Source organism: Homalodisca vitripennis, chromosome 3, assembly GCF_021130785.1.
Source record: "Homalodisca vitripennis isolate AUS2020 chromosome 3, UT_GWSS_2.1, whole genome shotgun sequence".
Classification (NCBI taxonomy): domain Eukaryota; kingdom Metazoa; phylum Arthropoda; class Insecta; order Hemiptera; family Cicadellidae; genus Homalodisca; species Homalodisca vitripennis.
Genome location: NC_060209.1, coordinates 205,376,490 through 205,437,437, shown reverse-complemented (window position 1 = coordinate 205,437,437; position 60,948 = coordinate 205,376,490). Strand labels below are relative to the sequence as shown.

Genomic DNA, 60,948 nt, shown 5'->3' with positions numbered 1-60,948 from the left:
ACTGTATGAGGTTTGGCTCAATAGTTTCGTTAAGCATGAACACGCTCACTCGCCAAATTATTTCTCTTGCCTGACTGTGAAGTTTTTTCCCTGAAGTTACCTTCGATACGAATGTTTCCATTATATAGAAGCCCGCACTAACCTAAAACACACTCCAGTAAGCAAAACTTAAAATGTTAAAAATAAAATTCGCACTAAGTTATAGGCTAAGCAATTTTCACGAAGCGATCGTCGAGGTCGCGGCAAGTGAACTGACTGAACTGGCAGGCAGGCAGGCAGTCGATATAGGACAATAAATATACCATAGAGTTCTGTGTAACGGTATATAACTTTACTGACAGTCGATGAGAGGTCCGACCGTCTATTCGCATCTATCCCGCTAGTCACAAGCGCGTGACCTTGAGCGTACGTTTGCAGAAAGCCCTTTACAATCCTCCCGCACCGCACCCCTCGCCTACCACCGCTCTCCCAGCTCGAGTGTACGGTTAAAAAATTGGACTGTACATCAATGTATCATTCTCATTCATTGTTATAAAACACAGGGATGTGTCATTACGATAACAGATAGGATTATCTAGAAAAGTTGGCTTCTTAAACGAAAAAATTTTAGCTGTTGACTTACCATATGTTGTTTTATTAGATGAGACTACAGTTGAACGTGGTCAAAGAAGCCTGAATATGTTCATTAAGATGTAACTGGCCAAAAACGGAAAATTGCGTTAAAGCAATAACAGTCTAGAGAAAGTTATAAAAGTTGTATACGACATCTCAACGAAAGAACTGATGGCGTCTCACACCCAGCACAACTGTTGTAGATCTAATGCATTTAACGTGGATGATACAGACAGTTCTTTTCATTACCACAATCCCTTCCGCTTTCCCATTACTGTAATAAATCTCGGGGACTAATGTTTCCTCAAGCTCAAAATTCTTATTTAACAAAAATCAATCATGAAAATTCCTAAAATTGACTCTAAATATGAAACTTGAATTATTAATTATAATTAGGAGAGGCAAACTAAAATAAAGCCGTAGAATGCATTATAAGAAAATTATTAAAATGGAATTAACTGAGAACTTACAATATGTATTAACTTAAAAATATGATTAAAAATAATTAATTCACTTAATAGAGTTGTAAGAGGGATTGGACGTAAGTTACCAATGCGGTATAATGCTTTTACTAAAATAAGCTAAAATAGCTCTTTGTAAGCATCCAAATTAAATAGTTATAAAGTTTGCATGATAATGTTTACACGGATCAATACTGTGCACTTTATGATCAAAAGATAAGATCACTGTATATTTCTAAAGATTTAAAATTTTATACGTACTTGTAATTTAACTTTTGTTTGTATTCACACTTATTCAACTGCGAGGTTTGGTGCACAATATTGAGTATATTTAGGGTATAAACCTTTTTCATGAAATATAATTCTTCACTTTTAAATTTCTGTTTGAAGCCTTATAAAAGTATGTAATTGAAATCGAATTTAAGATCATGTGTACCTAAATGATGTTTGGTGTGTATACTGTATACAGCTTATATTGATCCCAAAACTGTCAAAGTAATAACCATGTTTATGTATATAGTGGTTTTAATTATGATCCACAGATAAAAGAACATTTGAAAGCTCATAACGAATTTGTACAGAGACAAAGGCGGTAACTTGCTTGTTTGACTATATATACTTTTATGCTGTATTGTACACAAAATTAAATGAAAAAGTACGTAGACAGTAACGTTTACATAATATGTAAACTTATATTATAAGTTGTTGGCTGCCAAATTGTATATATACCCAAACTGTTTGTAGTTAGTTATCTCTTTTAATAACAGATAACATGTGTACTGTAATTAATTGTATTAGAAAAAACTAAACCAGTGTTGGTTCAGAAGAGGGAGTGAAAAGAAAACTTTAAAAACAAATATGTTTTAAATGTATCTGTATAAGAATGTTTAACCTAACATTAATACATTTAGCATCAATTGACAATTTTGACATTCATTACCTTTCAATAACTCTCTAAGTAATGATGGTTTACTTTTATATTCAGCAAGTGTCTATCCTAGAGTATTACAGTATGGGTTCTAGGCAAAAATAAAATTAATAGTTCTAACAACCAACCAGTAACTTAATTTTACTCTTCCTTTCTTTCTTAACTCAATGGAATGTTCAACAAGTTTGTCTCGACGTGGAACCTCATCTTTATGTTTGATGTAATGAATAATTTACAATGTCAAATCTCATCATTAATTACCAAATGAATGATATTTATTATACACCACAAGTGCTAGAGCTACTTCAAAACCTTTGACGTCATAGTCGTTCCCGTTCGTTGAAACCAAGACCGGTGACCGGGCATATAGCCACTCCGTAGAACTTAATGTTATAACGTGCAAGCATGGGAGCGTGAAAAATAAGGTCTTGCCTGACTTTACTTGACTAGCTTTGGCGGTAAGTGAAATAAATGTTGTAAATGGAAAACTAATATCACATATATTATCACCAATGTCCATATATTATCACCAATGTCCAGATGTTTGATGTGAAACGATAGTGTCGTCAAAGAATTTAAATTTGGTGTGAACTGTAAACTAGGCTATGGCAATGGACCATGAAACATTTGATTTTAATGATGATCCAAGAACACCTTGCAAATATGGAAGTAATTGTTATCAAACTAACAAGTTACACAAGGAGAAATATAAACACCCGCAAAGTAGGATACAGGTGAGATAAGTGTATGCTTTTAGTTGTGTAAAAATATTCACTACAATGCTACTTTGAAATGTATAGGCCTAATGATAGGCCTAGCCTCTAATAAGCTAAAACTAAAGGGTATTTTACAGTGGTGTCATCCAAAAGTGCTGTGCCATTTTTAGCAATTTGCATGGTTATTTTAAAATGTCTCAACTTTGTTATTTATTGGTTAATCAAAATCAAAATCAAAATGCTTTATTGCCACAACACATTATACAGAAATGGGTACCAGTAAGATTAAACGCCGGGGCGGCAAATCACGAATTTGACGTTACCAACGTATTCTGCTCACCCTCCTGAACAAAAAATATATATAGTACTAGGGGGTGCAAATGACAAATAACATGATTTTAGGGGGTATATTGATAAGTGGTAAAGTTTCTAATGTTTTAATGTTCAGTTTGTGTGCTGTGTCTGGATAATCTGTTTACTTGAATATTATCTGCGGCCGGGACTGATAGCAGCCTGATAGCATACCTGTTATCTGAGTTGTCCGGTGCATAGGTCAGTTCTACACAAGATATCGTGTTCAGTAGGTCGGATTGAGTGAGTGAGTTTACAATGATGAATCAACCATCCACTAGTTCAACCAACCCTAGTGAATTGTGTGTGTCGGAGTGTTTCGTAGGGCACGTAAAGAGCTTACGTTTTAACCGAAACGAAATTATCTCTTTTTTAATAGAACAGGGCATTTTTAAAAATGAGTGTATTTGTTCGTCGTGCGGTCGAGTGGTGTTTTTTAAACCGGGAGACTGTGTCGTTTCGTTGTGATAGACCACTTTTTTGTTGCTGCTGTTTAGCTATATCCGCCAACACACTAATGGTAAGTGTTCTCTGTTAATATCCATCTATATATTTGAGTTTTTCATGATTTATTTAGTTTTTAAACTTTACATAATTGCCTTTGCATTACATTTCAATTTATATTTTTGATCAGCCCCTCTAGAATTTTATATTTTACTGATAGGTACTATCTCGAGGGATGTTTTTCTTTTATTGACATCAGCGCGGGCTTCGGCAGCAACTTATTGGAATCGTCATATAGAACAAAAAAGTATAAGGTTTGATGGGGTGGAAATGAGAAATAACGAAGTTCTTGAAAATAAAAAATTAAATAACTTCAGTAATATCTCCATGTTCTACATCCACGTCTAGCGTCACGTGACCTTTTGTGGCCAATGATTGAACCTCGTGATGACGTCATCGGTTGTGCCGCCATCTTTGCAAACGTAAATGAAAATAATACAGAAATGAGCAGAATTTTGATCAAAATTAATAATGTTTTTCTTAATTTTGAGAAAAAAATTAATTACGAGTGCCTCCGGCCATCAGCTGCTGGCCAATAATTGACGTCAATAAATTGACGCGCTGATGTCAATAAAAGAAAAACATCCCTCGAGATAGTACCTATCAGTAAAATATAAAATTCTAGGTCGTCTGACAATGTGCTACGTTTAATCAGAAAAACCTGCTGCATTAAGAAGTACAATGAAAAGTGAAAGCAGTGCCTCTAGGTCAAGGTTTCCCATCCACTGGACTTCCCCATAATGGCTGTTATCTGTCTATCAGTTCTCTTATAAGTTTCACTTAAGCTACAGTACTTTTTGCAGCCATATCCTGTTACTGCAAGTTATAAGTTTTAAGAGATGTTGCTTAGTGAGCGTGAAAGAATTACAGTTTTAATGATACGCGACTGGGGTTATAATGTAAGACCGTTTGCAGAAGTAACACATTTATTCAATGCTACTTTTCCTGATAGAGCTCCTATTTCTAAATCCACACCACAGTACACAGTTCCTCGCTTTGTAGACACTGGTAGTGTTAAGGATCGAGCCAGATTTGGACGACCAAGTACTGTGACAGACGAAGACAGTCTTTCATTGAAAATGTAACTAAGCGAAGATGTTTTTGATCACCGGATGGAATTCAGTGAAATTATGATGAATAAAATTGACCAAACCCAATACTTTTAGACGGTATTATATTGAGTCGACTTTTATGTTGCATGGCCATGTTAACAGGCATAACTGCCGGTATTGGGATAATGTTAACCCACACTGAATGAGTTAGTGTCACACAGAAAATCCCCAAAAATTAAACGTATGGGCAGGTATCGTACGTAATTCAATTATAGGACCATTTTTCATCGATGGAAATTTAAATGCCAACAAGTATCATGATACGTTCCAAAATGAGATAGTTCCTGCTTTACAAGCTACTCTGGGCGCTGACTTCCAAACATGATTTTTCCATCAAGACGGAGCACCGCCACACTATGGTGTTCAGGTAAGGCAATACTTAGATTCCCACACCGGTGGATTGGAAGACGTGGTGCGATTGAGTGGCCGGCTCGTTCCCCTGACCTAACTCCGCTTGACTACTTCCTATTGGGCTACATCAAGGACAAAGTGTATCGAACTCAGCCTACAGATCTGAACGAACTCAGACATAGGATATCACATGAAGCTCAACCTATTCTACGAGAATACTTACAAAATGCAGTAGCCGGCATTTATAACTGGTTAGCACATTGTCAGACGGCCGAAAGGAAACATTTTGAACATCTACTTTTAAATGAGTTCACTAAGTTTTCCCCTTAACTTCTAACAGCTACAGAATTAGTTATTTCTTATGTATAATGGTATTAAACATTTTTTAAACTTTGAACAGCGATTTCTTCCGACTGGATCAACCTTTTGAAGTCCGGTTTGCGGCATTGTTTTCAGTTCAACTAGACCTTTAAAATGATGTATAACTCAACATAGGCTGTCATTAGAGATTTTCTTATAACCCCCGACGGGCCGTCCCCCAAAGGTGAAATACGACCACCATGTACACAGAAAAGTAGCTTACAATTTCCTGTAACGGTATACAAAATTGGGTTATGATATCTCTTGTCATTTAAAAGTTATAAGGTCGTTCTAAGACTTAATGGTCACCCTGTATATATATATATATATATATATATATATCTATATCTTCTAACTTATATTTGTAATACATTTTTTAAAAACCTTGCATGAAGCTCTAAAACACCCTGACATCACAGGATAAAATGACTTCCAGTTGTAGAGTTAACACTAAATATACTCAACAACTTCTTATCTTATCTTACAAGAAAAATGGAGTTAAGTCTTATGTATCAATGGAGTTAAGGGCCAGAATAGTCAAAATATAAATGTTACTAACGTGTTTTGCTCATCCTCCTGTACAAAATACGTGGCTTTAGGGGTTGGAAATTACATATATAACTTTGTATTTTAATTATTTTTGTTGTAAATTGGTTGTTCATACATAGTATTTGTGTAATGTGCTTCTTGTTATTTATGATTTTCAGCGTTATCTTTTCCTGATAGCTTATCTAAGTGTTCTGTGGTCAGAACAGTTTACTTACGCAACATCTACCATTCCATGCAGTCTCTTCAAAAAAGGCGTCTATTATTTAATTGTGGCATGTTAACTCTAATAAAGTTTTTTACATGTTATATTGTGGATGGTTTGAGCAGTTAAAATATTAGGAAATGTATTCCTCTTATATTGGTCATTAGAGTGAGGGTAAAAGTTTTTTGTGTAATCGTGTTATATTTATTATTTTTTTGTATATGTAAAGTTATGGTTACATTAGTTTTGCTTATTTGTTAAACTTTTTTTTTCTTTTTTTTTGTTTGTTAAAATTTGATTCTATTTGTGTGCATTATTTTCAAATTTATTTTTATACTGACCGAAAACGAAATTCTTGTTATTAACCTCAGAAGTCAGAATATTCTTTATTACAATTTCTTTAAGAAATGCAATGGTGTCAAAACAATACTGTATACAATATATGAGTAAATACATAACATTGTAATACAATACATAACATCAAGTCCAGGTTGTTTGATAAAATTCATCCATGGAATAGATTGGATTGTCCAACAAGAGGTTCTTCAGTCTGTTCTTTAGTGTTGCACCAGTTTCCTGTCTGAAGTCTTGTGGTAGGTGGTTGAGGATTTTCATACCGGCATATATTGGTTTTCTTGCATATAGAGAAGTTCGATGAGCTGAGAGGTTGAAACGGACGGGTTGCATGTCTTGTATTATAGTTGTGAAGGGCTGATCCTTGAGCTGGTTGTTTGATTGATGCATAGTGTGCCACCTCACAAATAATGTACATTGCATACACAGTCAAAATTTTAAGACTTTTAAAATGTTCTCGGCAGCTCTCTATAGGTTGTAGGCCTAGTATAGTTTCTTAATGCTCTCTTTTGTAATATTAGTATCCTGTTCATATTGGTCTTGGTAGTACCACCCCATGCGGCTATGCCATACATTATGTGAGTTTCACAGAAGCATGGTAAATGATTTTTGCTATTTCTGGAGTGCCAATTTGCGTCATTCTTCAAATTAAAAATATGCCAGTGTTCAACTTCCTGCATACACTGTCAATGTGGGCTGTCCAGGTAAAGGAACTGTCGATGGTAATGCCCAGGAAGCATGCGGTCTCTTCCACTTCCACCTCAGGTAATGCTGGTTCCTCCCTTCCTCTTCTACCAAACATGATTTGCTTTGTTTTTTGTGTGTTTATAACTAGGTAATTTTCGTGGCAGTATTGAGTGGCTAGGTTTGTAGCAATAAATGCGCTTATCTGAAGTGATTCAATACTTTCTTTGCCCAGCACAAGGGTGGTATCATCAGCGTACATTATTGGGGTACAGCTGTCCCTTAGATATGCTGGTAGGTCATTTGTGGTAAGGATGAAGAGAGCAGGGCCCAGAACAGAACCTTGGGGTACCCCTCTTGTTATTGGTAGAGGTGTTGAAAGAATTTTTTTGGTAGTACTCTTGACACAGAAGCTCCACAAGCTGATGTCTATTAGCCAGATAGTTCTGAACCCATTCTGCTGCTTTTGCCACAATACCAAGGGATTGCAACTTGGTGAGGATAAGGTCATGGCGGAGGCAATCAAAGGCCTTGCTATAATCTAGCATAATACCTGCTGCTATTCTGCCAGCTTCTATGTGGTCAACAGTCTCCTCAAGCAGACTTATTAAGGCTGTTGTTGTGGACTTATGTTTCCTAAAGCCATGTTGGTTAGGTGTCATCAACTCATTTTCGTTGCAGTGATCCAATAATCTTTTGAGGGCTATCTTCTCGAACAGTTTGGAAATTGTTGAAATTACTGATATTGGTCTGTAATTATTGACTTCCAGTTTATTTCCACCCTTATGTTTTGGATAAACTTTGGATTTTTCAGCTGTTGGGGAAAAATTCCTTGTTGAAAAGATCTGTTAATTAAGTATGACAGAGGTTCAGATAGCTCCTCACAACAAAATTTCAATATCTTTGAGGATATTTCATCCAGACCAGCTGAATGAGTCGATTTCAGGGATTTTATTACATTTTGCACCTCTTCTACTGACGTGGGATGAAATACTTCAAGTTTACTGTTTGTAACAGGTACTAATGTAGATAATACTGGTCTTGTATGGTTTTTGGTGTTATCTGCTATATTAGTGAAGTATTCATTCAGGAAGTTTGCAATTTTCTGAGGGTCTTCAAGTTTTTTGTTATCAACAAGTAGTTCTAATTTTGAGTTATTGTCATTCTTCCCTGTCTTTTCGTCATTTATAACCTTCCATGTTGCTTTGGACTTGTCATGAGCTTGGTTGATGTAAGTCACTATGTGTTGCCTCTTCATGTCTCTCAGTTTAAAATTGTATGCTTTTTTCTTGATTGTCATGTTGGTTTTGTCTGTTACAGAGCCTGTTAGTTCAAATTTGTGCTGAGCCTCCAAAAAGTCCCTTTTAAGGCTTAGTGCTTCGTCATTTAAATAGTATTTTGGCTTGGTTTTTTTTTTCGAGATCTAATTTTCTTTTTAGGACATTCCATATCCAAGATAACATTCAGGGTCTTAGAAAAAGTATCATAAGCATCTTGTAGGTGGTGTGCATTCCTGACATTGTCCCAGTTTTGCCCTTGTAAGAGAGATTTTAGCACTGCCATATTGTCATCATTGAACCTGGATCTTGTAACAGAAACTGTTGGTTTTTCTTTTGTAGGGATGTTTAGGGTACACAGCTGAGCTCTGTGGTCAGAGAGTCCAGTTTGTAGTACTTCCACTTGTACAACAAGTTCCAAGCTATTTGTGCACACCCAATCAATAGAGGACTGTGTGGAGCTGGTAATCCTAGTAGCTTGCAGGGGTAGTCTTATGGTATTGAAACTTAATAGCATGTCATTAATTAGTTTGTTATCAGAGGTTTCCTTAAGCATATCAACATTTACGTCTCCCATTATGATGAGAAATTTACTGTATGCTTTGGTGTCCGCTAAAAGTCTTGACATAATATTTTGAAAATCTTCAAGCTGTCCACTTGGAGACCTGTATGTGCCTAATATGTATAACTGCAGGTTGTTTACAGTTAAACGACACAGTTCTATCTCGCAAATTAACTCTTCACAAAAAGATGTTGTGTCTATGTGTTCTGTCATGACTTCTAGGGCACTTTTGAATGTAAATTGCTACACCTCCTTTAGCATGGGTTTTCCTACAGAAGGCAGATAATAAAGTATAGTTTTGTAGCTTTATGTTTCTGAGCTCTTCTTCTTTTAGACCATTTTCTGTAAGTATGACAACACTAGGTGTAAGGACCTCAAGGTGGTGAGTTAGTCTTTCGATTTTGTTACAAAGACCATCGATGTTTTGGTGAAGTACTGACATACTGTAGTTGTTGTTTTTATGAGAAGTACTTCTGGTTTGACTTTTATTCAATTTTTGAATTTGCTTTCTTTTACTTGTCTTTGTTCTAAAAAATGGACTGTGTTTTGGTCTTGCAAAGCACCTGTAGGGGATGGGGGCATCTGTGACTGATTTTCGGTTGAAACGGACTGAGACTTATGGTTGGACTGTGATAGGTCATCACAGGCTCCAGTATAGCCATAGTGTTTCTTCATGTGCTCCATGTAGAATGTAATGTATTTTAGGAAGAATTCCTCATAATCTTCATCACTTTTCTTTAATTTTGAGTTTAGTGGTGGGGAGTTACTTAGCTTCATTTTTACGTCCAAGTTGGCAGGTTTTTGAAGTCCCAAAGTATTTTATTTACTGCCAGCTTTTGCCACTTGAAGGGAGACACTAAACATATTTGCTTTCTTGCCTTCGGTTGCTTGGAGAGCATATGCTCTTGCTTGAGTATTTAAATTGTTATTTTGTACCGAAGACTTGGCTCTCCATGTCCTTGTCCGTCCTGGCAGTTTTTGTTTGCAGGTTTGGTAAATTCCTGAGGTCAGGTGTGGGCTGCATTCAGTCAAAGTGTTTTTCAGTTTTTCTTGGCAGGTTTGGCTGGTTCCTGAAGTCAAGTGTGGGTTACATTCTGTTAAAACATTCTTCAGTTTTTTATGGCAGGTTTGGCTGGCTCCTGAAGTAAAGTGTGGGTTACAGTCTGTCAAGGGGTTCTTCAGTTTTTGTTGGCAGGTTTGGCTGGCTCCTGAAGTCAAGTGTGGGTTACAGTCTATCAAAGGGTTCTCCAGTTTTTGATGGCAGGTTTGGCTGGCTCCTGAAGTAAAGTGTGGGTTACAGTCTGTCAAGGGATTCTTCAGTTTTTGATGGCAGGTTTGGCTGGCTCCTGAAGTAAAGTGTGGGTTACAGTCTGTCAAGGGATTCTTCAGTTTTTGATGGCAGGTTTGGCTGGCTCCTGAAGTCAAGTGTGGGTTACAGTCTGTCAAGGGATTCTTCAGTTTTTGATGGCAGGTTTGGCTGGCTCCTGAAGTAAAGTGTGGGTTACAGTCTGTCAAGGGATTCTTCAGTTTTTGATGGCAGGTTTGGCTGGCTCCTGAAGTAAAGTGTGGGTTACAGTCTGTCAAGGGATTCTTCAGTTTTTGATGGCAGGTTTGGCTGGCTCCTGAAGTAAAGTGTGGGTTACAGTCTGTCAAGGGATTCTTCAGTTTTTGATGGCAGGTTTGGCTGGCTCCTGAAGTAAAGTGTGGGTTACAGTCTGTCAAGGGATTCTTCAGTTTTTGATGGCAGGTTTGGCTGGCTCCTGAAGTAAAGTGTGGGTTACAGTCTGTCAAGGGATTCTTCAGTTTTTGATGGCAGGTTTGGCTGGCTCCTGAAGTAAAGTGTGGGTTACAGTCTGTCAAGGGGTTCTTCAGTTTTTGATGGCAGGTTTGGCTGGCTCCTGAAGTAAAGTGTGGGTTACAGTCTGTCAAGGGATTCTTCAGTTTTTGATGGCAGGTTTGGCTGGCTCCTGAAGTAAAGTGTGGGTTACAGTCTGTCAAGGGGTTCTTCAGTTTTTGTTGGCAGGTTTGGCTGGCTCCTGAAGTAAAGTGTGGGTTACAGTCTGTCAAGGGATTCTTCAGTTTTTGATGGCAGGTTTGGCTGGCTCCTGAAGTAAAGTGTGGGTTACAGTCTGTCAAGGGGTTCTTCAGTTTTTGTTGGCAGGTTTGGCTGGCTCCTGAAGTCAGGTGTGGGTTACAGTCTGTCAAGGGATTCTTCAGTTTTTGATGGCAGGTTTGGCTGGCTCCTGAAGTAAAGTGTGGGTTACAGTCTGTCAAGGGATTCTTCAGTTTTTGATGGCAGGTTTGGCTGGCTCCTGAAGTAAAGTGTGGGTTACAGTCTGTCAAGGGGTTCTCCAGTTTTTGATGGCAGGTTTGGCTGGCTCCTGAAGTCAGGTGTGGGTTACAGTCTGTCAAGGGATTCTTCAGTTTTTGATGGCAGGTTTGGCTGGCTCCTGAAGTAAAGTGTGGGTTACAGTCTGTCAAGGGGTTCTTCAGTTTTTGATGGCAGGTTTGGCTGGCTCCTGAAGTAAAGTGTGGGTTACAGTCTGTCAAGGGATTCTTCAGTTTTTGATGGCAGGTTTGGCTGGCTCCTGAAGTAAAGTGTGGGTTACAGTCTGTCAAGGGGTTCTTCAGTTTTTGTTGGCAGGTTTGGCTGGCTCCTGAAGTCAGGTGTGGGTTACAGTCTGTCAAGGGATTCTTCAGTTTTTGATGGCAGGTTTGGCTGGCTCCTGAAGTAAAGTGTGGGTTACAGTCTGTCAAGGGATTCTTCAGTTTTTGATGGCAGGTTTGGCTGGCTCCTGAAGTAAAGTGTGGGTTACAGTCTGTCAAGGGATTCTTCAGTTTTTGATAGCAGGTTTGGCTGGCTCCTGAAGTAAAGTGTGGGTTACAGTCTGTCAAGGGGTTCTTCAGTTTTTGTTGGCAGGTTTGGCTGGCTCCTGAAGTCAGGTGTGGGTTACAGTCTGTCAAGGGGTTCTTCAGTTTTTGTTGGCAGGTTTGGCTGGCTCCTGAAGTCAGGTGTGAGTTACATTCTGTCAAGGTGTTAAACAGTTTTTCATTGCAGGTTTGGCTGTCTCCTGAAGTTAAAGTATTAATAGCTATCTCTATCCGATCAAGTTTTGTTTTGATACCTGACATTTCAAGTAGGAGGGATGAGGGACTATCTTTAATTATTTCGTTAGGAGGGGAAGTTTGCGTCATAGAATCTTGAAAAGTGGCAGACTTAGTTTCTTGATTTTCAGTTTTCTTTTGCAGTGTTGAGATATTTTTTTCAAGCTCCGCTATTCTTGTTACATAGCCATCAATAAGTTGACTTAGTTTTAGGTCATGTTCCTCATAGATAAATTGCGCTTCTTGGGGAAGTTTTTTTCTCTTTAGTGAGTTGAGCTTCAACGTCTGCATTTAGCTGTAAAAGGTTTTCTATTTTGTTTATGTATTTCTTTTCTTAATTTTCTATTTCTTCAAATCTTTCCTCCATGATGCTCAGTTTGGTCTTTAGCTTGAGTGTTTCTTCTTTTAAGAGTTCATTTTCTTCTACTAACGCTGATCCTATTTTTGCAGCCATTTCTAGTTCATCCTCTTGACTGTTCGAATTTTCTAGAAAATTATTTTCAATTAAGTTAATTTTTAGTTCTTGGATGGTATCAGAGCTATTTAAAGAGAGTGATTCAGGTAATACTTGTTCGGATAGGTGAGGCTGATTTTCTGCTCCTCTGCAATTTATGCATTGCCATTTCCCAATTTCCTGGGGAGTCCATTTTTTCAGGTTCTTTTCTATGACATTTTGACATCCTGCATGGTACCAATTTTTGCAAGAACTTGTACATTTTATACCTGAAAATCTAACTCCAATGCCACAGTTACCGCATGGATATTTTGTGGGCATTTTTGTGTACAGTAGTAAGAAAGATATGATTAACAAAAATGAATTATTTTTGAAAGAGAAGTTCAAGTTATGGTAAAGCAAACAGTTTCATCGGTGGCCATGCAATGAATAGCGAGCAGATGTCTGAGGTCAGTTATCAGCAGACACACAGTCAGCAGGTGAGGTTACTGCTCTCGCCTGCTTGACACACTTGCTCTAGCTGTCTGTCTGTCTCCTATTGGTCTACTGGTGTAGTGTTGGAAGTTGACTTATCTAGCAGCATTGAGTTGGTTATGACGTCACACCAGATTTGGTGATTTTTAATAGTGTTAATTACTTTATAAAATATATTAAAATTTGTCTCTTTAGTTTCTCAAAAATCCTAGATGGTAATGGGAGTTCTGTTCATTTGAAAATATTACTGTCACAATCTGGATTGTTAAAATGAAATGTGCTTACTTCAAAAAATTAGGTCAGCTTGTGGCAAGTGTTTTAATAAGTTAAGTATTTCACTTATCTTGTGTTGTAAGTGATAAGTTTTTTAGTGTATGGACTCACGGTACTCCAGGTAAGGTGCTGATTAGAGGTTATTTGTTGATTGAACCTAAAACCATCACTATTTTACTGTTTCTTGAGAGCACTTTTACTGAGAATGTTGGCAGTCAGCCATGTTGTTATTGTTGTTTTATTAACCTATTGCTATTGTCCTTCTAAATAAAACAATATAAGGTTTTAGGGTATGAAAATGACATATAATGAATTTTAGAACATGCAAAGTGGAACTTCTTTTCTTGCAAGTTAGTGAGGAGTTATCGTTATTGAGTTTTCAATATTTGTTTGTTTTTTCAAGCTGCGTTTCCCATACAGCAGTAATGGCCGGAGGCATTCATTATTAGATCATTCAGAATTTGATTTTTTACTTAGAGGGATTTTTTCATATGTTGCCCACCCTTATGGCCAGAGGAACCTCTGTCAGTTTGATATGAACTTTTATTCTTAGATACTCTAAATGAACAAAAACGTCTTTTATTTGGGTCAAATTAGACAGTTAGATGTATTTTCTGTATGTAGATAGTGTTTTTCTCAGTAGGAAGTTATGTTGCCCTGTAACACACACTGAGTCAATCAAACTCAGCAGAGTCCTGTTCACACATGTGAATGTTTATATAACAAAATAAAAAGTCAGCACATAGGGTGAGTATGACGATATCTAGCCAGCATTGAATGTGTTGAACTTTGTTATAAATATCTCTGGGTGCCATGTTTAATGACCACTTCATTAAACAATTTGGTGTACAATTTCATTCCAATGTAGCATGTTGGAATCAAACTTTTAAAAATCCAAAACTCAGTTATTTATGGATCTAGAAAAGTATTTTGGAATGATATTTCTAAACTTTTTGTAATTTGCAGTTTATTGTATCTGGAACGGTTTTGAGGTATTGATTACATATTATTAAGAAATAATTATTTATATTTCTATTTTCACAAAATCTACTTACTTCTTCCAACTGAGCAGGAGGGACTATTTACTATTAAAATATTTATTAAAAAATGAATTAAACAAATTTTTAAGTTTATACAATTACAAGTCTTGGAAGACTAGATAATTTATAATATCTAATGAAGCTAACAAGTAATGCTCTGTCACTATCTACTAATTGTTATTACATAACAATCCAGAATGGCAAAATGCTCCCTTAAAGTAAATGTTTAGCAGTTTTCCTCCTGCTCATTAATCTACAGAATGTGTCCTCGCTAAAAGTTTTGACTATGCTGACTCTGAAAACACGATATTTGAATAATGAATGCCATAGTTTCTATAAGGCATGGAAGTACCAATACAAGAAATGGTATTTAATCCAGCACTGAAGGAACCATGGAATGCTTAGATAGGTTATCTGCTGTAGATAGTACTGGAAAACATAGATAATGAGAATCATGGTACACAAATGGAACAATAAGTCACATTTGCAGATATGTTATAGGTAGAAACAGTTAAATTTAACCCTATGAGTATTAACGTGATGGAGCTTGATTTTAGGTTGTATCTCAAGAGAAAATTTTCTTTTATACTAAAAGTGCGAGTTACCGAAGTCCGCAGTGGTAGGCAGAGGGTTTATGATCTGAACCAACTTTCAACCTATGGGAAAACACCTGCCTTCGGCGGCACTCTTCAGTTCGGTCAGAAAAAAAAAAGAATTCATTCCTTGAGATAACACCGGAATCCAAGCTCAGACTTATGTAAGCCCTCGAATAGGTTAAATTTCATTTTTTTATAAGTGGTAACAACTGCTCATGTTGTGACAAGAACCATGAAACTATTATAAGTTTCTTGCTCAATTACTTCAAAAATTCAATTGCCCTGTATTACTTGTCCACGGTTATATTTCTATTTACCTACTTTTGTTTCATTAAAATCAATGCTTTATAATTTGAATTTTTACCTCACGTACATTTTCTGTAGTTTGTACATTCAACAGTATAATCAGACTCAACACGTTCATTACACAAAAGTTCATCAGGAGGTGTTTTATTCAAATTGAAAAATTGACAAGCTGGTTAACCAATTTAAAAAATTGTAATTTCAAATTGTGTATATATTTGTATACGGTTATATTTCTATTTACCTACTTTTGTTTCATTAAAATCAATGCTTCATAATTTGACTTTTACCTCACGTACATTTTGTGTAGTTTGTACATTCAACAGCATAATCAGACTCAACATGTTCATTATACAAAAGTTCATCAGGAGGTGTTTTATTCAAATTGAAAAATTGACAAGCTGGTTAACCAATTTAAAAATTGTAATTTCAAATTGTGTATATATTTGTATACGGTTATATTTCTATTTACCTACTTTTGTTTCATTAAAATCAATGCTTTATAATTTGACTGTTACCTCACGTACATTTTCTGTAGTTTGTACATTCAACAGCATAATCAGACTCAACATGTTCATTATACAAAAGTTCATCAGGAGGTGTTTTATTCAAATTGAAAAATTGATAAGCTGGTTAACCAATTTAAAAAATTGTAATTTCAAATTGTGTATATATTTGTATACGGTTATATTTCTATTTACCTACTTTTGTTTCATTAAAATCAATGCTTCATAATTTGACTTTTACCTCACGTACATTTTGTGTAGTTTGTACATTCAACAGCATAATCAGACTCAACATGTTCATTTTACAAAAGTTCATCAGGAGGTGTTTTATTCAAATTGAAAAATTGACAAGCTGGTTAACCAATTTAAAAAATTGTAATTTCAAATTGTGTATAGCTGTGGTTAAAGGGTAAACACTCGACAATTCATAAGTGCACCGGTAGTAATTTCTTAGCTTATTACCAATTATTACTGATCATCTCAAATATAGGCCTACAATAAACATATGTTATGCAGTTTAACTAACAAAAACTTCTTTCAATTTAGCTCTTTTCTTATATATAAGTTTTATTTCTTTAAACCAACATTGTCAACTCCTAAGCATAACACTCACAACTTTACCCGCACCTATATGTTACAGTTAATTCATATAAAGGTATTCTTACTATACTATTTATTGTTAATTTGAGGTTAAACAATCAAAACTTATTATTCATAACTCTCGAGCACATCCCCAACCTAGTCTACCCATAGCTTCATTTATCTGCAAGTGTTAGTTGTAGTTAGGCAAGCTGTGATTATTTAAACTGACTTAGCTATCACGCAAAGGTTGGTGCTCAAATAATCCTGAGTTCTGTAGATAGTTAATTGCAGTGGTAATGTTTATGTTTTAGGTCAGAGATACGAGCCCTGAAAAGCCAGCTAAAAAACGAAAGCTTGACACAAGTGATGTATCAACCACTCTACCCAGTAATAAAGAAAGGGATAACCATTCAGAGCCTCCGAAAAAATCAAAAGAAAAGGAATCTATAGAGATTAATGATACTTTAAAATGTATATTGCTAAAAAATAAAGTTCGAACTTTGGAATCAAAAAAAGTTGAATTGGAAACTAACAATAAGGAGCTTATTAAGCAATTATTTCTATTTGAAATGCCACCTGATTTCTTCAGCTTCTGGGAAATGTGTGAAACTATGAACAAAAATGATCCAACAAGTTAGTCGCTTTGATCATGTTACTCAAAATAACGAGGAGGTCTATGTAAAAAGGGCTGATAACTGAAAATCTAATATGGAGGTATCAAGGTGTTCAAAACTTCACTTCAGTACATCTTTTCATCTGAACTAAATTTTAAAAAAATTTTTAAATAATGAACTGTAGATGATAACTTTTATGTTAAAAGCAACATTAAAACAAATTATTTACAAGATTCCATTATTAACTAACTTAAGTAATATACCCTTTCTCTGGAGAATGTGTTGCTGTCATGTTTTCTATTCAAGCCCTTTTTACAGAGATACTACCAGGTGAGGTCTTATAATATCGGGTAACACTGTAAGAAAAACAACTTAATAACTATATAATTTAATTCAGTGAAATAATACAATGTTTATTAAAAGTTTCATTATTAGGCTTCATCTCTGAAGTTAAGAAAACACAAAATAATTGCAAACTCATTTGCTGATGAGGGGAGACTTTAGCAAGTGGCCTACACACGTTATTCAGTTGTTTTTGTCAAATTGTTCGATATGAAAAAATTGTACACAATAAGAATTATAATAAATTACCATAACAAGAAGAATCTCGTTTATTACAAATTTTTAAAGCAAATTTAACACTAACATTACAAAACAACAAAACCAACTAAGGCCTAGACTTACAGAACAAAGAAACCTTACAATATTTATAACTTGCCCAGTTTGATATCAATGAGTAACAGCTTTTGTGAAATGGAGGAAAGAATTCTCCTTATGGGTTACCAGGAGCCAACCGTACATGTTGAAGCCTATCTCGTCACATGTGAGAGATATCTCACATATTTTCCTCATATTCATCGCTCTTTTCGTATCATATGCCAAGTTAAATAAATTGTAATATTGAATTATGCCTTCGGATAAAATCATATAACAATTCGTGAAAACAACCGAATAATGAGTGTAGGCCGCTTACTAAGGTCTAGTACCCGCTAAAGTAAAACACTGTCTGATTATATACTTTTTTTGCTCCCACATTCTTTTGTCAATTCATTGGGTAAAGAAAGCTTGGTTTTCATCTTCCTCTGTTAAAAAATAAACTGGAGTAAAATATTAAAACAATTTTTTGTCTATTAAGGAGCTAGCTAACAAGTTAAAAATCCTCTACTTGTTTGGTACAAATATTATGCTGTGTTTTAAAAAAAAATACTGCCAAGCATCTTTTGATTTGTGAAGCCCTACTATCAAGTAAAAATCTGTTTAATATTATTTATTAACAATTAATTAGCTGAATGTTAGTGAAGTCTTGATCACAAAGTACTCAACTAATGATATTAATATTTATAAAACTCCAGTTCTCACTATTAATTTAATCAAACTGTTTTTTATTCTTAATTTTATTTCTGCACTAAGGCAAACTCATTGATAGAATATAAAGAGTTTATAAGCGTCATGAAATTAAGAGAGAAACTGGAATTTAAAATGAAACTATGAGGAATAATTTTTATTGCCAAATTACAGTTTATATAAATAAGCAAAAAAGACAACGTCACAGCAGCAATTAGACCTAACCTATTTTAAAATGTGGCTGCCGTTCACTACTTAAAAACTCAAGAGAGCAAGTAAAGAAATCTAGTCTTAATATCACAGTTAGGCAGTTAAAGGTTAAAGTTATAATTAAAATTAAGGTAGAGTTTCGAAATTAATAATTACAGAAGGTCAGAACAGATAAAATAGTCCTATAAATAATTATTTAAAGCATTTCATCTACTGTTGTTTAAAACATCTCGTAATATATAAAAATTATTTCTTACAAACCAGCTATGCATCGCAACCCTAAAAGCTCTTACATCTACATAACTTGATGATACAGGTAACTTATTAAACATTTTCATTGTTAAACATGACAGACTATTTTAGGCCTTACTTAACCTACATTGAGGTTGGTCAATCTTATGGCTTTTTATTGTACAATGAACAGAACAGAACTTCTTAACTGATAATATTGTGAATGTCTTGTTTTACTTTCATTGGGTTACAAAAATGATCTGATTGAAAAATGTGAGTATTCCTTTACTAGTAAATAAACATCTACAGTGAGCTAAACAAGGTGAACTTGTTATGATTCTAGTAACCCATTTCTATAACAATAAAACCATATTGACATCCTGGCCATTTCCCCACAAAGGCATATGATAAAATGCTATGGAAAAAAGCAAAATAGGCTAATTTAAGTTGGGATTTGTTAACTAACATTTTTAAGTGACTCAATAAAAAGATTACTCTTGACAACCTACTACTAACATTGCTCACATGAGGACCCCACAAGACCTTACAATCCAAAGTGATAACCAATAACTTAGCATTTGACTGCAAGTCAAGACTATTGCAAGGAAATGGATTGAGAACTAAGGCTAAATAAAATATGGTGAGTTTTACTTTCATTCTTCAAAGACCATTTATACTAAACCAGGAAACCACTTTTTTTCTAGACTTTGAAGCATTTCTAAAAAAATTGTTAAGACTGCTGTTTCAGCTGAAAAATAATAAATTTTGTTTTTATAACAATTGGCAATCAAATTTTTTTATTGAATTATTTAAACTCAATAGTAATCAACGTATATTTGCATGCCTTAGCGTTCTTCCATGGCTATCGAGCTTGTATATACTGTATATAATGTTAAATTTATAAATTTTCGGATCTCAGAGATTTTAACTGTTCTTTCCCTTTCAACATTTCTAGAAGGTCAGTGGCCGACTTGAAACCTTTTCTGTAGTTGACAAGCTCATCTGCATTTCTTTTTATTAAGCCTCCTACACCATCCATCATACGATGAAAGGGATTCATAATTTTGTTCCTACAACTTTGCTATATCACATCCGTAAGGTTCTTAGATGGTTATTGCACAACATTTAAGAGATATAGTGATGCAACCAATATCTTAAAGCAACCAAACCGGATTGATAGTTCAAGATTGCAGCCACACAAAATCTGTTTCTTCCTAACCTAGTTTTTTCTTTCCTTGGAAATAATATTAATTTATTCTAAAAATTTAATTTTGAAAATATATTTACTAAAGTGTCTATTGTTTTAAGCACAGTAAAATAATACTAAAGAACCAATCAAATAACATTTTTTAATGTACTATTATCTAAATACTTTCAAGAAAGTTATTTTGACAATATATTTTCATGTAATCAAAATTTTGAATGTATGCCTAATCTGGAAAGATTGATAATTTTATAAAAATGGGTCATTTATAAAAGTATTCTCTGTATAAGTGGAAGATATTACTTTTGATATAATCACATTATAACAACACAAACTTTCAGAAATAGAAGCAGATGTGAGATATGTCATATGATACAATAATTTTTAATGTAAGTCTGTGGGTCTTCTTGCATAGCGTTTATTTTGTAAATTAATTTTATAGAAACTTTTATCACAAAGACTGTATGTATTTGAAAACATCAGATTAGTTTTAAATATACTTGAGTCATCTGATAACCCAGATCAGAACAGTCTAACATTTTTGATATTATGTTTTTTTAATTTTAGATGCATTAAAAGCCATAAAGCTGAAACTTGTTGGGCCATTTGATGTTTTGGCAGGGAAAGTGAGCGAAGTATATGAAGAGGATTTGCCAGATTTTCTAAAACACTGGAGGTACTACTACGATCCTCCTGAGTTTCAGGTGATTATTGTTTTTAAAAATCAAGCTCATGTTCTTTTTAGTTATTTTCTTTACTAATTTTAATTCTAACAGTTACATTTTGTAGTATGATGGACTTTTAAGTGTTTCTATTTTATTATGAGAATCAGTCCTCTATTGAACCTACAACATGTTTATTAAGATGACTGAATCTTTAATATCCGTAGGTATGACATATTTAAATATTATGATTACATTTTGAAACATCTGAAAACAAGAATTTAATCTTCACTTCGAAACCTGGCACTAAAATAAAATAACCTTGAATCATTTTGCTCTACTTTATCACCACTTTCTGCTTTGTGCCTCCGTCATACAATAGACTATTAAACTGTTCATAAAATAACCTCTTTGCTGTAATGTCTGTTTTCTGAATGTATCCAGGAGTATTGTATAAGTGTTTAAATCACTCTGTTGACATTATCACACAAATTTTTTTACAAAAACAGTTTTCTGGTGTAATTAAGAGTAAAATTAATAGAGATTTGCCAAGCGTAAATATAAGACTTAGTTTAACTAAACACTTGTAATTTCCTTATGCACAAGGCATTAAACATTTAATTTTTTATAGAAAAATTCAAAATCTATTTTAAGTTAATTGTTAAAATTAGAATATGTGAATAAGCCTTTCGTCACAGCACAGTGGCTTGATGAATTCAACCCAGAAGCTTATTGTGGTAATTTGAAACAGGATGAAGATTAATAAAACTTATTCATGAACTTGAGTCACAGATATTTTCCTCATGCTTCAAGAAAAAGAAGGAAACTTTATATCTTAGCACCCTCTGATCTGATCTGTGATGTTACTTTTTGATGTTAAATTGTGATATTCAGTTCTCTAATGGTAAGTACAGGATGTCGCTTGAATGAAACATCATACCGTTTACGTTCAGGTCGGTTGTTTGTAAATTGTCTAGCAGTAGAACAATAGAACCTGCAACACTTTGAGAAAGCTCAAACAACATTTTATTGTTTGATAGACCAATTCCGCTATTTACAATTATATCTGATAGACAGGAAAAATTGAGGAATTCACAACTAGATAAACAATAACGAGGATGGAGGGCAAATAACTGAATGAATACTCACATGGGATACTGCAGTGTGTCAGATATTTATCCCTGCACTATAAAAATAATCACCCTCAACATTAATAAATAACTTGGGCAAGTGTCAAAGAATGGTACAGTTCCTAAGGCTTGTATCTTTACAATTCTCTTTTCTATTATACTTAATGGAAATACTATGAAGGGCAAAGCAATAGTCTATTAATCGTGTAGTTATGTGTGTAACATTAGAATAAGTTTTAATTGCTACTGTTTTAAGTATTATGCCGGATTATAATGTTCCAATTGTTATTGTTAGCTCTGTTACAGACGGTAATCTGCAATGAAAACTCGAGTTGCTACCATATGGGTTACTTTCGGGATGATCCAAAGGAGATGCCAGTTTTTGTCGCCAGTAACGTCCTCAACCCGAAAGATCCCGAAAAAAATGGTGAACTGAAAATTAGAGGTCAAAATCTTTTTGCTGCATTAAAGTAAGTTGTAATATTTGTCTCTCATTTAGATCAATGAAAGCATGTCTTTGAAGTCGTGTATCTTATTAATAGAGTAATTGTTTATAGTTGTTTTTAGTTTCTAGTTTGTAATATGCAGTGTCCAGTAACTAAAACGCATCTAAAATTTGTAATGTCTTTTAAAAATTTCTCATTTGTTTGATTTTCTTATAATAAAATGAAAACATGTAACTTTTAAATCGTGATTTAATCTACTATTGTTTATCACAATTAAAAACTTAACCCTTTGCTCTTGAGTTTTTACCTCCCTTACCTCTCAGCATGTATTTATTTTGATATAGTAAATAACAATTTTTAACCTATTTATTGGTCCAAGATATAAAAAAGATACACTAAAGTTTTTTATTTTATCATGATATGATATATCTCAAAAATCTGTCTCTCGAAAATACATTTACAAACAACAATTAGTGAAATACCTATTCAGATGAAAATTAATCTTGTATAGATTGCTTTGGATTCAGTGCCTTTAAGTTACCACCAAAATCTTCTCTAATGAAACGTTTTTCCAAGTGGATCAGATAAATCTAGGTCTAAGTAGTCTCTGCTTGTCCATGTTCTCTTCTGCATAACAAAATTGGTTTCAGCAACAATTTTTAAAAATATAATATTTCAACAGTTATAAAGTTGAAAAGTGTCTGAAGTACTCACAGTTTTATTTTGCTGAGGTTCCTTATACCCAACTACTAAAGTATAAGGAAAATGTAGAAAATCAGGTCCTTTATAAACAGTCAAACCATTGTCAAATCCACCACCACCATTATTTGAGGTTGGGTCTAGGCCAGGGGTTCCCATACTGTGGTACGCGTACCCCCTGGGTGGTACGGAGACGTTGCCAGGGGTCGTGGCGCAGAACCATGCTAGTTTCTATTATGTTCCGGCTGATGCTAGGCGAAATTTCGGGTCGTGATCGGTTCTTAATGATCGTGTTTGCGGACAGGAGGGAAAAGGGGAAGGGAGGAGAGGAGAGAGAAACGAAAAAAAAGGGGAAAATGAAGGAGACAAAAAAGAAAGTGGGAAAAAAAAAAAAAAAGAAAAACAAGAGGGGAAGAAGGGGAAGGGTAAGAAAAGGGAGAAAAACGAAAAGAAAAAAACAAAAAAAAAAAAAAAGAGGAAAAAGAATAAAAAAAAAAAGGGGGAGGAACAGAGAGAAAAAATAGAAGAAAAGAAAAGGGGACTGGACGGGGAAAGAAGGGGAAGGAAGAGAAAAAAAGGGGAAGAAAAATCCAGGTACTCTCGCAGAGCGGAAAAAAAAAAAAAAAAGGAAAAAAAAAAATGAAAAAAAAAAGGACGGAAAAAATAAAAAAAAAAAAAAAAAAAAAGAAAGGAAAAAACAAACAAAGAAAAAGGGAGGGGGGGAGGGAGAGAGAAAAGAGTGGGAAAGGAAAAAAAAAAAAAAAAAAAAAAAAAAAAAAAAAAAAAAAAAAAAAAAGCCGAGGGAAGTTTTATTTTGCGCGAATGATGGGTACATCACTGACGCTTGTCTCACCGTTTGTAGTTCTTTGTCAGTTTTTCTATCTGTTTTTTTGCCAAAGTGTGTGGTGAGTCTAAAGCATGTGTCATACTGGCCACATTATTCGTGTTATTATTATTCATTATTTTCATAGGACAGTGTTTGTTATAGCGATATGGCTAAGAGGTTACCCAAGTCTTCAACGTTAAGAAAAAGCAAAGCGTCTTCATCATCACTTGAAGAAGAGGTATTTTTACCTCCTGTACCTAGTACATCTTCATCAAAAAGATATAGTTGCTTCTGTGTGTTTCTGCGAAGCCATTAGGATAAACAACAGTGCGTACAAAATAAAGGCGTAAATATGATACACAAGCTACTTGTCTTATGGATTTACTTATAATGAGGTCCATGACAATGAAGTTAGGCCACAATGTGTATGTGTTTGGAAAACACTTTTCACCATGCAATGAAACCATCTCTTTTATAGTGTCATTTCCCTAACAAACACTAAAAATTACAAAGATAAGGCCAATGGATTTTTTCAAAAATAAGGAAAGCTTTATTAAAAAGGAGCAGACAAATTATTAATTCTGTTACTTGTTTCAATTTAAAGCGGTTGAGGGCTTAGTCTTAGAATTGCTCAAGAGGACAAAACATACGCATTGGGGCAACATTAATACTGGCAGCAACTAAAGACATTGTGTCCAACCATGTTAGGCAAAATGGGCTAAACAGATTTAATTCACTTTCGCTTTCTAACAATACAGTGATATGCTGATAATGTAAAGGAAAACAGTACTCTTGAAAATAAAGAAGCACTATATTTTGCTATTCAAATTGATGAAACAAAAACTGACGTAATTAAATAGTCAGCTAATATGGTTATGTTAGGGTACGAAGATGGAAATACTGTCAGAGAAGGCATGCTATTTTGCCAAAACTTGCCTTCTCCACAAAAGCAGATGCAATATTTGGAAAAATTAGACACATTTATTCGAGCGAAAGGGGGGAAAACGAGTTGAACTGGGAAAACATGTGTAGGGAATTGCAGAGATGGGGCAAATTGCAATGGCTGGAGTTCATAAGGAGTTGTTCTCAAGTACAGCAATAAGACCAAAGCTACATTTATTCATTGTTGTCTTCACCGAGACGCATTGGTTACAAAGAGATGTCCAGCAGAGCTGAAAAATGTACTGGAATATGAAGCAGTAATACAGTAAACTTTCATTAAAGCCAGAGCATGAACTCAAGCCTTTTCACATAATTTATGTGATGATTGGATAGTATTCACAAACAATTACTTCTGCGCACGGAAGTAAGGTGATTGACGAGGGAAAGACAGTGGACATCTCGAGTTTTTTTGAACTTCGACATGAAAATATTGATTTTTCCTATCGACACAGACTTTCAGTATCGTGACGTTTTTCAGATATGATTATGTTTGAGCGATTGGCTTTTTTGGCAGACATATTTCAGTATGTTAATGATGTTAACATGAAAACTACAAGGAAGCTATTACAACCATTCCAAGTCATGGACAAAAATCAATAGCGTAAAACTATAATACTTAGATTTGCAGTAGGGGGACTCAAAGAAAAGTCCAATGTGTCATTGTTCCCATCTCATTGAATAATTTTATTAAAGACGAACGAACTTCTCCTGAGTCAAACAATTTTTGAATGGAACATATCAGAATCATTTTAGCTCCCTCCAAGGCTGCTTCATAAAATACTTTTCAAGAAGATCTGAGTTTCATACCGTGGATTAAAAACCCCTTCGCTGAAATTGAGAAAAATTGTTCTCCCAAACAGTTTTTTCTCTGAACTCAAAGGAGGAAACTTTTGGAAGTTAAACTCCTATTTCGGATACTGAAAGAAAGTATTTACAAAAACCACTCTTATTTTTTTTGGAACAAACGAGTCAGAGTATGGTGCAATTGCTGGACGAGCAGTTGAGTTGCTATTTACCTTCCGAAACTTCCTATCTTCTGTGAGGCGGGATTTCACTCTGCATTGTACATAAAAAACTAAATAGAGGATCGAATGCAACACAGTGGAATGTGAATCTCAGACTCAAGTTAGAACCAATTATGCAGGACTGCAGCATTTATTAAACCATTCCATTCAAGGCTCATCCCTCACATTGAAATAACTGATGATAACTTAGAACATTTTTCATTGTGCGACATCATAAATTCTGAATTTTTGTGTTTTGTAATTTTATTATAATTTAATATATGTATTATACAGTTTCTTGCATTTTATTTTTTCCAACCTAACAAGTTTTAAACAGATTAACAAAATCTAAATATATAAAATTTGTATTTTAATCGCATTACATTAATGGGATCTGTTATTCTTATGCATTTATCTTTGAAATTCCGATTTTTTAACCTATGCGGTGTAATTATAATTGCAGTATAAATACGAAAATTTAGAAAAGGCAAACTTATGATGCATGTACATTTTAAAATATGTATGGGCCAAGGGGTACCCATATTACATAGTGCAAAACTAAGGGGTCTCACCAAAAAAGATTGGGAACCGCTGTCTAGGCCTTTATCACTTTCACTATCAGACAAATCTTTCAATGTTGGCAGGACGATTTTGGCATCACTATTGCCTTTTCCGAAATGCTTTCCTTTATGGCATTGGTGATGAGTAAGGCATATTGATCAGAACGTCATCATGATACAACTTCATGACTTCTTTGAAACGTCTGACCAGATGTGTTTGAACCCTACAGTTATCTTCAGTACTGTCACAGAAAATTTAGCATTCATAGTTTTGTAACACAAATGTCAGTTCTTGTATCCAAAGTGTGGTGAGTAACAATGTTTACCAAAGTTTTATAAATTTTACAATCATATTACATATAATAGATTTTACAATATATCTAAAAAGAGTCAGTTGTTTTTATATTAGTCCAAAATACCAATGCACACCTATTGGCATTTTTAATTAATAATTTACTTTTGTATTTTTGTTTTTTTAACAGCTGCAGTTGACTAAATTTCATACCATTCCTTGATATCGTAACCACAATTTTACTATTAAACCATGATGATTTTAGTAGCTTTAACTAAGTAGATATACTTGATATTTATTTAGGATGTGATTTACTTCAGCTAACTAATGTAATTCTGTTCCAGTTCTTATTTTGAAGAGTTAAAGACTGATCCATTTTCACGAATGAAAATACCACAGCTCCAAAAAACTGTGACATCATGGGCCAAAGAGAAAGGTTTCAGCTTAGAAAAAACATCTAAAGCAATGGAAGCTCGGAGTAAGAAGGTAGTGGCGTCAACTTTCCATAAAGCCGGCATTGTCGTCCCGGTGGACAAGAAGAACGATGTGGGCTACAGAGAGTTGGCCGCTAGCAACAGTGAGTAAATACTGTGTGTGCATTACTCCTTCCAATCTCAATTGGACGTAATTTAAAACTAGGTGAAAATAATTCTCATGATCAGTATCCATTACATTTATTTAGTTGTGAGGGTGTTGACATACAAGATAGCCATAATCACTCAACTTACATTATTGTGTACAATCTAATAAAATAACAAATAATATTTATTGTAAACAAAATATTTGAGATTTTAAAATGGTGGATAGCAATCTAAGTGAGGAAGTGTGGGCCAAGTTTGGGGAGCGACTGTAGCCTGTGCTCAATTACCAACATTGTAAATAGACAAGAGACAACATTCTTTATTTACATTCATGGAGAATTGTAACAGCTTCGTTAAACTAATAATAATAATTTATATTAACAAAGTCAAGTTAAATATCAGGTTAAGTTAGTTAAGTTTAGTTTATTTATCTATCAGTTTTGTATTTTTCTTCAGTTTTCCAACATAGTTCAACTATGTTCATTCATTCAACTAGTTAGTTTGTACTTAACATTCAAACTAGATTATCTATACTTTTTGATGCCAAAGTAATATCCAACGAACGGCCATGCTTGTTGCGATGACAGCGGTGCTGATGCGCCGTGGGTGTCATGCATACGAACGTTGTACGCTTCTAAATTTTGTCTTGGCATCTGTAACTACTACTGGAGATTTTTTGAGGTTATTTTATAATCAGATTTTATTTTGAAATGACAGACATTCGTAAACTGTTAAGTATAACCTATTTAAGCAATTTGTTAACCCTGGAACTGGCTTTAAGCGATTATCGACGCATTAACTACAGTTTCAAAATGTCACTAAGCTATTTTCGACGCATTAACTATGTCGTAATATGATCTTTCACAGCAAGTCTATTTTTTACTTTGTTTGAAGTAAAACATTCGTAAATCTAAAGATAAAGATCCAAGGTTTCATATATCAGGTTTTATTATATCATAAAACGTTCTATAGTTACGTTAAATCTTTCATTATAAAATTCAAAACTTGGATGTTGACATTTCCAATTGCCATTTGTTTGCGTAATTTCCAGACACGCTAAAATTACCGTATGTTTGTCAAAATTCCCTATCGTAAGTGTCGTCATTGAAAACAGTGTATTCTTGGCTTTCAGAAACATTTTTTCAATAGCCAGTAGGAAAATAAATGTTTATAAAATAAGCAAAGTTTGTGTTTTGTAAAATCCCAAAATGCCTAATGCGTCGAAAATAGCTTCATTATATTTTATTAATTTTGTTACTTTATCGTTGTCTGGAAATAGTGAAAATCATATCAAAACAATGAAGAAGAATTGCTCTAAGCAACAGTATCGTCAACGAAGACTATGAACTAGTATTTTATTTTTGTTCTGTTGCACAATCACCGACTCAGCCAGTAGAGAACAACGCATAGCTTGGTTGCCATGTCGATTTCTCTGTTGTTATTACGCCATTCCCGGTATTAGTGTATTGCTTGCTATTTATTTGGATATTTTAGACTTTTCGTTATTTAGTGTGTATAAATAAAAGTTTGTTTAGTGTTTTTTTTTTTAATTCGTGAAGTGAAAATTTTAGAGGTTAGGTTAAGTTTTAGTGAATAGGTTGGATTTTTGATTTAAATTTATGCAAAGATATTTATTATAAAAGCATATTCATATATTTTAGACAATAATTTTTTTACTTTTTCTGAAGGTATTAGCGTTTTATTTCTATGACCATCGCTTGTTTTATTTTTTTAACAAAAACATAATAGAGATAAAAATACATTGTTGTACATTTTTGTAAACTTCAATAAATGTACTATCTATACAAATAATTTTTGGATGAAAAGAAAATTGTTAGCTAAAAACGTTAGGCATTTATTTTGCAATTTTGACTTTTGTAAAAATTTTAAAAAAAGATTGGTGCCAAAAAAGAAATATCCTATACAATGTAAACTTCTATAAATATTATATTTTTCTCTTCTACATATATTTATTTCTTAGAAAAAAATATTTGTTCATCCAATAGATTCTAAAATGTCACAATGGTATACACAATAGTGCTATACAAACTTTTTTTTCAGATTTTGTAGTTTTTATTGATATATTATTCAAAAGTACCAATAAACTTCTTTTACCTAAATATTTTTTTGTAATTTGTAATTCAGATATATAAGCAAACTTTTGTATATTTTAGAATTATTCTAAAAAAATTCATACTACCTGAGAGGGTGCTATACATTTGAGAAAAATTTATTCTTTACTAATATTTTTTTTGGGAAACTACATTTTTTTCTAAAGACATTGATGTTTTTAAAATGTTTTTATCTTAAAAAATAGATGAGCAGTGATTAAAATACAAAACCCTTACAAAATCACCAAAGAGTGCCTGCTATTTTGGGAAAAATGATGGCCAGTTCCAGGGTTAATGATCTCTATTAAAGATACTAATAGAAAGGAATCCATTTTAATGATGTTTAAACATTGGTGTTTACAAAACAAAGAAGACTACAGATTTAATGTTGTTGGTAGGGTCTAATAAGTTTTCTTAAAGATGAACTAAAGTTAAAAGTCACTTGTTTTCATGAAAGGAAAAATCACCATACTGTTTTTATTTCTATTTTATATTAAGAGAAGCCTTTTTTTCTTCTTTTTTTGTATACTTTTACAATAAGTTACAAATTTTATTTTCTAACTAAACCGTTTTCAATCAAACCTCTTCATAAAAATCTGTTTAATATTGGTTAATATTGAGCTATATTAACAACAGTATATTTTATTAGTGTAATTATTGGTTTTGGAGGCTAAAGTATTCGAGAACTTCAGACTTTTTTTATATGTGGTGTTGGAATCTCCGCTGAACACCAATGCTAAATAAGGTCTACAGGACAAATAATATTGCTAAAAAGTCTGAAGAGCCTGTAACATTTCAGCTTAAGCCCTGGTATAATATAGATCGCAGTATTCAGTTTTCTACATAGATTGTCAATACACAGTGTCCAGCTGAGGTCTTTATCTATTATCACTCCTAAGTATTTGGCTCTGTTGCCACCTTTACACTAGGTAAGTGAGATATTTGTTCCTTTTTGCTGCCCATTATGATTTGCTTAGTCTTAGCTTTGTTTACTACCAGGTTGTTATATTGGCAATACTGCATAGTCATGTTAATTGACTGGATATCTAGTTGTTCTGCAGATTTTTCAGACAGAAGTAAGACTTTTGTCATCAGCCTACATTAAGGTTGTGGCAAATTCTTCTAGATACTTAGGGAGATCGTTAGTAAAAAGTGTGAAAAGAACAGGCCCAAGTACAGATCCCTGTGGAACACCCCTTAGAACTGGCAAAGGACAGGATCTAATTTATTGGACTTTATTATGTCGACAATATTTATTTTAACCACCACCTGCTTTCTATTGGTCAAGTAGCTCCTAAACTCAGTTGTTAATCATGACCTGTTCACATATGGTGGCCCTCTGCTCCACAGCAGTACCTAAGCAACTGATATTGTATTTCTTTTGTAGGCATGATCAAGAAGATGTTGAAGGGTCTGGTGGATAGCAAGAGTGAGGAGGAGAGGGCTAAATATTGGGAGCAACTGCAACCTGTGATCACTTTTGCCAACATTGCAAATGATGAGTGTGATTTCGGCACCAGTCTAGAGCTAGGACAGGACCTGTTCACATACGGTAGCCCTCTGCTCCACAGCAGTACCTAAGCAACTGATATTGTATTTCTTTTGTAGGCATGATCAAGAAGATGTTGAAGGGTCTGGTGGATAGCAAGAGTGAGGAGGAGAGGGCTAAATATTGGGAGCAACTGCAACCTGTGATCACTTTTGCCAACATTGCAAATGATGAGTGTGATTTCGGCACCAGTCTAGAGCTAGGACAGGACCTGTTCACATACGGTAGCCCTCTGCTCCACCGCAGTACCTAAGCAACTGATATTGTATTTCTTTTGTAGGCATGATCAAGAAGATGTTGAAGGGTCTGGTGGATAGCAAGAGTGAGGAGGAGAGGGCTAAATATTGGGAGCAACTGCAACCTGTGATCACTTTTGCCAACATTGCAAATGATGAGTGTGATTTCGGCACCAGTCTAGAGCTAGGACAGGACCTGTTCACATACGGTAGCCCTCTGCTCCACCGCAGTACCTAAGCAACTGATATTGTATTTCTTTTGTAGGCATGATCAAGAAGATGTTGAAGGGTCTGGTGGATAGCAAGAGTGAGGAGGAGAGGGCTAAATATTGGGAGCAACTGCAACCTGTGATCACTTTTGCCAACATTGCAAATGATGAGTGTGATTTCGGCACCAGTCTAGAGCTAGGACAGGACCTGTTCACATACGGTAGCCCTCTGCTCCACCGCAGTACCTAAGCAACTGATATTGTATTTCTTTTGTAGGCATGATCAAGAAGATGTTGAAGGGTCTGGTGGATAGCAAGAGTGAGGAGGAGAGGGCTAAATATTGGGAGCAACTGCAACCTGTGATCACTTTTGCCAACATTGCAAATGATGAGTGTGATTTCGGCACCAGTCTAGAGCTAGGACAGGACCTGTTCACATACGGTAGCCCTCTGCTCCACCGCAGTGCCAAGCAACTGCTCACCACAGCCTACACCCTGCTGGGCCGCAATGAGTTTGCCACCATTATTGAGGTTGGTACTATACGTTATTAACTAACTTACTTGAGATAGTGAATTTGTGTTGGCGACAATTGTGTGATCAGTTTGAAATGGCAAAATATTGTGGTATAAAAGTTTGACTACAGTTTCTGATGCTGACGGAGAGTCATCAAGAAATAAAGGTCAGTACAAAAATTTAAAAAAAAAATCTATTTCTCTGCTCCTACATGTAACAGGTCAAAATACATTGGCATGATTAGTTAAGAAACTAGAATACTGAAAATTAAATTACACCCTCCACTGCAAAAAACTGTTACTTTTTAATTCCTGCAAAAAACTAATGTGACATAACTCAGTTTTGACTGAACAAGAACATTTAACCTATGCTAAGATTAAATGTGGAAACTTGCAGTATTAATTTCCTTTGTATAGCAATTTCATATTTGTATTTGTCTTTCAAACACACCAATGTAAATAATGTCTTTCATGTACTGTAACTATGTGGTACCAAAAACACTATAAACTACACTTTACAAAAGAAAGACTGGGTTAATCTTTTCTTTTTTTTTTTGCTTAAATTCAAGAGGACACTAAATTTTGTGCATTTTAGACACTTTATTGCAGAATCACTATTTATAGAAGAAAACCTTGGCGGACAAGAATGTAAATAATTTTGAACAGTTAATTTTAAGGTAGGTCTATTTATAAATATAGAAGTAATTGTTTAAAAAAAATTATTTAAAAAACTCCTGAGCTGCTGGTTAAGTCTACGTCTTTTAAGTTCTCATGAAATTAATTTTGATCCAGTGCTTCCCTTATCCTATTGGCAGATATTAGTGCCTCAGGTTGGTAGTTAAAGTTTGAAGGTGTTCAATGTTCATTACTTATTCAACAATCAGCTTGTAGATTAGTTCGAAAGCCCTGTAGTTGTTCTGTTCATCTTTCTGTGTCATTTACCCAAAGACACTAGTTAAATGACAAGCAAGATAAACAAAAGACCGCTGATTCGACAGGTTAGCTGAACTACATATGCTACACGTTTGTTGCTGTGATTTCACCAGCTGATTGATTTTTTGTATCAAGAAGGATAACCCAAAGATGATACTCAGGAAAATGTCCAGAAATTTATGTTTATTTTGATATTTCTTGTTTATAAATGCACTTAGAGTACATTCAGAAATTGACTTTTAACATTAGATGGTTAAACCACTCCATGTATGAAATACAGTAAATTTAAAAAGTTATTGTAAATATTAAAACAGTATACACGTTGTAATAAACTAAATACATAGGAGAGTACCATCGTGGCATCTAATAACTTCATGAAAAAATAGTAGAGGTGAGAACAACAAAATGATTTTCTAATGCCACATAGTCATTCTTCAAGGTGCATATTACTGTTTATTTGTTTTCTAACCTAATAGAAAGTATCTAAAGTAATTATTAAATCTTTTGTTGTAAAAACCTATAATATTTCTTCAAAATAAATTAATTCTTAGAGCACAGGATTACGCTGTTCTTGAATTCTCTGTGGCTCATTGGTCTGTTGTTGTACTGATCTTGTTTGAATTTGTACAAAAATAATAGCTAACCACTTTCCAAAAGCAGAAAACTTTTTTCCTACACCACATTTTAGTCTGCCATATAAATTGATGAGACAAAATAAAATGATATTACATATCAACTGCGCCCATCTGTGCAGTATAATCCAGAACTCATTTGTGAATTTGAAATACATTAGACTATAGGGATCTGCCTGTTGCGGTTCTAAAATGTCTAATGTTAATCTTATAATAGTTTTATTGTTTAGTTTAAAACAGGTAATTACAAAACACAAATATAGCTCAGACAGGTATTCTCAATCCACCAGCCAACATAGTATCAGCTGATTGATTAGAACTTTCACTAATCAACTTGCTACCTTTATTCTTCATGATGTTTTACACTCATTTGTAATTTTTATGCAACATTTCGAAGAAGTACTGACCAACTCCATGAACTGATTTATTCCACCAAACAATATCTAGAAATATTACAAGGTTACACAATACTTGGGAATTAACCGACCACTGTTTCAAGTAGTGTGGCGGTGATAACAGAATGAAAAAATTATTATAAGCTACAGTCCAGAGTTCAAAATTATAAAACACCTGAGCCGGCTCTCTGTGACGTCTGTCAGACACAGCTGACCAACTTAACACTGCACAATACATATTATACAAATGAAATCAATTCACTAAAGCATTTACAGTTTATTTTTATTACACATTTATTAATACAACACAATTTGAGAAAAGGAAAAAAGAACTGTCAGTAAGACACCAGTATTTATATAAACATTGATATATAACACAATTCTAGAATCACAAACATCTCTTAGAATATGTACTATCCGTAAAATATCAGTTACATATATAAACTCTAAATCACGAACACTTAAGGGACAGGTTGATGCCACGTACGCAGGTCATTGTTCTTGACCTTGACCGACTGTGTGTTTGCCACCTTAATTCCCAATCTTAATAACTATCTTAAAGTAGAGAAAAACATGTTCTACAATATTTGCAGTAAATTCAATAGAACCATAACAACCATAGCATGCCCTGGATGGGCGCCTCCGGTTGGTCAGAAAGTACCATAAGGTTAAATGGCAACTGATATTACTGATGTTTTTCTGTTTTAATTACATGTACATATTTTGTTCTAGGTTCATTTGGATGACAGAAGAAAAGGAGGAAACTTAAGTATCCTTTGATGGTTTCAATTTTAGGATTATGTATTTTTGTTATATTAAAAAATTATCTGTTTTTGATGACAGTCTACCTTTGCTGTTATTTACTGTTGAAACCTAAAAACTCAATTGATTTAAATGAGACAAATGTATCAGCCGGATAGTACAGTATCAGTTGTTTGATTATATCATGTATGTATGTATTGATGCAATTGAAATTATGATGCACGTAGGTTTAACTTGTCGAGTAAGACTAAGTTGCTACATACTAAATGTTTTTGTGTATTATTTGAAAAATCAACCAAACTTTTTAATTTAACTTCTTTAATACAGAATATGCATAATGTTCCTTCAGTAAGCTTTGTGTGGCTGTTTAATCAGAAAAATGTTTGTTTGTTGCTTACATGCAATCCAATTCAGTTCCGAGTCCAAACGTGATTTTAATATCAGAGCATTGATTGGTTTGATAACTTTTTACTAAGTACTTGAATCTGTATCAGTCATTTGGTATACAATTACAAAGATAACTGCTATTCACACTTCTAAGTACTTAGTACTTGAATCTGTATCAGTCATTTGGTATACAATTACAAAGATAACTGCTATTCACACTTCTAAGTACTTAGTACTTGAATCTGTATCAGTCATTTGGTATACAATTACAAAGATAACTGCTATTCACACTTCTAAGTACTTAGTACTTGAATCTGTATCAGTCATTTGGTATACAATTACAAAGATAACTGCTATTCACACTTCTAAGTACTTATTAGTACTTGAATCTGTATCAGTCATTTGGTATACAATTACAAAGATAACTGCTATTCACACTTCTAAGTACTTAGTACTTGAATCTGTATCAGTCATTTGGTATACAATTACAAAGATAACTGCTATTCACACTTCTAAGTACTTAGTACTTGAATCTGTATCAGTCATTTGGTATACAATTACAAAGATAACTGCTATTCACACTTCTAAGTACTTACTTAGTACTTGAATCTGTATCAGTCATTTGGTATACAATTACAAAGATAACTGCTATTCACACTTCTAAGTACTTAGTACTTGAATCTGTATCAGTCATTTGGTATACAATTACAAAGATAACTGCTATTCACACATCTAAGTACTTAGTACTTGAAACAAATCTTCTATCCTTTTAAGATGTCTCTTTTTGAAATTGGTTTTAAATAATTTTATTTAATTATTTTTAATATTTCTTCTAAATTATAATTTGTTTTGCTCCTGTGTAGTTGGAAGTCCTGTTATCAAATATTTGTTCTACTTGATGCTGGTCCTGTATCATGGTTGAGAATTACTATTTTGTATTTTCTAAAGTCTTGGGAGGGATTATCCCTTGTAGCATAATTATTTTATACTGTGTTTTAAACGTTATTTTATTATTCTGATGTAAGTTTTTCAACCAGTATGTGAGACTTTGTAATTTACAATGTAAAGTAAAGGATATGTTGAAAACTTTTGTATACAAAATAAAAATTTTAAACATGTTAATCTTGTTTTATTTGACATGCATTCTCATCTACAAAATTTAAGAAAAAGGGTCAAACAGTTAACTTTTGAGATAAACCAAGTGAGTGGATATATGTTTTATTGTGAAGTTTATGGTAACTATACGACTAGGACTACATATATCAGGGTATTGAGAGGACCTGAAGGTTAATATCACAGGGAGTTCAGTAAACAAGTACTCCACCCATGGATTTGGGCCTTATAATCCATTGGTCAACCCTATGGCAACATACGGCAGTAAGCATAAGTTTTGGAAATCGGTTATTATGTGCGTGTTTTCGATGTTTCGGTTTAAAATCAAATATCAATCGATGGCAGAATAATGACGCTCTTTGTATGGTTAGAAGAAACGTCTTGTGAAAGCAACTGTTTTACCTGTGACCAGCTGACTGGGCCGACTGTCTTATTAGTTTTCTGTTGTTGTTGTGTTTTCGTGTCAGTCTAATTGATTTATTTTTAGTTTATATTGTGTTTAATATCTATAATAGTACTGTTTAAGGTGTCTTTATTTGGCTATACCTTATAGCACGAGTAAATGACAACGCTACAACAGTAGGCGGTTGTCATGTGTACAGAGGCCATTGATAACCTCTTGTGATTTATGGCCCTAAAAGAAATATGATTGATAAAGTCACACTTAATTTTAGGAACAAATTGAGTGATAGCTGAATTGGAACTGGCATCCCTATCAGGCTTTTTCAAGGTTAAATGTTTTGTGACTAAAATAACTGTAACAATAATAAGCAAGTGTATAGGTTGAATTTCAGTGTTGTAAAGAAATTGTACAAAAATGTTGAAAATACAGTACAGTGTTAGTAGATTTTGCGCTAAAGTTCAAAATTTGCTAAAAAGTAAAGTTTCTTTTAAAGTAAAAGCGCTAAAACTATATATATTATTACTAAGTTTAAAATTGTGTTTCTTTTATTTGAATTAAAATTTAAATAAACCTTTCTCGCATATATGATGAGATAATGCAAAGTTATAAAAAATTCAACAAATTCTTATCAAGAGTATTTAAACACCTACATTTTTTGAAAGTAATAAAATGTTAATGAACATAATTTATTATTATTATTTGGAATATTCTTAAAACAATTATATGTAATAAGCTATATATAGAATGAATTTCCAGTGTTGTAAAGCCATTATACAAAAGTCTGAAAATACACTCTTAGTTATAATAATAAGTAATGAGGACTCTCTTCGAAGAGGAGAACTAGATTTATCATATAAAAAAAATCATTCTTATAAAACAAGGTCTAATCTCAAGGGAACACGATTTGCTTCTCCAAAAGAGACGCTTCTAATCCTAAAAGAAGAGTATTCATGTTACTGAAGACATGTATTGACATCACAAAGTTCTCCACTGCATAGCAGAAGGTCCCCTTTCAGAAGATATAGTTTGTCTTCTGAAGAAAATAAATCTTTTCTTCAACAGTCTTAAGAAAAAGATCCCCATATAATGTATAATTCTCATTGTGAAGAAGACTGTAATCATCTTCAATGTAAGTATTCTCAATTTAAGAATTTAAAGTGTTGTTTTATCTTTGAAAAAGGTGATTTTCATCTGTGAAGAATACGGTTTTACCCAGAAGGAAAGAGTTCTTTTCTCCAGGAAAATTTTTTGTATAGCTGTTGAAGAGGATTCACATTTCACCAAAATTAATAGTGATAGATGGTTTCTCCGAATTCAAAGAACTGGATCCTCAATTTTGAAAGATGGAATTATCATCTGTAAAAAAACATGAAAGAGAAAAATTTTAATTCTAAAGAAGACACTATTTGAGATTTAAAATAGGAGAACTTTAATCTTAAGGAAGAAGGTTGTCATCTCTGATAAATATGATGTGAGGGTTTTTATCATTAAACATGAGTACTAGTCGTCCTAGGTATGACGTTAAACTGCCTATTCTCCCACCCCACTCCTTATCCAAATCCAGACCCACCCCACTCCTGACTATTCCGCTTCGTCACACGTTGAGAATGTCCCAGCCCTAATTGGGAAGTGCCTTTCTGATAGTTTTCTGAGGCCGATCTGTTAGTGACAATACTAATCTACGACCAGCCACATTAGTCCTTGGCCAGAAAGTGTGGAGTAAGCGAGATGTTGTATTTTCTGCTGCTACGTGCAAGTCAGAGTTATGTGCATATTCTAGTTCTGTGTCTCTGTTAAACAAGCCAAAAGCAGGGAACTGGGGTAGGATCCGTTTGTCTTGAGGGCACGCCTGTTCCTGGTGTTTCGGCCTGCACATCTACACACGATACACTGGTAAACACTTTATGGTAACCCCCACAAACCTTTGGCACTGAATTGGAGATTGCGAAGGAAATCGAAGCGATGATAAAGAAGCAAATCGAAAAATCACTCAGCTATTTCTAATATGTAAGTCAAGAGAAGAAGGTAAACCTCTTTTCAAGGCAAGTCCCTTCCTTACTCTTACTCCCATGGCCATGGATACCCTAGGTGGTATTTGGCCTTGCCAACCAGCTGCCTCCATCTCTCCCTGTCTTCACAATCCCCCTGACCCACTCTCAATTTCCGCAAGTCCTTCTCCACCTGGTCCTTCCAGCGATTTTTGGGCCTACCTCGAGGTCTTCTTCCAACTGGATTGTGTTTCCAAACCTCTTTAATCAATTTATCATCCTCCCTCCTCATCACATGGCCTGCCCACCGAAGTCTCTTGCTCTTTGCTTCTCCTACAACGTCTGGAGATTGAAACATCTCTCTGATTTCTTGGTTGTGCCTGATTCTCCATCCATCTCCATCTCTAATAGGTCCGAAAATTTTCCTCAAAATTTTATTCTTGAATTACTCTTTTCTGCCTGTTTATCTATAATCCATGTCTCTGCTCCATAGAGAAGAACTGGTCTTATAACAGTCTTATATATTCTTAATTTTGTTTTGTAAGACAGTAATTTTGATTTTAAAATATTATGTAATGCGTACATGCTTCTATTTGCCAAATTTATTCTATTTTGGATTTCTATTAGTTCATTACTCTTTGAATTAACTATTGCTCCGAGGTATTTGAATCTTTCAACCTGTTCGAATTTATGGTTCAGTGTTTCCAAATCTTCTCTACCATTATTTCCTCGCCTAAAATAAATCAACTTTGTCTTAGCGTCGTTAATTTCTAGTCCTATTGACCGGGTTTTGTCTATTAATATTCCTGTCATCTCCATCAGTTCATCTCTGTTATTGGAAACTAACACCACGTCATCCGCAAATGCCAGTGCTCCTATCTCCAATGCTTATACCTAGTTTCCTATTTCTTTCAACGCTTCTTCCAGGGCTAAATTGAACAGTAATTGAGAGAGGCTGTCTCCCTGTTTTTACCTCAAACTCGGGTGAATATTCATTTTCCACTTTAACTTTGCATTTGAAATTTTCTAAGCTAAGTTTTGCCATTTTCGTTAGTTTTGTAGGTATTCCATACTGCTCCATTTTTTCCCATAGTTTATTTCGATTGATACTGTCATAAGCTTTCTGAAAGTCCATACAATGCTCTATCAAATTCCCAGTGCTTGGCTATTGATTCTTTTAGAACAAATATTTGATCGATGGTCGATCTTCCTTTTTGAAATCCTGCCTGGTGATCTTCAATTATTTCTTCTGTGTACAATTCTAATCTTTTCTGTATTATTTTTGACAGTATCTTGTATGAAGTATTCAACAATGAAATTCCCCTGTAATTATTTGGCTCTTGTTTGTCCCCCTTTTTGTGTAAAGGCACAATTATGGCTTCCTCCCAGTCCAAAGGCATCTCTTCTTTTTCCCATATGTCTTCTATAAGCTTGTGCAGTTGAGACGCAAGTTCGATACCTCCAGCCTTTAACATTTCGGAAGTTATTCCATCGCTTCCTGGTGCCTTGTGGTTCTTAAGTCCTCTAATTACTTCCCGGATCTCTTCTAATGTGGGTTTTTTTACTTCAGGTTGTACATTCTGATACACTGGTACGTCCATATTAATATTATTCTTAACTTCCCCATTAAGTAAAGCTTCAAAATAATCCTTCCACACATTGAGAACTTCATTTCTTTCTGTCGTGATCCTTCCATTTATTTTGACGCCATATGAGCTTGGTGTGTATCCCTCCTTGAAAGTTTTAATTGATTTGTAAAAGTCTCTTGGGTTGGTGACATAATTTGTCTCAACTCTTTCTAATAAATTGTTAATATAGTTCCTCTTCTTTTTTCTTAACATTGGTGGTTTCTTTCCTTATCTTATCAAACAACATTCTATTTTCCTCGGTTTGTCTTTCTAACCATATCCTTTTACTGGTGCATCTTTCTTCAACTTTAACGCTACATTCTTCATCAAACCAAGGTTTTTTCCTTACTTTCCTTTTCTTTCCACACACTTCTTTAGCTGTTTCCTGTACTGCCTGTTTTAGAGTCTCCCATCTTTGATTTAAATTGGTTTCTAATTCGTTACCCTGTGTACTTTCCTCCAACATTTTGAATCTGTTTGTAAGTTTCAATTTGAATTCTTCCGCTCCTTTTTTAGTTTTCAATATTTCCACCGCTTGTCTTTCACAAGCTCTTTCCACTTTACTTTTTACCTCCGCTATTCGTTGTCTAACTCTTACTAAAACTAAATAGTTATCTGTGCCGCACTCTGCTGCTCTTCGACTATGAACATCTAAAATACTACTCTTCTGTCTTTGGTCTATCATTACATGATCTATTTGGTTTTTGACTATTCCATTTGGAGAAACCCAGGTTTGTTTATGAATATTTTTATGTGGAAAAGCTGTGCTCATTACTTTAGAATTTGTAGTTTCACAGAAACTAAGGAGTCTTACTCCATTATCATTGGTTTTCTCATGTAAGCTATGCTTACCTGCCACTTCCTTCCATGTATCTTCTTTTCCTATTTTTGAGTTTGCATCTCCTAAAATTATTTTTAAATCATAATTTGGTAACTTTGTAACTAGCTCTTCCAGAGTATCATAAAATATATCTTTAACTTCTTCTTCTGCTTCTTCTGTTGGTGCGTATATACTACATAATGACATGTTCCTAAATCTACCCTTAATCCTAATATTGCACATCCTTTCGTCAAATGAACTAAACTCCATTACTGCTGGACTCCACTTCTTCTTAACAGCAAAACCAACTCCACCATAGTATCTTCCTCCATTATTGCCGCTATAATATATGACATATCCTTTTGCGTTTATTTTACCAGTTAGGGGCCATCTTGTTTCTTGAAGGGCTACTATGTCCATTTGATTTTTCTCTAGCTCATCTGACAAAATGTCTACTGCTCCTGGCACTGCCAGGCTTCTAACATTCCATGTACCTATTCTCAAATCCTTCTGACAAATCCGAGTCGAAATCCTTTTGTTCCTGTCCTGGTCCGAGGCTGCTTGTTGGCGATACGTGACACGATGTTTTTGCGGAGCAGGTGTCAGCTTACGTCCAACCCCCAACCTGGAGGACCAGGGTATCCCTCCTCGTCTGGCTCCTACCTCACGAAGACCTGTCCGGCAAGGGAGACCCTACCAGTAGGTAAGCTACCGCCGGCATAGCTCTCGAGGTTGTCAGAGGACACAAGCCCCACCGCCACATCAAGACAAGGATACCTTCTGGGGGGTCCCTTCCAGGTTTAGAATTATAGAAATCTATCCTGATGGTTGTTTCTTGGATGCCGTTGCATTTGTCTCCACCGGTCAGTTATACTTGAGCTATTTCTGGGCTATAATTTTTCCCTTCCAGATAGAAAAATTATAGTTGAAGCAGGTTGTCAACCAAACTCAACTAAAATATTACGGGATGGAACCAACAGTGGTGTAAGCAGCTAAAGCCTAACAACCAAGTTGATTCGACCAATATCAAGTACAAGTCCAGCTCCATACTACCTTAAATTCGTCAAAGGGAATTGAATTTGGAAGTTTCTTGAATGTATCCTAGGTGAGGTGAAAGAAGAACTGACAGCCAGCTTTGTAACCGATGTTCAGGATGGAGGTATCCAAACATCTCCACTCCAGAGCATATTATCACATTTAGTTTGTCCCATCCCTGGAAAACCATCAAAGCCGGATATCTTGCATTATCAGTTCCACCCTATTTAAATAAAAAAACACAAAAAAATTTACATCTGTAAAATACTGCTTTTGTAACGCAGACACATTCATAGCTCCCACTCCAGTCAATAAGCTCCAAAACCTTATAGAATTATATACATGCAAAGTATAACTGACCGGTGGAGACAAATGCAGCGGCATCCAAGAAACAACCATCAGGATAGATTTCCACAATTGGTTCTAAAGCCCCAGTTTCTGACATTCCTCTGCACAATTTAATTGGTTACACAGACATCTGAGACACAAATCAGAATGTATGGGAAAGCTGATGCTGTTGTTTTCCGTGTTGCTGATAATAGCATAACAATAAACCTGCTAACGACAACAGGTCATATAGGATGTTTGTAGATCTGAGTAAAACCGACTTCTGGTAAATCAATATGTCAACCATTTGTCTGGGGGAACAGGCCGAAGGGAAACCTGATGAATCCAGTTAATTTAATATCCACCATATCAAAGATATTTTGGGGCCTTATTTTTTGCCTTTATTTTCTTTTGCCGGACAACATAGATAGATTATATTCATGCAAGCAAAATATTAACATTGAAATATACTAGATAACAGGCCATTGACGCTATAAAACTAAAGATGCAGAAAGCAGGCGGTCATGCATAACTTAACCTAATAAAAACTATAAAACTTAACAATCAATAAATACAATAAATACTAGTCAATAGTTAAAACATGCAATAAAATATAATAAATAAGTTAACAATATAATAGATAGTTAATAATTAAAATTGGGACGGTTGATGAGACGACTATCCCACGTACTGCCGGATGCCCGTCACGTGTTCGACGTAGATATCCCGGCTCCATTTGATGGCCTCGGAGACGCAGCGCCGGGCCAGGGCAGCACCCCTGCGGCGGTCAACTCCCAGGCGGCTGAGGGTAGTCCAGTTGGCGGAATCCCAGGCACCTAGGGACCCCACCACGAAGGCGTCTACAGATGTCCGGTATCCCCCAGCCGAGAGCAGTCGCGCCACAGGAGCATACTTCTCCATCTTCTTCTCCCTGGCCGTCGTCACCGACTGCCAACCGTCTTCATAGGGCACCGTGACGTCGACTACACGTACAATCTTGTTTCTCCGGTCGATCGTCACGATGTCCGGTCGGCAGCTGGTCACCTCCTCCGGGACCTCCACGTCTGGTACCAGCTCCTGGAACGGCACCCTCTTGTCCAGGCGAGTCTCCTTCTCCTGAGGGTGCCCACGGATCTCCGATGACAGTAGTTCCAGGATGTCATCGTGTCTTCTCGTTATGACAGGCATCATAGGCAGGCAGTGACATAGCACGTGGGCAGTCGTCTCATCGTGTCTTCCACACCTTCTACAACGGCGGTCTTCATTACCCCACCTCCGACACCCGTTCAATGGCAAGATGTGCAAGGTGTTGAGCCAGGCCCGGTGAATAAACCTCCAGTCGGCGAAACGGGTGTGTCGGCCTCCGCGCATCATGTGATTGGAGGTGGGGCAAGTCGTCACGACTCGAGCCACCCTGCCTTGGTCCGGCTTCGCGGCAAGGGTAGCCCGGCCGTGGAGCTGCAGAGCTCGCCGCAGCGCTGACGCCAGGGACCTCCGGCTCCTCCCGTCCACGGTGATTGGCCGTCCCCCACCAGGCATCGTCAGTTGGAATGTCCGCCGCTCCTCACTCCACCCCCACCGGAGCGTAGGCAGGCGCTTGGAGAGGCGGTTTCTTGCCGTCCGGGCCGCAGAAAAGGTGGTGGTGACGTTGGAGTTCCCCGCCACGTCCCCGTTGAGGTAGTTGACGAGCTGTCCAACGTCGACCCGAGCAGCATAGCGATGCCCAGCAGATACGGCTAGGCCCTCCAGGGCAAGACGGGAGATTTTCGGGTCAGGTGAAGTCAGGAGCCGGAACGCATGCCCTACCGCGGCTAAATCGGCTTGGTCGGAGATAGGGAGCAGACCCGCGCCGCCCCACGATGGTGGAAGCTCGACCAGCTCCACGCTGGCTCGCGAGGGGAGGCCGAGTGTCCTCTTGCCTTCCGCCCTCATCAAAGAGTCCAACCCCTTTAGGGAGGTCTTCCTGATCCTCGCCGTCCTGAGGTTGAAATCCAGCTGGGGGACTATGAATGTCCTGACCGCGTCCAACTTCTGCCATGGCGCGAGCCCACTGGCAAAAATTTTAGCGGTCTCCTCTTCCAGTCTGGCAATGGTGGCCACTGGGGTCTGGTCACCTCTCATCCCAGTGGGCACACCAAGGTGATCATAAGTATCTCCATCCTCAAGGACGCGGAGGGGGGAGCCGTAGATGGTGAATGCGGTCGGCCTCACGGTTCTGCCGGCGACATGAAGTGTCGCACACTTCTCAGGCTTGAACCTGAGGCCAACCCAGGTCGCCGCCGAAGAAACGGAGTCCAGCAAGGCTTGGAGCGAGGCCTCCGACCTAGCCACAATGGCCAGATCATCGGCATAAGCCAATACGCTGATCCGCTCCCCGTGCAGCGACACACCGTGCTCCCCCTCCAATGCGAGTACTGGGCGGATTAGGTACTCCATGACGAGGTTAAAGAGCACCGGAGACAGAGGACAGCCCTGGCGGACTCCAGCCTGGAAGGAGATGGCTGGAGTGACCCCACCAGAGTGCCTGATGATCGTAGCACTCCCCCCGTAAAGATCTTTGATTAGGGCCAGCTGAGCCTCCGTGTGACCCGCTTTACGCAATGCCGCCACAACAGCCGAGTGAGGGACACTCCCGAAGGCATTAGCCAGGTCGAGCCATGCTAAACAGAGTTCCCCACCCCGTCGTCGTGCCTCATCCAGAAGCTCCTGGAGCACAAAATTGTGCTCCAAGCAGCCCTCGGACGCAGTGAACCCCTTCTGCGCCCAGGATAGGAGGCGATGATCAGTCATCCACGATGAAAGGCGATGAGCCAATACACTGCAGAACAGCTTGCCCGCAGTGTCTGACAGCGCGATGGGCCGCCAGTTGGTTATCTCATCGGGGGTCCCCTTCTTGTGGATCAGCACCGTGGACGATACCTTCCACGACGGTGGGAAGCGCCCGGCCGCCAGGCAGATGTTGAAAATGGCGGAAAGCACGTGGCCAGATGGGTCACGGCGGCGCCAGATGCCATATTTAACGCCATCCGGGCCCGGAGCGGTGTTGGCGGTTCTCCGGAGCATCTTCGCTACTTCCCTCGGCTCGATCCGGTCTAGTAGCGGGGGCGGGGAAGCCGCAGCGGGTATCTTGCAGCCAGGGGGAGGCTCAACGGCACAGCCCACCTTCGCCGAGTAGGATGAGGTAAAATAAGCCATAATGGCTTCCTCCGCGATGGAACAAATCGGCGAGGAGGCCTCTAGGAGCTCCCTCATGGCTCGCTTGGGGGCAGTCCGGTATAGATTTTGTATACGCGCCGCCTCGCGCACATCGCGGTCGCCGTCGCGGCGCGGACGCCGGGGTCTAGACGGTCGAATTCCCCCCGGCCGCGGCAGTCGCGAGGGGTTCGGTGCCGGCGACAGTGACGTCACCAGTTCCTCCAGAGTGGCCAAGAAGGCGGCCCACTCCATGCCAGGGGTGAATTTGGCAAGCCACTCTCTGCCATGGCGTTAAATTCTCCCTCGGTGATACGGGAGGGTCCGTTGGCGAGGGGGGCCCCAGGTGGGAACGGCGGAGGGGGGGGCCCTGGCAGAGGCCGATCTCTCGGCGATAGGCCGAGTGGTGGAGTCACTGGCGGTAACAAAGTGCCGGGTGGAGACCGCACTGGGAGCGGAGGTGAAATGCTCTCCACAGAGCTTACCGACCCGCCCATGCGGCCGCGACGCCGCATGGCGCCTCTAGCGACAGCCGCAGCCCGGATCATTGGCGGGCCAACCGGAGACCCAGAAGAAGATGATCCGGGGGGGAACCACGGCCTGCCGGGGCAACGGCATTCAGCGGCACGCGAGGGGGCGTAACTTGCTCCTCCGCGAAAGGCCGACGCTGACGCAGCGCATTACGTGCGATAGCCGCAGCAGAGCGATGGCGGACAAGTGGGGGAGAAGGAGAGGGAGTTGGGGAGGAATCGGAGCTGGGGGGCGCATCAGGAGCAGGAGGCCTAATGGGTGTCACCATCCTGACGATCTTCTCTTGAAGGGTGTTGTAAGATGATGCGCAAACAACCAGCTCGCCATCAGGAAGGAAGAAATCAGCCCCAGGATGAATTGAAGCAAAATGTGCCTTCGCCTGCTTAAGCGCGTACTTCTGCTGGCGACATGAGAACTCGATGTCGCAGCAGACGAAGGACATCTCCCATCCTCCTCCATGGTCCTGGTTCAGGTGCCTCTTCATCCCCTCTCTCTTCCTGACGCACAACATTCCCGCCTCCAGGCATTCCGGGCATTGAAGTCTTTGGCCCAGAGGCAGGGCGCAGAACAGAGTGCGATCCATCGGAGGGAAGAAGAGGCAGATGTAGAACAGTAGAAAGAAGCGCCACCTGTTGGAAGACGGTAGAAGCTTCGCCTCCCGGCTCTTCTCACATATGGCAGGGATCTCGGGTGGTGCAGACGGGGAGTCAGCGAACTCCCCACATTGGACACCACCCGGACGACTCCTGGGCTCGGCGCCTTATTGGGGAGGGTCAGTGCGTCACGCTGACCCCACCCGGCTATCCGTTCGCTGGACGAAGCAGCCAGGGGTGCGTCCCACCACCCCCGGAATCGTCTTGTGCAAAACAGGACAACAACCGGATTGTCCGGTTTTGCACAGAAATTTTGAGAAATTTTGGATTTTTGACTAAGATCAAAATAGGACACTTTGATCTTAGCCAAAAGGCCGAGAAGCGATCCCACATGCAAGTCAGCCACTGGACATAATCTGCTGTATTGATTATCACCGAGATGGAGATGATTCTGTCTGGAGAGCACCTGGGTTGCAAAGACCTACCGTTTGAACGTACATACTGTGAGCAACGTCATATGGAAGTTGGTAAATCTTTGTAGGTCTTAGTACAAATCGACTTCTGGTACAGTCAACACAAATTTGTCTTGAGAACAGTCCGAAGGAAACCCTGATGAATCCAGTTAATTTAATATCCACCATATCAAAGAAAACCCACGTGCAAGTCAGCCACTGGACATAATCTGCTGTATTGATTATCACCGAGATGGAGATGATTCTGTCTGGAAAGCACCTGGGTTGAAAAGGCTTGCTGTTTGAACGTACGTACTGTGAGCAACGTCATATGGAAGTTGGTAAATCTTTGTAGGTCTTAGTACAAATAGACTTCTGGTAAAGTCAACACATTTGTCTTGAGAACAGTCCGAAGGAAACCCTGATGAATCCAGTTAATTTAATATCCACCATATCAAAGAAAACCCACATGCAAGTCAGCCACTGGACATAATCTGCTGTATTGATTATCACCGAGATGGAGATGATTCTGTCTGGAAAGCACCTGGGTTGAAAAGACTTGCTGTTTGAACGTACGTACTGTGAGCAACGTCATATGGAAGTTGGTAAATCTTTGTAGGTCTTAGTACTAATCGACTTCTGGTAAAGTCAACACAAATTTGTCTTGAGAACAGTCCGAAGGAAACCCTGATGAATCCAGTTAATTTACTATCCACCATATCAAAGAAAACCCACATGCAAGTCAGCCACTGGACATGATCTGTTGTATTGATTATCACCGAGATGGAGTTGATTCTGTCTAGAAAGCACCTGGGTTGAAAAGACTTGCTGTTTGAACGTACATACTGTGAGCAACGTCATATGGAAGTTGGTAAATCTTTGTAGGTCTTAATACAAATCGACTTCTGGTAAAGTCAACACAAATTTGTCTTGAGAACAGTCCGAAGGAAACCCTGATGAATTCAGTTAATTTAATATCCATCATATCAAGGATAACCCACATGCAAGTCAGCCGCTGGACATATCCTGCTGTATTTATAATCACCGAGATGCAGATATTCTTTTTGGAAAGCACCTGGGCTGCAAAGACATACCGTGTAAAAGTGGATTTTTAAGTATTTGGCCAGATTCATTATTGCAATGTATTTCATGACGGGTCCTTTATCATTCAGAAAATTGAAGTTAACATTTTTCTCTCGGTATCTCGAGATCATATCCACTATCCGTTTAGATATGCCACAATAATTTTATGCCATCAATGAATCTAGAAAATACTCCTTTTGGAAAGAACAATCCAATGGAAGGAATTTTACGGTTGGTTCTCAAGCCCCAATTGTTGAAATTCCACTGTACGATTTAATCGAGATACATTGATGTGAGATACTCTCAAATCAGAACATTTGGTGGAAGCTGACGTAGTCGTTCTCAATTTTGCTCACACTGAGATTATAATAGTATAACAATAAATCTTCATATGGAAGTTCGTAAATCTTAGTAGGTCTGATTATAAATCGACTTCTGGTAAAATCATGTCATCATCATGTCAAAATCCCTCCGTCTTGAGAATAGTCCTTAGGAAACCCTGATATATACACTTGATTTAACACCTATCATGGTAACGTTAGCCCACAAACAAGTCCAGATTGTGGATATAACTGCTGCATTCAGTATCACTGAAACCTGATGATTCTGGCAGGCACCTGGAATTCAGAGACATACTGTTTGAAAGTGGATTAATAGTACTTTGGCCAGATTTATTATTGTACTGTATCTCAAGACGGATTCATTATCATTCAGAACATTGAAGTTGTGTTTTGTCTCTCCGTACTGGGATGATCCTATCCACTATCGGTATAGATACGTTACAACAATGTTATGCCAACAATGCGCCTCTATAAATACTGCTTTTTCATAATTGGCAGTAACTTGCAATCAGGGCTCCCAGTCTAGTGACTAGGCCAAAAAAATTGTAGAAAGAGATACTCACAAAGTCTGGCCGGACACAGCTCAAGTCCAAGTCGTTGGAGAAGACCAATGAAGCATTTAAGAAACATCCCTGGATGGATTTTTACAGTTGGTTTCCCAAGCTTAAGTTTCTGACATTCCTCTGCATGAGTTCATCACGGAATACTGTCTTCTAAGATACTTTCAAAGCAGAATCTATTCGGTAAACTTCTTGTGGTAGAAAGTGATGTTTTTCCGTGCTGCTGATCCTCATCAACAACTTGTCCATCAACCTCACACCAGAGACCTACTGGTTGTAATAAATCAATCTTTGGAAATGGAAGTGCTTTTGAAGGACTATTAACGAAAATAAACTGATACCTTCACTTGTCAGAAAACAACAGTAACTAAATGAACAACAAACTCATTATAAAACATCTCTGGTAAAATAAATCGATTTCTCAAGTAAAACAAAATTGGATTTAAAATTTAACCCCTACATCCCCCCACTTACTTCGTGGAGAAATAACAATACAAGAAAATATTGTGACGTGCGATTAAAGGAATAAAACAAAACTACGCCTCTCAAAAGCTAAACGAAAAATAAATCAGGTAAACGAAAATGATACTATCAACTCTTCAAATAAAACGTATTTTCCTACGCCCATTTGGAAAAAACAAAAACAATTTCATCCAAAACTGCCCTTTCTTCTTTTGGTTACTTTTCCTTCGGAAAGACCCAACTAGCGAACGTTAACTCTCTTCCTTTGATTCGTACCCGTTATTTGTATCTATATAGTAAGGCGTTTAAAGCGCGTCCTCTTGGGTTTGGGACACGGAGGCTGTCCTGAAGGGTTGTCTATCCTTTCCCGAGTCGAACTCTCCTCTGGCTGGTATGTCACTGAGGGGGAAACTTGGAGCCATCCGTCTTCTTTCTAATCCGGCATTACTTCAATTGATCTTCCCATGCTCCACCCAGGCGACAAGGAGAGGACGTCACCGTCGTCCACAGGTGACACTAGCCAGATCTAGAAGTGTGGGTTTTGGGGATGCTCCTCTGTCGGGTTCCATAGCTACTGAGGATGTTCCCGCAGCTCCTTCCGGTGGATTTATAGAGTCCACTTCCTCCTGCAGGGCACCGATCCATTCTGGCGTTTCCTCCACCGCTGGGAGACTAACCGACCACAATTGGGTCGGTTAGCTGCTCCAATTCCTCGGCTAGCTCGTCGAAGGACCAATCCGGTTCCTTTCCCGGCTGGCTATTCTCGACCTTGGTGATTGAATCCTTTCGGAGCTCCTTCGCCATTTGTCACCGGAAATCCCGGATATCCACTTGAAGTCCCATCAGCGCAGTGGAATATTCCACAGTCCACAAGATTGTCCTGGGAAGGACACGTACGAACACCGTAGAAGCGCCATCTTTGCTCTCGTCTCCTCCATTACATGGTCGTGAAATAGATCCATAGCCGATTTATGGTTACTCCCTTTTAGGGAGTCTAAGCGCTTGTGGTGGCCTTCTTCGGTTCATCAGTGGCCGACGGCCACCAACTCCTCATGCACGGGGACGAGGATCGTGTCGTATGCCAGTAAATCTTGGTCGCGGTAGTGGCCCGCTCTCTCGTGGCCAGATCTCAACACAGAGGAAAAGTAGGAATCCAGCGCGTAGACGTTGGCGTTGGGCAGGCTGTAATCTCTGGCATTTCGCCTCTCTAGGAGCCGAAGGTACACGGATACCAAAATCGTAGAGGGACAGGTTGACGCGTCCGGCCGTTTACGTGGTGCATGTTGCCGCTCACTGTGACGTCACCCAGTGACCAGCCGCGATGTTCTGCCACTCCGCGTCTGTACCATTACTACCGTAGAACCAGTCTTGTACAACTCTCTTGTGGCCTATTTAACTGTCTTTAGTGTACTTTTTGAATATTATTTTAATTATTATACTTTGTATTTGTTCTAATAATATACTTAATAAAATACATAAACAGGTGTAAACAAAACAAAGCGTTAACTTTTTCAAAATAAATGTGTATTTGAAGAACAATAATGATTTATGTATATATTTTTTCACTTTTTTAATTCGTTTTCGTTTTTCTAAATCAACGTCTCCTTGTCTTTTCTTGAATTTTGTGGCACAAAGATTAAGGTTTAAGTCTTTCATTCTGATAATTGTTCTCATTTTAATGTACGATGTAATAACCTCCAAAGGAAAATTTTCTAACTTTTGGGACACTTTAGCTACTAAATCCTTAACTATATTTATGTCTTTCTTTATTAGTTTTTCTCCATGAAATATATTGAACTTCTGCTCACACACTTGACTAATTTGTATCCATTGTTCAGAAGGCTCCACCAGTTCACCTTGTTACGAAAAGAACGTTAATGAAGGCCTAACTTGCTTATAAACGAAAATATTCTCGTTGTTTTACACAATATACATTTTATGGAAATTTACATTGAAATCTTTTAACTTTATTTTGAATATTAATTTGTGTTAAAGACCTTTGGTAAAAACGAGTTTTTAAACAAATAATTAAAGATTATATCCAAAACAAATTAAAAGCTGTAAAAATATGTGATCCTATGTTTTATTAACATTTTTTTCACAACTTATCTTGTTCTCTATATGGATATCCAGTATCATAAAAACATTTAACTTAATTATATTGAGTATAATTTGTAATAATGGCTTAACTTTCTTCTTACCTTTGACAATGTCGAATCCAGGAGCACTCGTTTGCTGGCGAAGATTCACTTTTATATGTATAATCCCCTAGGAACGGGTATTTCTTCAAATGCTTCTTTGCTACCCATCCAGCGAGATAATTTTGAGCTCCGTCAACGATATCTGGACATCCAGTGGTTTCGTTTTGTTCTTCATTATTCTTTATGTCCATTCTTTCTTGCGTTTTATCATTGTCACACACCCTATTTATGCCCAGTTTCTTAAGTACATTCGCAACTATGAACTCACTTTCTGATAAATATGTGGTATTCAAATGGCTTTGTACAATTCCAGGGTTTTTTCCAAAAATTATCATCCTTACTTAGTATATAACATTCAGGGGGTTGGGTGGTCATTTAAGCCTCCTCTTGTTCGTATCTGGAAAAATAAATTTTCCAAGGTATCTTGATTAAGCCGGCTGTATAGAATAAGTATTCCATCTGGAATTCCTGTCGAACATAATCTAAGAGGCCTTTAATAGCATTTATTGAGATCAAAATACCTTTCTGAAAAGGTAACATGGTGTTCTTTCCTGGACAACGCATTGTCTCTACAATCTGTCTCTACAATCGTGAACATGTTATCCAGACATTTATTTTGCTCCACTTCATAAAGACCATACCGTCCTCAGACCCATTCTTAACCAACATTTATGTTTACGTGAAACTATGTTTTTCAGGATTGGAAAAATTCATAAATGCCCTGTGATATTAAAAAAAATTTATTTTCACTTCAAGTACAAAAAATGAGTGTCAATATTGACAGACTGGGTCCCAAGCACTTTAAAAAGTTATAATGGAAATTCTTAAAACAGTTTTATTTACAAAACAACTTATTTAGAGCTCATGGAAGAGAGCATAACACTTTCTTGCTTGAGTTATACATAAGTAAACATTACATGTTACACACACACAAAAAACGTGCGTTAGTGGGTTTACAGCCTGGATACTTACATCGATGTCTTACGGTGCTCGTTTATACAAGCTGCGGCATGTGTTTTACACCAGAAGTTCTTTTTGTGTCTGAAGGAAGAGGGTTGGGCTTCTTCCTTTTTTGTGCTGCACCAGCCACTGGAGGAAGAATTTCTTCAAATCCATCTTCTTCCTCATCATCATGTATCTGCTCCTTAGCAAGAAGGAGTTGGTCAGCAAGTTCGGTTTTGTATGCCAGTTGATCAACTTGATCTCTTTTTGGAGTTTCTAATCCATTTTCAAACCTTCTGTGTAGGATCCAAACAAAACAACAGGTTTGTTGTCGAACCACTTGACAACCGCTATCTGCCCATAATCTCTTACAATTTGACTGATGAAGCCTCGGCCACCTACTCGTACCTCTGTATCAGTGTACAGTTGAGATCCAGGAGGAATACGATTTACAATAAGGGTACCAGTGGCCTGAAAACCAAGCATATGCAGTTCATATATCATGGGAATAGAGTTAAAAGCGATGCATGAAAATGGAGCTTCCTTGTGGTAAGTTTCTTGACAGTCTTTCAATCACCTTTCAACCTATATCCAAATATGGATTGTGTAAGTCATCAGCAGGTAGAATGATATCACCCTTTCCCTCATATAATAAAGTGGCAATCCATCAGGTGCACACGCAACAAAGTTTTTTAGACCACAGGGATTAGACTTCCCTTTTATGCGTTGTGTCATCTTATAGCTTCCCCAAAAAGGTACCATCTGCTCATCAATGGCTACATCCACTGGTCTGGGGTTCAACAAACACTCATCTGGGGTTCAACAAACACTCATCCCGAACTGATTGGAGAAAAGGAAGGACTTTCCAGTATTTGTTGTTGGATTTCTCTTCATTTGAAACCTGAGAGTAAACCCTAACTCAGGGACTACTGCCACACTCTGTCGAAGGCCTTGCTGACATCTATCAGGACCGAAGTGGATTGGTGTTTCTTCTCCGCCGTGCTGGTGAGTAGGTTGAGCACTCTACGGAGTTCAAGCGTGGTGGAGTGTCCACTTCGAAATCCGAATTGTTCGGACCTGATAGAGGTGAAGAAATCCTCAGGAAATCTCGTAAGGATTATCCGCTCGAGGATCTTGGAGAGCACAGGCAGCAGTGAGATCGGCCTGTGGTTCTCTGGGAAGAGCGGATCCTTGCCAGGCTTCGGGATCATAATCACCTTTGCATCCTTCCAGGTTGTCGGAAAGTGAGCAAGTCAAAGACAAGAGTTCAGGATCGTGACGACCACCCAAGCTGGCAGTTTCTGGAGTGCAGGAGTTCCCAAGGAGACCGGGCCAGGAGCTTTCTTCGGGCGGAGGCGACGAAGATGTTCTCGTACCTCGAGTGTGGTCACGGGGGGCAGTGGGTCGTCTTCGTCCGGTACGTAGTTGTCCAGGAAGTTGTCAACCATCTCGCAGGTGTCCTCGTCGTAGACATCCGGGTGCGGAGAGAACTGGTCTTCCATGATGTCGGCGAAGGCCTCGGCCGGGGGAGTAGATGATGCCACGTTGACCGTGAAGTGGTGTTATCGTCTTCTTCCCTCGGAGAGCTTTGGAGACCTTCCAGATGCCGCCGACACCACCGTCAGTGGTGGAGCTCCACGAAGTCGTCCCACGCGGCTGCTCGGTGTTCTGCCAGGAGACGAGGGCACCTCCTGGCCTGGCAGTTGAAGTCTCGCTTGGCGTGGGGACATCGTGTCCGCTGATATTCCCGTCTCAGTCTACGGCGAAGTAGTATCTCCTCTGTCAGGTTCTCTGGAAGTGGTGGATCGAGTTTCTTCCGTGAGAGTGGGGACGAGGAGATGGTCACTGCCTCCTGAAGAGTAGTGGTCAGTGCTAGTACTTGTTGGTCTAGCTGGTCTGGTGATTCTGCAGGAGTTGGTGGAGGCCGAGGTCTGTTAGCGAGGTAGTTGCCGTACTTGTGCCAGTTTACTTTGGTGGGGCGCGCCGGGGGGTAGACTGGCGTTCCGACGTCCTGCAGGTCGAAGACAACCGGCACATGGTCTGACGAGAGGTCAGACACGGCAACGCTCTCCCGGCGGCGTTGTTAATCTGGCATCCCCAGTCCAGGTGCTTGGCGTTCATATCCCCTGCCACAAGTGCAGGGAAGCCAGGTCGCAGCAGGTTGTCCAGGCATTGCGGCTGCATAGATCGAGGCGATCTCGAGCTCAGCTCCGTTGTAATGAACGGCTACTCGAATGACCTCAATCCCCGGCGTAGGAACAGCAGGCAGTAGGCGGTGAGGCACTCTGCGGTGGACCAGGACAGCCGTGTCTCCGCTGGGACGGATTTTTGATGCCGCCTGTCAGTGCGGTACACCTGGAAGTTAGGGATGCTGAAGCGGCCTGCTTGCATGAAGTGGGTCTCCTGGAGTAGGGCGACGTCCACATCCATGTCCTGTAGAAGCTGGATGAGCTTCAGCCTCTTGCCCGCTAGCCCGTCGGCGTTCTAGCTGACGATCCGGAGCTTAACCATGGAGGGAAGTGCTGCGGAGCTCCATGAGTCGGCCCATCATCTGGACCATGGTTGTCAGCTGGGAGATGATTTCCGATATTCCTGCCTTGAGGTCGTGAGGCAGGTTGGCAGCGGGCTGTGTGGCCATGGGTGTGTCCCGGGTGGGCTGTGGGGCAGGGGCAGGGGAGGCAGTGGTGGTCTGAGCTGGCTTCGGGACTTTGAGGCGTAGTCTCGGAGTCGGCCTGGGTCTGGGTTCAGAGGTTGGAGTCGTCTTCTTGGGCCTCTCGGGACTCTAGCCCCAGCACTGGTCCGCCCAGCGATTCGATCACCGAAGATCTAGATGACTTAACTAAGGTCGGCAACTCAAAAGTAAAGAAATAACATCTAAGACTCGCTCTATACTTACCCACTCACTTACCACTCACACACACATCCAAACTCACCTCACATCCAAATGGCATCTGGCGATCGCCACCGTGGACCGGACAACCCCCATAAGCAGGTTGCCTAGCTGGACATCGCTGCCCACACCCAAGATGCCCAGGTTCCTCTTGGTGGCTGCAGGGAAACCCCCCTAGATCCAAAGACCAGAGGCAGCACCCTAAAATTACTGACCCCAAATCTATCCATTACCGTTTGGGCTAGCACATTATATTTATTGGCCTTCTCCCGAGCAGCGGCAGCAAGCGAGTCGTCCTGCTCGAAGCGAACAGTCACGTCGACCACCAGGGCGGAATCCCGTGTTACGACGACGAGATCCGTCCTGAGCGGTTCGGCAATGACGGCACACCCCTCACCGGTTGGAGTGAAGAGCTGCTCTCTCGCGACAATAAACTGCCGATTAATAGCGCTAGCCTCAACCGCATCAACGATGTGGTCGTGCCGCGCTATCCTGGGCCCTCGACATCCTGGGCCCTCGACCAGCAGGGCATTCACCAATTATGTGCCCGAGAGTTTCCGGCTTGGCGGAATACCTCCTGCATAAGATGTTCTCAGTAGGAGATGCCCTGGCAAGACATTCGCGTGTTGGAAAAGTATTCGTGCGAATTCGGATCAGGTCGATAATTTCTCTCCCGGGTACAGCTCTCCCTCCGACCACAACCACTTGTTGCCGAGCTTATTTCTACGGAAACAAGCCGCTCCCTTACCCTGGCTTCCCAAACCGGAAAAGTCCGTGTCCCTGAGCTGGGATTTGATGGCCACAACATCTTCGTCGCGCGGAGGCCAATTAAGACCCAGGGCCGCAGCCGAGTCAGAAGCAAGGGCACCAACCCGAGGGTCACCCAGCACAGACCGCAGCACCGGGTCGTCCGACCTCGCAAGGCCGGCCAACGCGCGAACATTGGCAGCCCTCACGAGGTCGACCAACCGCGGCACGCCCAGACCTCCATCTGCCCTCCGCATGTGGACATAGCTAGACGCCACAGCCGAGGGCAGGTGGAGCATAGTCCGAATCAGAGACCTCAGGAAGGCATCCAACTCCCGAAGGGCGACCAAACCAGGTGGGTCCGCAATGAGTCTATAGAAGAAGGCTGGGAGAACATAACTGCATAGCAGGTTCAACCTCTGCATTGGCTTCAGGGAAAGCCTGGAGCACCTGGTCGCTGCATCCCTGATTGAAAGATAAGCATTGGAATTGCTGAGCCCCCGATGAACAGTAAATAAAGCTCCCAAATAAGAAAATGGCTCATCGATTCCAAAGTTGCGGAGTGGGACCCGATCCAGGATTACCCCAAGGGGCTCCTGAACCCAGGTCTTCGCACGCCTCTTAACCCTCCAAGTGATACTCATATTACTCTACAGTGATAGGCCTTTTTATGATGACGTGCAGTGTTTTTTGTTTTAATTCATAAAACATATACTATATACCTGAAATATAACATATTATATATCAAAATGTTCACTATAATATTTACTAAATGATAATGAAAAAGAAAAACTTACCAATTTTTTTTTAATTTGATGTTGTACTGACGATCTTGAAAAAAGATTTTCAAACAAAATTTTGTTTTTGAGGCTATTTTTCATAACTTCCATGGAAACACATTTGAAATTCATTATATACAAAAGATTCACAATTTAATTCTGAACACAAAGATGTATAATACTTGTAGTTTATATTTACATGAAAATTGATTTTTAATGTTTCTCACTAGCATAAAAAATCAAAAACTGCAAAAAATGTACTTTTCATCAACAAGTTCCATATAATGTTTATATAGGCTTGTAGCACCTTATTTACATATATAAAACACTTTTAAATAACTAAACACAATACCTTTTATAGAAAATTGTAATTATATATACATATTTACTTATAATGTCACATATAAACATCCCCTATTCGGAATCTGATTCCGCTGCATCAGGTGCTTTTCTCTTCCTGTGACCCTTAGCTCTCCAGAAATGCTTCAACAATTTATAACAGTCTGGATGGATACCTGCATTGCAGCCTGAACACCAAAATCTACTTTTAGAATGTTTACCTTTCTCTAGGCATACTACACAAAGACGTAAACTTCCTCCAGGGTGTCGTGCCAAAGTATGTTCAGTGCCTGCTGGGCCTGGTACAGGCTCAGGTTCAGGTTCATCATCAACAAGTGATTCTACAATGTCTACCATGAAATCATGTCTGCTTTGGGGTACATCAGTATTATTTTTGTATAATATGTAGGCATTGAGCAAAGCCATATCTAGAAAATTTTCAAAAAGTTTTTTTCCAGTATTTCTTTGTTGGGCGTGTTGATGTTGTGTGATAAATTGATTTGTCCTTGACATCAACACCACCCATAGACAAATTGTACTCATTTATTAGTTCTGGCTTTAGAGCCTCAATCCCACTTTTCGTGCTTCTGATAATTTTATCGTTGGCAGGAAATGCTGTTGATAAAAGGTATACTGGTTTACGTGTCTTCTTCTGCTTATAGCCTACAAGCAGAATCTTGTCCTTTCTGTAATAAACAGATTGTAGAGGTTCCAATTTTTGTGTGACAAGATTTTTTTATAAACCTTTGGAGTTTTTATTTATAGTCCCAGTCATATAAGTTTGGTTTTGAATTAGTTGTTCTGCAAGTGGCACCTTCGTATAAAAATTATCAGTGTACAAATGGTATCCTTTATTTAGTAGGTTACACACTGTCAAAAGATGCATCACCACTTTCTGAGTGAATGGAGCTTGGACTTGATTATCCTCTAAAAACCCTTTCCCACTATACATCTCTGAATGAAGAACATAGCTCGTTTCGCTGTCACATAATTCAAACTTTTTAATTCCGAAGCGAGCATGCCGCTTATTCGGCATATACTGAATGAAAGAACACCTGTTCTTCATTCCAACCATAGATTCGTCTATGGAAATGTTTTGCCTAGGTACGAAATACATTTTGAAACAAGCATTCAAATGGTCATAAAAATGCCTTATTTTATACCAAGGATCGTGTCCAGGCTGACCCTTAGGAATTCGTTTCAGTGAACTAAGGTGAAAATTTGATCTTATTGCCTCAAATCTGTTTATACCCATTGTTTCTGAATAAAAAGGACTTTTTTGAGATTTCCGAGTCGACCAGTAGGGGAGACCGGGGGCACTATTGGACGTAATTTCATGTTTCACTTTATGCATTTTTCTAATTATGAAAACTGTTAGTTAAAAATTTTTTAGTTTTTTGCCTTGTGTTTAGTTGGTCTTCTTGAACCCCACAACAAATTTTCTAGATAATTTGAGCACCCTTTTAATGTGGATTATTTTTTTTTTTATAAACCTCTACATTTTGTCCAAATTTGCCCCGTCGGGGCAGTTTTGGACAAAATGATTTTTTATTGGGGCACAATTGGACAGTGCTAAAAATTGGTTTAATTGGACATAAAAAAATAACTCATTTATAGGTTTCAAACATCATCTATATTTAAGTAAACATATATACAAACTTTATAACTGAAAAAAACAGAAGACACACGTAAAAAACTATTTGAAATTAAAAGTAGTCAAATTTTCCTTGAAAACAAAGCAGTTTGCTGCTCTGGATGTCCCACCAATTATATCTGGTTGTCGCAGCTTGAACTCGATGTCTTTGGTTTCGACAAAGCTGACTTCAACATTTTTCTGGGGAAGTAAAACTTGTAAGAGTTTTGGTTCTTTTTGAGAAATTTCACACTGAAACCATCAGTCACATGCTCCTCTATTTGGCCAATAAAGTGGTAGATGGCCTTCTTAGAAGCAAACTTTGTCAGTATGAAGTCATTTGTGGCATAGTTTTTATCAGGAAGGTAATCAAACAGTTCTTCTTCATCCTCAGAAAAGTCTTCAGGACTAAGGCCTCCATCGTCTAGTTTTATTTGTATCTCATCTTCGTTGCTAGATGAGTCATCTTGATACAGCTTTCTACAGGCCCCCTCAGTTTTTTTCTTCTTACTTTCCTTTTTTACTGCCCTCTCTTGTTTTCTTTTTTCCACCAACATTTTCTTATGTTTCTTTTTCTTTTAACTCTGCTACAAGAGCATCTTTCTCTGGAGTATCAGTCAGGAATTCGCGAACGACCTTTTTTTCGGCCTCGCCTTTCCTTTCCCTTAGGAACGTATTTGGGGTAAGGCATGACATCCTCTGGAGTAAGCGTCAATGTAGTAGGTCTTTTAACATTTACTGGTTGTGGCGTTGATGGGCCAGGTACATTCGGGTCAATAGTTGGCTTGTTTGATGATTGTGAGCCTTGTGGGTCGTCAGAGCTTTGGCTATTTTCCATCAACGGAAAGTCACATGACGTACCAGGCACTGGATTATGGTTGTTGGTTTCTTCTACTTGCGATGACATAACACGGTCAGTCACACTGGCACCCTTGAAATCATTGTCAGTGAACACACTGCGGCTGAGTGGATTGATTCCAGCTTTACGAAATCCACTTTTGATGTTAGATGCAGTGAAAGATTCAACAAATGGTTTAGCAGTAAGCTGAGCAATTTCTCGAATTGTAATCGTATGACCAGGATGTTGAGATAGCCAGAGATTGAATTCAGAACGTAAGCGCCTTTTTAAACGGACTAAAAACTGCTACATCCAGCGGCTGGACTTTTGTGCGTTGTGTGTGGATGGCTAGTGATCATATGTATGCCATGATCTCTGCTGTACATCACCACATCCAAGCCAATGTGGGACTCATGATTATCCAGGGTTAAAACCACGGGGTTTTCTTTAGAACATTTTGTGGCCTTTTGGATATGTTTAAGCGTCTCTAAAAAGAGAGCTGATGTCATCCAACCAGAATCAGAATAAAGAGCTTTGCTTCCTTCAGGTGCCCCAATCATGTAGGCAAAGTTTGGGCGTTTTCTGGGGAAAATGTAAATTGGTGGCAAGTAAGTCCCATCGGCGCATATGACGGCACAGAAAGTTATTTGCTCCCCCCTCTCTCCTGATACGACTTGGCCCACCTGTTTTGTTCCCCTTGCTGCAATCCACTTTTGGCGCCTCCAGCACAGTACTTATTCCACTCTCGTCTAAATTTAAAATTCTTGACGGAGGAACTTCTACTTTTGCGAACAAAGCTTCTAGGTTGTCAAAATACGTTCCCACGTTGTGTTTATTAAAGCTAGTGTTCCTGGACAGACTAGTCTTTTCTGCTTGGCGAAGTGAAAGTCCTTGATGTCTCTTCATAAAATGGTTTAGCCATTCTTCTCCTGATAAGCCTGTAGTACGCCATTTAGCAGGTATGCGTTGATCGAGATTCAAAGCCAAGGCATATTTGAAGGCTAATTCCCTGGCCATCATGTAAGTTAGGCCATAGTTCATTCTGGACCTTTCAATGCAATAGTCTGCAATTTTTTGTTCTTGTTCAGGTGTAAATACTTGTCTTTGAGAGTATTTAGTGTTATAGAACAGGGGCCATATCTTCTATAGTAACCTCTTTTACTGGCTGGTGCTCATCTTCAACCTCTTGAAATAAAGTTACATTTTCATTGCCCACAGGCTCA

At 38.2% G+C, this 60,948-nt stretch overlaps 3 protein-coding genes across 4 annotated transcripts; 1 reads left to right on the top strand and 2 right to left on the bottom strand.

The window, feature by feature from the left end:
• The first annotated feature begins 1,964 nt into the window (after positions 1-1,964).
• Positions 1,965-34,526, top strand: LOC124358045 (histone PARylation factor 1-like). 2 transcript variants are annotated; one of them, XM_046810326.1, is made up of 7 exons: positions 1,965-2,735; positions 16,668-16,989; positions 20,527-20,663; positions 22,058-22,221; positions 26,865-27,097; positions 31,484-31,737; positions 34,412-34,526. In XM_046810326.1, the coding sequence occupies exons 1-7, from the start codon at positions 2,607-2,609 to the stop codon at positions 34,457-34,459; spliced, it is 1,287 nt and encodes a 428-aa protein (XP_046666282.1). In that variant the 5' UTR covers positions 1,965-2,606; the 3' UTR covers positions 34,460-34,526. The 2 variants fall into 2 exon arrangements, with proteins under 2 accessions (XP_046666282.1, XP_046666280.1); XM_046810324.1 differs by lacking the exons at positions 31,484-31,737; positions 34,412-34,526 and adding an exon at positions 30,600-30,804 and having other exon boundaries at positions 1,980-2,735.
• Positions 34,527-42,820: 8,294 nt separating this feature from the next.
• Positions 42,821-45,394, bottom strand: LOC124358572. Its single transcript, XM_046810874.1, has one exon. It carries the CDS (start codon positions 45,392-45,394, stop codon positions 42,821-42,823), a length of 2,574 nt encoding a protein of 857 aa, XP_046666830.1.
• A 10,648-nt stretch (positions 45,395-56,042) lies between these two features.
• Positions 56,043-56,780, bottom strand: LOC124358570. The gene has a single exon (XM_046810873.1). The coding sequence runs from the start codon at positions 56,778-56,780 to the stop codon at positions 56,043-56,045; it is 738 nt and encodes a 245-aa protein (XP_046666829.1).
• Between the last annotated feature and the right edge of the window lie 4,168 nt (positions 56,781-60,948).

Excerpts from the sequence above, each read along its gene's own strand:
- LOC124358045 (XM_046810326.1), top strand. The coding sequence starts at position 2,607 with ATGGCAATGGACCATGAAACATTTGATTTTAATGATGATCCAAGAACA. Across the intron at positions 22,222-26,864 it reads AATCTTTTTGCTGCATTAAA|TTCTTATTTTGAAGAGTTAA; the intron begins GTAAGTTGTAAT and ends ATTCTGTTCCAG. Across the intron at positions 31,738-34,411 it reads AGTTTGCCACCATTATTGAG|GTTCATTTGGATGACAGAAG; the intron begins GTTGGTACTATA and ends ATTTTGTTCTAG.
- LOC124358572 (XM_046810874.1), bottom strand. The coding sequence starts at position 45,394 with ATGAGGGAGCTCCTAGAGGCCTCCTCGCCGATTTGTTCCATCGCGGAG.
- LOC124358570 (XM_046810873.1), bottom strand. The coding sequence starts at position 56,780 with ATGAGTATCACTTGGAGGGTTAAGAGGCGTGCGAAGACCTGGGTTCAG.